Source organism: Copadichromis virginalis, unplaced genomic scaffold, assembly GCF_057382275.1.
Source record: "Copadichromis virginalis isolate Kocher_CV1m ecotype Utaka unplaced genomic scaffold, C_Virginalis_male_GT1.1 unmapped_scaffold_1, whole genome shotgun sequence".
Classification (NCBI taxonomy): Eukaryota; Metazoa; Chordata; class Actinopteri; order Cichliformes; family Cichlidae; genus Copadichromis; species Copadichromis virginalis.
Genome location: NW_028188589.1, coordinates 3,934,354 through 4,006,442, shown reverse-complemented (window position 1 = coordinate 4,006,442; position 72,089 = coordinate 3,934,354). Strand labels below are relative to the sequence as shown.

Genomic DNA, 72,089 nt, shown 5'->3' with positions numbered 1-72,089 from the left:
ACATGACACAGGAAGTGTGACTTCTGTGGACCAGAGGAGACGTTTGACGGGTTGTTAGCGTCGTCAGGATGCTGGATGGAAACGCTGTGCCTGATAGGATGATTACAGGCTGGACTTTGTCTTCCTGTTACAGATGGATCCAGGCCCTGGATGACTGCTGGACACACATGACCCACACTAGGCTGCCTTCATCCATCCTTTCCTCCTTCACTGAGACTCAGAGTCAGCATGTATGTATTTATCAGGGATTTGAATCCTTTCATTACAGAGTGAAGTTAAAGTAGACGTGTGAACACACTAATAAACACAAAGGGACACAACTACTACTCCATGATGGAAAGCTGAAGTATTACACAGCTTTATGAACCTCCTGTTATCCTGGTAGACGAGTACAGCAATAAATCTTTTACTTGAACATCTTCTGGCTCCAATAAGCTTTAAAATGTGACCATGAAGTTAGAGACACACTGACTGAAACCCACAGCTGTGACTGTGGATCACATCCACACACAGTGTAGCTGCTGTCTCTGTGTGAGCCTTTGCACTGCTGCTCGCAGCACCGTTATATCACTCAGCGCTCGCTGCTGTTATTGAATCCACTTTTTACTGTCCGTGCAATCAAGCTCCTCTGCAGAGCTAGAAAATATCTTCGAACCAGTTTATGTGTTAGGGGATCCTTTGCAGCTGTGACTGTTGCCTCTGTTTTTGTCCTTTGGTTCCTGGGAGCCTTTTACATTTCCATCAGCAACAAATATCTGAACAGGCTTTATTGTAGGAAATACAGGAGTAAATAGTTGTCATTATTTATTAGATGTTGTTAAAGATGATCAGATGCTTGTTTAGTTTAATGCTGTGGCTTCAGTCAGCATCACTGTGCTGTATAGTTTTATTTTTCTGATCCTTCTGTTAAAGTTGCTGAATAAAAGCTGGTTGGTCTGCACCTCACCTCTGCCTCGAGCCTCCTTCTTTAAAGCAGCAGAGGCTCTTCATTCAGGTATCACAGCTCGAGTTGTTCTGCAGGAGACCCAGAGTACTGTCCTTGGTCCATAATGACATTAACTTTGATTCATGTCAACACGAAGCCTGAACGTCTGTGATGAACACACTATCAGCATCACTGACATATTTCATCATTTAAAATCACTTCCTGTCACCGTGGTGGTTACAGTGACATCATGCAGTTTGTGCTTTGACCTCCAGAGGGCGACAAATCAGCACAGACAGAGAGCTCCATTCAAACTTTGCTGCCATCAGGAATAATTCTTCAAATATAATCATCAGTGTTTGAGCAGTTATGATATCAGGGACAATCTAGACATGTGTGACAATACTGAACATGTCACATGACACACCTCAAACATCATGTGATCCACTCTCAGTCTGCACTTTCATTCATGACTTCATGAATTTATGATCAGTTTACTCCTGAAATATTCAAATGCTGCAGGGTGAAGAACAACAAAGTGCTGACACATGTTTGTGTTTCAAACAGGAAAACCAGCAGAAATAAATCATCTTTGGACAACATGACAGAGATTAGTGAGTTTCCAAGTTGCACTTGAATGCAGCACAGACAGATTCTGATGTTCGTGGTTGTAAACGTGTCCTCAAACGCCGCTCTGACTCTTTCCTTCCTGCTCAAAGTTCCTCTTTTCTGAACTTGGTGTTTGTGCCTGACGCTGATCGTCTCCGTGTGGAGCTCCGTGTGAAGGTAACGTTAGCAGTGTGTAATGTTTCCTGGCTAACATCAGCTGTGTGCAGCTCAGTTCCAGCACAAATGTGCCGCTCCATAGTTCACGGTAACGGACTCATGAGGTCGACCGTTAAACGCTCTCCCGCCATTTTGTCTGTGTGCGCGGATGTGTACGTTTTTGTTACCACTGTCATCTCATCAATAGCCTATTTGTAAAAGATCTCTGTTCATAGTTTAGTTGGATTTTAAAACTCTGTAGTTGGACAGTTTTATTTTGGACTGATGCTAAAATTCTTGCTGATTGTTTCTGTCGAGGTTTTGTACTTGACATCCGCCATTTTGGATGTGATAAGCTGTAGAGAGTGCGTCCAAAAAGAGAAACCAGAAAGAGAACCTGTTTTATTAATAACCTCTTGCAAATAGAAGAATATGAAAAAAACAACAACAAATAGGATAAAAACTTTAAATTACTTGAATTTCTAAAATCACCATCATCTGTTAACACAAATTTGATCATTTCAAATTTTTGTTTTCATTTTCTCTTCCCAGTTACTTCTTTCTCATTCTCTTCATTCTCCTTGTCACCTTACGTCTCACTCCTTAACTGAAGTTATAGTTCTAACATAAGAAGTCCCACCAACGTCCTTTATTTAATCTCTGTGTTGTCACAGTTATTATCATCAGATCAGACATGAGACCCAGACAACAACATAAGTTTACAAGCTAACATCATGTCAGCTAACATTAGACGATAGCATCATAAACTTTAAATTACTTTGCCTCTGATCAACAGTTTGATTACATTCTCACATCACAGGTTTATTTGCTAAGTGTGAGTCCGCCCACATTAGATCCACTTTTCAGCAGGTGGAATAATTTGTAGTATATAGGTAATACATCAACAATGCTGCCGTGGCTAAGTTAAGAATATTTATAATGTCATTTCCAAAACTTGCATATGATCTGCAATTTGTAGCAGATCTACTGACTGTCACAGAGCAGCTGGAGCAGTCTCGAATGCAGGTCAGTCCACTGCTGTCCCCTGTGGCCAAGTGCCATAGCTACTGCTGGATGAACTCGTGACACATCTGCACCTGTTTCTATGAACACATTGAGTCTGAGTGGCTGCACTTACACTGGTGCATTCAACATATTGAAAGATGGCAGCAATGTGGATTGTCAAGACTCAAACCAACCGTTGAGCAAAGACAGCAGCATCACTTGTTTCTGTTTGTTATACAGCCAGATTTACTCGTGACACACATGTGCAGCTGCTTTATCACCTATTCTGAATTTGTTTCAAGCACAATACATTTGTTACACATGTTGGGATATTGTGTTTGTTTTAAATGTTATATACCTGTGTGGTATGTGACTTGTGTTGCCATGACGCCAGGTCTCTCTTGGAAATGAGATTTTTAATCTCAATGAGATTTTTTTTTACCTGGATAAATAAAGGACTAATTTATAACGTTCAGTGTTTTCCGGTCTTCCAAAAGAAAAAAAACCTTCAACTACATGACATGCAGTTTTGTATTTGTTTTCACCTTATCATACACTTGAAGTTTTACAAATCACCACTTCTTTAGTGAATATCATTTCAGTCTCAGACAATCTCGTTTCTCTTACAGAGGTTGAATGCACCTTCTGCGGATGGCGGTACCACACAGTGTGCGTGGACTTCCCCTGCACAGAAGGCAACTACAAATGCTGTGAATGCTAAATAAACAGAAACAAATGATCCCTGTTGTCTTTGCTTGATGATTGGTTTGAGTCTTGACAATCCACATTGCTGGCGTTGCATCTTTCAATGGCAGCAATGGCAGGTATCAGTGCTCAAAGCTTTTGTGTTTGTTTCCAACAAGTTGCCCACCTCGGGAAACAAAAATGTGTTCTTTTACTTGTCAGATGAACATATGAGACACTTTGACTCTTCAGTGCAGTGTGGAGCCTAACAAAGATCTGTTTTGTGTCCCAGCTGATCAGCAGGAGGAGGAGAGTCTGACGGAGCAGCAGAGGAACATTTTCAGCTACTTGGACTCAGCTCAGCCACTACAGAGGAAACAATGAGCTCAACACAGAAGGTGACCGACAGAGCAGGACCATATGACCAAAGATATTTATCACCATATACATTTGAACATTTGCCATAACGATGTAGCTGACGATAGAATTGACACCAGACAAAATACTTTACAGCTGCACAACTTTATTAAAAACCCATCAATGTATTTTCACTGAAACAAGCAGCTGTTGTTTATGTGCATTAAAGTTATATAAAAATGTAACAGTGCAAATGCAAATTCCTCGCTGACAGTTTAACCAAAAGGCGTTTCCAGTGGAAACTGGCCGACACATCCTGAGCATAACCATGTATAATATCCACTAAACTTCAGAAGAGGTTATACAGTCGTGGCCAAAAGGTTTGAGAATTGCATAAATATTGGAACCTGGAGAAGTTGCTGCTTAAGTTTTTATAATAGCATTTTGCCTGCACTCCAGAATGTTATGAGGAGTGATCAGATGAACTGCATCGTCCTTCTTTGCCATGAAAACGAACTTAATCCCCAAAACGCCTTACCACTGCATAGGGCTGCCACAAACGATTATTTTGATAGTCGACTAGTCACCGATTATTTTTGCGATTAGTCGACTAATCAGATCATCATCCATTGGACGTAAAACGTACAGCTTATTGCACCAGCAGCATCTGCTCTTATATAACTATCATTAGCTTACAGCTTTAAGTGTTTAAGGTATGTGCTAACTAAAAATAAAGACAAGATGGTAGTTTATTAAATTTTAATTAAATGTGCAGATTGTTTTGGTGAAGTTTAATAAACTCAGCCGAATTACTCAGGAACAAATAAAATACTGAAAAAAGCCAAACAATAACATTTTTAAGTTTATCTAAGTGACTTATATATCATGTTTAACCTGAGTAGGGCGGTGGGTTTGAAAACGATCTGCCGGGAGTCCGGTGCTCTCATGGCCCCCGGCTAGCTATCGAGCTAGTGGGTAACAGACTTCTCCGAAAACGTCGGAGCGCTTTTGAAAATATGTGATGTCTTGATAAACTGAGCCGATATTTGAGGTTTACACAGCTACATTCTCGCCTGAAAATATGTTAAACGTTTATTTTGTGACCCAGAAAGAATAATAAGAGTAACATTAAAACTAACTAGCTGCCGCTATTGTTGGAAACTGCGCTGGGCCGCGCTATGAATTCTGGGACACAGCTTCTCCTTCTTCGGGGTTTAACGGCAGCTGGCATCCTTGTACATGCAGTGCTGCCATCTTCTGTTTCAATCCGTTATTACACTCTTAAATCCTGCTACTTATTCCTGCTTTTGGGATCTTACAAAGCTTCAAACGACGCGTCGACTATTAAATCAGTCGTCGACGATTTTGATAGTCGACGTAATCGTGACTAGTCGACTAATCGTGGCAGCCTTACCACTGCATTTCATTGCTGTCATCAAAGGACCTGCTGAGACCATTTCAGTGATCGTCTTCTTAACTCAGGTCAGAATGTTGGCGAGCACGAGGCTGGAGATCATCATGGCTGTATCCCGATTCAGGTTCTGCAGCTTTAAAGTCCTCAAGGGCCGCAGACTCAAAGACCGCTAAGGCCGAAGTGCGAGGCTCGTAGGTTCGTGAAATGGGACGTCTAACCTCCGTCGCGCTGCCCAGGTTGCCTAGCAACCATGATACTAACAGTTATTTATATATATATATTTATATTATTTCTGAGAGTGTATCATGTAACACTATAGATCAACTTAGCTCAGAATATATAAAGCATATAAACAGTTACAGCAATATGATGCAACAAACACAGCAGCTGCTGATCCAAAATACTCAAAGCTTCATAGAACTGAAACAAACATTTATTTTTAGCTCCATCCTGCTGCTGATACATACTTTAGGTTTCTGAACATTAAACTTGTTGCTGCCTTTCATAGTGTGTAACTTGAAGGCCCTGAGTACTTTCTCCTACACTGGAAACACTGGGATGATCACATTATTTGAACATTACCTAATAAGACTGATTCAGCACAGACAGTTATGTTAAACTTTCCTAGCAGTCCTTCACAAACAGGGAACAGTCTGTCTATTCTCTCCATCTGTCAGCTGCTGCTGGCTCTTCCTCCTCCTCTTCCTCACACACTGCTGAGTTTGTCCTGGTGGATCATCAGGGCTGCAAAGCCTCACAGATGATGTGCAGCAGTGGCTCCCTCAGTCTGTCCTCACTCTGGACACTTGCAGTCGTCACACATGGAAATCAAATGTGTGATAAGCTGCAGGATTCAAACACAAGTGTAACTTATAAACACATGTTCATACTTTTATTCCACAATCAGAGAGAAAGAAACAGAGAGAGAGTGCAGGACAGACAGACAGGTGACAGTCTCAGGTGTACACACTGCTACACAACAGCACCAGAGAAGCAGGATTTAGTGTTTGTGTTATTACGAGTGTAAACAAGAAGAGTTCCAGATGGTGCAGTGGACACATGTGTGACTGCTGTGATTAAAGCATCTTTCTTTCAGAGTGAACCGTCAGCTCGTTCAAACACACGTTAAAGTGCGTTTGGCTCGACACCACCGAACAGAGGCAGCAATATAACACAGCTAACATTAACAGTGCAGTGAATCCTGCTTGTGCCGTGATGTTCAGGACTGCAAACCAAGCAGCATCACTGACTTTCAGCTTGTTGTGTTTGTGGATATATGACTGACTTTAATTATCCACAAAATCATCACATTCTCTGTCAGATTAAGGTCGACTATTGAACGGCGTATATTTTAAAGGCTTTAAAACCAAGTTAACGCTGAAAGTACAAACATCACTAATGTCACATAACTCTGCCGACAAGGCATAGCTATGGCTATGAAATGCTCTTTGTGTATCACTTCTTCATTATGAAAGATGTCATTAATGCACTAGTAATGTCTCATCTGGAGTATTGTTCAATCATTTGGTCAGCAGCTAATAAGACAGATCTTAACAGACTTCAGTTAGTCCAGAATAAGGCGTCCAGATTAGTGTGAAGATGTTCATACTATACTAATATTGATAAAATGCATAATAACCTTTCTTGGCTTCCTGTACAGGCTAAAATATTCTACGGCTTACTTGTAGTTCTAAAGAAAGCAATTCTGTTAAACACACCACATTTATTCTGCTCAGCTGCATATCCAGATGAAATACATCATCATATTACACAGTTTTCAACAAGCTGCAATTTAGTAAATGCTCGAGTTAAAAGTAACGTTTTGTAAAACTGTTACATTTAGAGCAACTTTTAAGTGGAATAAGTTGCCTTAAAAAATTAGAGAATTATTCAAAACTTCAATGAACACTTAAAAGCCGATTTACAGAGCTTTTAGTTGTTGTAAATATTGTAAGACATGATTTGTTTTTGAAACTTGTGTAATGTGCCTCAATGTTATTGATATTATTATTATTATTATTATTGATTGCTTATATTTGAACAATTGTGAAACCTCACTGTGGATGTAAGAGTGAAATTATGTGGATATCTTGAATCCACTTTATTGTGTAATATTTTATGTGAGTATTTGACGGAAGACGAGCAACATCTGTTGTGGAAGCTAACGGGGTTCCTTTAGAATAAACAAACATAGGATTTATTATCACTGAATAATTCTGTATAAATCTATACAAATTATAGAAATATGTAATAGGAAACAACAAAATAATCTAAATTATAAAATAATGTGTGTGTGTGTGTGTGTGTGTGTGTGTGTGTGTGTGTGTGTGCATGCATGATTTTAGTGTTTGAACAGTCATGAATTATCTTTAACAGCAGGTTGGATGTAATGTGTTAGAACTACCAGCAGGTGGGGATAAGAGACCTTTAAGGTGTTTGGTGCCACGCTCCACCTTCAGGTTTAAAACTAGTGTTAATGGAGTTTGAAGGTTGAGTTTGTTCCACGACTGCATTTCACTCACTGCCTCTGTTTGTATCTGTGTCACTGCAGGACCAACATGGAGCCAGAAGTCAGCGCTCTCAGGAGGCCGACAAACCTCACAGAAGAAAGGGAGAGAAAAAACACACCTGTGACGAGTGTGGGAAGGGTTTTACTGTGAGGGCTAAACTAAAACAGCATCAGGTCATCCACACTGGAGAGAGACCGTTCAGCTGTGACTTGTGTGGAAAGTCTTTTTCCTGGAAGGGTTACCTAAAAACACACCAACTCATCCACAGTGGAGTTAAAGCGTACAGCTGTGATCAGTGTGGCAGAGCTTTTACTCACAGTAGCAGCTTACAGAGGCATCTAGTTACCCACTCTGGAATTAAGGCATACAGCTGTGACATCTGTGGAAAAACTTTCAGCCAGAGAGGGAACCGAAATACACACCTACGCATTCACACCAGACATGATGTGTACTGCTGTGAACAGTGTGGCAAAGAGTTTATAACTCACACAGACTTACAACAACACATGTTTACCCACACTGAGGAGAGGCCTTATCAATGTGACCTGTGTGAGAAGACTTTTAAATCTCCACGTCACCTGAGACGACACCAACAGATCCACACCAGAAAGAGACTCTACAAGTGCAGTTACTGTGAGGTATGTATTTATATTGTTATCTTGTCATTTTAGCCTGACTGTTTGGAACAACTCTGCTCATTAAACTGTGTTAGCATGTTAGCAATTCTACTGCATGGAAAAGCAGCTCTGAGTGATTATTCAGATTTTCCTTTCAGTTATGATTTTAGTATTACTGTAGTATTATGGTGGTAGTATTGTAGTTATTGCAGCCCAGTAAACTGAGTGTGTTAACTGAAACAGTCAAATGTAGTTGGACGTCTGCAGAGATGCTCTTTATTTCAGGCGACGTTCAGGATACAAATGTTGAAGGACTGACTTACACTGTCTTTGTGTCTTTGTTTAGAAGCAGAGCGACACAGATGGATCCAGTTCTCAACCCTGTCATCACTGTGGTGGTGGGAAAGACTTTCATTGTGACCTCTGTGGAAAAACTTTCAGTCAGCAAATTACCCTAAAAGTACATCAATGTAGACACACTGGAGACAAACTGAAATACTGCAAAGAATGTGGGAGAAGCTTCACCACACCAAGTGAGTTAAAACAACATGAACTGATTCACAGTGGGGTTAAAAAGCACGTCTGTGATCAGTGTGGGTCATCCTTCACCACTGCAGGTCAGCTTAAAACACACAAACGAGTCCACACAGGAGAGAAACCACACAAGTGCAGACACTGTGAGAGAAGCTTCTCACAGTCAGGTAATCGTAACATTCATGAACGTACACACATGGAAGGAAACTACAGCTGTGACCAGTGTGACAAGAGCTTCAGGAATCTCAGTTCATACTCTGCACACAAACGATCCCACGTTACTAATAAACTGTTTCACTGTTACCAATGTGCCCAAACATTCACCTCATTGTCTGCTCTGTGCAAACATCAGCGCGATCACTCAGGGCTGAAATCACTCCCATCACTGGATCACAGTGAATCTGAAGACACAGAAAGATCCTCTGGTTTCTGTGTCAGACTCAAAAAGCTTGAGATCAGGCTCCACAGAGTTCAGATAGAATCATTTAAACTTGTGTTGAACTGAACTGGTTGCTGGGCTGAACTTCTACATAATACAGATCTACATGGGATCTTCTTTTCTGTTGTTTTACTGAGTCAGTTTTGTCCTTTTTTCTCTGTCCTGGTTTTGCTCGTCTGTAAATGATTGAAACTCAGTCAAATAGTTCATTGTTCTCCAGCAAAACGTTTTGGAAATTCATGTTTAACCTTTAAAACTCTGACATGTTTTAGCACACAAGGCTTCATCGGGGAGTTCACTCATGATTGGACCATGAGAACAAAGGTTTGTAGTTCTTTCAAAGAGAGTCTTGGAGATGTTTGATGTTTCTGTTTTTCTGAAACCACCTGAAAGAAAAACTATTTTTCTTGCTTTATGTAGTGTGGAAGTTTTTAATGTTTCTTCATCTGTGATGTTCTTGAATGTGTTCACGTGAAGATGGTACAAATAAACTGTCCTTTCAGCTTTAGCTCCTAATTTATTCATTATTTATGGATGTAGCACAGCAGCCGTCTCTTGATTAACACATGGAGGGCTCGGGATCTGATGGTGTCGTCTCCCTAATTTGCCCACTCAGTAAATCTCACTCATGGCCAAGAAATTGAAATAAACCTTGTTTCCCTGCTGGATAGTGATCCACTGTAACTCTGCTCCTCCTTCCTGTTTAGGATTTCTGTGGCTGAAGTAAAATTCCCTCCATCCATCACTTATCCCAGCTAACCCAAAGTGAAATAAAGTTTTGCTGGTCTTAAAAAAGCATTACAATAATGGGCATTACCAATGCAAACTGAATGATACAGAAGATGAAAGAAGAGACTTTGATCAGTTAATAAAGCTCATGATCTGGATTCATTGTGGCTGCTACACAGATACTTCTGGGTCACTTCTCTCAGTTAGGAACCTTCCTCACCAAACTGACTGTTGGACCACACCCCTGGTTTCATGAGAAATAGTTTCAGCCATGATTTCTCTTCCTGTATTTCAGAGTAAAGACTGAAGTGACAAATGGAAGCATGTTTAAAAAACACAATGTGAGAGAGACGTTGAGGTCCTTAGAAGTTACCCTGGGTTTTTCTGTCACCCTGCTAGATGTTACACACCTTGTTATTGTACTGATTTCTACTGCTGGACTACTCCTGCGGAGAGTAACAATACTCTTACTAATTAGCTCCCTTTCACAGCTTTGGGGATATTTATTTTTGTGTTTGCAGCGCTGTGAGCCAGAACAGCGAGAGAAAAATCTGCAACAGCGACGAGCCGAATGCTTACGTGAATCGCAGCAGATGCACATGTGCTACGCTGAATTAGAGGATATCTTTGCTCTGGATTTCTATTTCTACTCTTTCATTTCTATATGATTCTTCTTGCATCTAAACAAAGATGATTCAATTTGCTAAATGTTGATGGCTCTTCGTGCTCAGGTGTAAATGAGACGTAATATTTGCTCTTGGTTTGGTTCTCCTGTACAGAACCTTGCAGTACAACAGAAACCTAAAAACATTATTTGTAGTTGTTATTCTTAGTTGTTCTGCTGCCTAAATACCACAGGGTCTGATTATGAAGTTATTGAGCTGCACATACTTTACGACCTGCTTAAGTTCGAGGTCACAGCGTCTGTAGAGCAGCTGGAACATAATGAAGTCTACAAGGTTAAAGTTTTCTCTTCAGTTATTGTTCTTTCTGCTGCTTGGTTTGATGGAGCTGAGAGCTTTTGTTTTTATTATTGTTATTATAATTATCATTAATATTTTACTCTCTAGAAGCTTTAAAATAGTGTTTGTGTTTGAAAAAATTGATTTAAGAATTGAACAGAAACATCTGTCCTTCTGAAAATCGCCCAAAGGCACGGAGACAAAGTCAAAGGATGCAACCTGTAACTTTCTCTTCCTTCATGTCAGGACCATCATCCATGATTTATATAAAATGCATATAGCAACAGTAGCACTTTAGTTTGGACTTTATGATTTCTGTAACTGGAAAATATTATTTTGTTTAAAGACAGAAGAGACCGCATAGTTGCAACATCAAAGGGAAATATTAATTAATTAGCATCAAGTATATTTGTTGCTTAAGCGTTTGCACTATAACTTAAGTAGGATTATAACTTTTAAGGAAGGAAAGATTTCAGATATTTAGTTCACTGTTTCAGTTATTTTATATGAAATTAAAACATTTACGTTGGTCAAATATGATGCTCTAAATCAAATAAAAGTTTGAAAATAAATGATGTATTTTTAAATGCTGCAACAAATGTTCACAAAAAGTAACTATAATTAAAACCAGTTAAACAAAATCAAATGTTTGAATCATGCTTAACCAAATGCCAGGCTGGAGAGCTGAACCTAAAGTATACGTAGAAAGATTTCAACATCTGAGCAGTTTTTAATGTTTTTATCACATATAAATGTCACAGCAGTGGGTCCTGGCCCAATGCTTTGTGTTTTTGGTTTTCTTTGACTCTTGTTTTTCTTGGTTTTTGTTCTTCTTATTTATCAGGCTCTCAGTAATCTTAGTTCTCCCTCCCTCAGTGTTCATTTCAGCCTGTGTTTAGTTTCTGTTCCCGTGTCCCACGTTTCATCGTTTCATGTCGAGTCAGCCCTGTCTCTCTGTTTCCTGTGTCTCCCCAGTCAGCCCCGCCTCCCTCGGGCACTCATGTGTGATACAGAGTAATAAACCTGACTACATTTGCTACACTCTCTTTATTACCTGTTACTTTAAAATTCATACACTAATTATGTCTGCCCATCTCTCTAATGTGAAGGTCAAAGGTCAACATCCCAGTGACATAAGAATAATCCCAAAGGGGCAAAGGCAGCGGTTAATTTAGCACATTTAGCATTAAGGGTACAGCAAGGATATACTTTTACTTATTGTGGCAGGGGTGTGGTCTCTGGCCTGCTGCAGTGGAGGCTGGTGGCGGGACGTTGGACGGCACAGGTGAGGGTGATGGAGCTCATGACTCTCCCCTTTATAGTGACGGAGGAGACTGGCGTGGGGGAAGCGTGTAGTGGAGGAAGCCGAGGAGAGAGCTGGTTTCTGGCTACAAAGACGGCTTCAAACCAGAAAAGATTGCTCGTGGTCAAATAATGTGTCAATCACCTGTGAATCAAACTGTGTGTGGCTCAGTTCATGTCACAGTGTTGTTTAGTATATCTTCACTTGTCTCACTCTCCTTCTGTTCTGTCCATCAGGACGATCCTCAGCGCTTACACAGATCCTCCATCGATGTTTTGGATCCAATCAGTGATCAGTTCTACGAGGAGGCTTGGATGTTCACCAGCGCTCGCTACACCTCCATCTACCAGAAGGTGAGTGTACTCCTTTGTACTCAGATTAACATTTTACTTCTTAAAATACATTTTCATATATGAGCTTTCTATTATTTCATGGGCCATTTAATCAATATTAAAATTACAAGCATATCAACAAAGGTGAAGCTGGTTTGTTCCACTTGCTGTCACACAGTCATGGAGGAATACAAGAAATACATAATCAGTCATAGATCCTGAACAATGACATTAAAAGAAAGTCTGTGGCTCTAAAAACTAAACAGTATAAAGACATGCTCCAAGCTGCTGTTTCTCTCCTACTCCTCTAGGTTTTCCACTGTCGGCCATCCAGCGATGCTGGAGGGCTACCTGGCCAATGCTGGCCTACACAAAGAGGTCCCGGCTCGGAGGAGCTGAAGAAGATCCTTGCCTTCCTCGTCAGTTTCCTCTTCAGTTCCTATCCCAACAAAACCTTCTTGCACCTATTAGCTCCAAAGAGGCTATGGTGCCCGTGGAGGTCTGGACCTGAGGCCTGTGCTCATCACGTGGATAGAAAACACTCTGACACCATTCTGGAGGTCTGATGGGACTCTGACCAAAACACAGATGAAATAAAACTTGTGGCTGGAGCTTTTAAAATTTAATTTTAAACTTTTTCACCTCATAGATTAATGCTCATGATTGCATGTTAGCAAGACAGCATCTCCCCAAGGTGAAACTCTCAGGAGACATTTACTCTTAAACTGTAATCTGGTTGAGACTACTTGAGGAGATCTTAGTAGCGAGTATGTGGATTTAGTCTCTTCACCAACAGCAGACAGACCCATGCCAAGAAAGCAGACATGTTCTCAAAGAAAGCCGAGAGCAGAGATTGGAAAAAGCTAAAAAGAAAAAGCTGCAGCTTCAGACGACTATCTGCCTGTAAGGCTGAAAAAGTCCAGTTACGCTCTATTTTGGAAAAGCTCCCAGTTTTGGTAACCTGGACTTTTATTTCCCCTCTTCTGCTACAGATGTTGACTGTGACCTCAGAGGCCAACTGGACCACACAGCTGCAGCAGGAGTGAGGGAGAGGAGTCTTCATCCAGCTTCAAAGAAAACATCCAGGTAAAGTGACGTGGATCAGCGGATAAAGCCGTCTCCACTTTCAAAGGAGATCCTCTGAGAGAGAGACTCTCTGAGCCATTTTAGCCTCAAATTATAGGACTTTATAGTACAGCAACACTTTTAAAGGACAAAAATAAGATAAACTGTGACTGTAATACAAACAAAGTATTGCATGTGTTTTTAAAAGTGTTCCTCCGATGGGCAGGATATCACTATTAGACTGTCCCACCAGCCAACTTCAACAAGAGACCACAGCAGCATTCAGTGATCAGCACAGATGTTCCTCTAACACTCAGCATCTGATCCCTGTTGGTCTGTGTGCTTCTGCTTTTGCTCAGTTAGAAACCCTGCAGCAACCCGACCCAAAACTGTGTCTTCTTGTTGGCCTCAACGTTGAAGTGTCAAACGTCCAACATCTGGAAAGGAAACCACGCCAGTGTACTGTGATGTTTCACCAACATGTGGCAGACGCTGGTCCTGCCTTTCATGCTGACATCAGCAGAGAGCCCCGCCTACCTCAAAGCCTCCCCTGTCATGTATTGATCAGGATGATTATGAAGATGAGCGAGTGCAAATAAGACTGTAAAAGTCCACGAGCAGAATGTTTGGATGCTTTCTAATGATTCATGAATATCATGAGAGTGTTTGTGTGTTTTGTCTTTTCTTTGCTGACGTTTGTTACTAACAAAGACAATTTACGCTCTGTGTGTGTTTTCATCCTTACCAGCCGCACTCTAACTGCAATGAAGGAAACAAACTGTAGAAATGGTCGACTCAGTGACTTCATAAAATATTGAAGTGGTTCAGGTAGAGCCAGTTTTTAAATGACCATGAACACTGAGCGTATTGTATCTGTACAGCATGTTTTTCTATTAGACAGATTTGTAACAGAGGCCTTGCTCTCAGTAAGTTTGAAATCCTTTTCTGATTTCTTTTGTAATCTCTGATCTTTGTGTATCCTGCTCAGTTTACATGCTGCCTGTAGGAGTTTCTGTCTTTGTATTTGAAGAGAATTCATTGAATATACTCAGCTGCTTCCCTTTGGTGCCTCACACATCACTGAAGTTTTTCAGTGTCCAGTTATTTGTTTTTAATAGCTGTTTGAATTCTCTGTATGTTTGACCCTGTAGACTGTTTAATGGACTGCTCGTCTTCCTGTTTGTAACCACTGCCTGTTTAGGACTAAAGATTTGGATTTTTGACTTTAACACAGCCTCTGCGTGTCGTCCCTTTGTGTCCTCGTCCTCTGTGAATGTGTCACAGATGTTTCCATGATAATAACACAGCTTTCCCACAGTGGCTTGCAGCAGCATTTATTCACAGCACATTTGAGAAAGGTTCAGATTAACTCGATGAGTTTATATTCAGAATGATTCTGACAGTGGGCCACTGTGAATTGTGATCTTTCATCAGGTCAATGTTTAAGTTCAGTATTTCAAAGCAGGAGCTATGAACAGTCATCATGTTGGCATTAGAATTATTATTATTAATCATTATTAATAATGTCGTTACTCATGTATAACTTTGATTAGTATACATGAATTTTATCAATAGTCAAAATAATGAATAATTCATGTATAACTTTTATTGTGTTTTGTATATTAATTCTATTTAAATAGAGATGTTGACCCTGTCTCTACAGTAGCATCAGTGTAACATACATTATTGGTCCAAGCTGTCATAAATGGGGAGCCTGATCCTTTATTATGAAAACATGACGAGTATTTTTCTTGTCAGTTGGGAAGAAGTTGGTCTTTTTTTCCTTCTTTTTGCTCAGTTTGTCTTTTCTTTGATAATTGAAACTCTGATCAAACCTACTCATGTTCACAGCATGTAAAAGCAGCTGACAGTCCGTGGCATTGTTGTTTGTAGAGGTGCAGTGTAGTGGGAGCATAAATCAAAAGAAAACAGTAACATTTATGTAATAAAACATCTGAATGAAAATGAACAGGCCCTTTATGAACTTCAAAGGGATCTGAAAACAACACTTTTTAAAAGAGTATCTTGGGGTGTAGGTGGTCAAAATAGAAAACTGAGCTGAGACTCTAAGTTCAATCCATCCATTGGTTTTTACTTAGGAGGAAGAAATGTCAGGCTGGTGCAGGCTGGTTAGGTGCATGTGGTTATCTTTACCTAAATGAGTTCACTTTGTGGCTGCCAGGTTGGGCAGAAGTACCTGTCCCCTGTTAGGCTTAGCAAGGTTCTCCAGGAGTTTCTCCATGGGTAGAGCTTCTAGCTCCTCCAGCACATCTGTGGCCGTGCAGGCTGCCACTTTCTTGGTTGCTCTTTTTACCCCACTGGTGGATGAGCTGCAATGGTCTCCATTTGTCCCATATGTCTTTACTTCTTCTTCTTCTTTTGCATATTAAACACATTATTCTGTTTCTATGTATTTGCTATGATTTGCTATTTGTTAAGTAACATTGCTTCACTCACTATGCCGGGTTTGTGTGTGGAAGCATTCAGTTGCTGGCAAATCAAACATTCTGCAAATGAAGCTGAATACTCAGTTACATGTTTCTTTACATTTCATTATGTTACAGATTAAGTCATTTGTTCTTACTTTGTTTGTCTTTTCAGTCTTCATGAGGGTCAGGTGTGGGGAAACGCCCGCCCGGCATTTCCTCATTTTAAAGTCCTGCTGATGTCACACATCAGCAGGTCAAACCAAGTGGAGGGGTTTGTTTGTCCATAGAGATGCTTCCTTTTGTTTGTTTTAAGGTTTAAATGGATTTGTTGAATGTGTTTCTTTTCATCAATACTGCCATTTAGTTGTGTAAATGTGCATGTTAGAAGTGTGAAGAGGTTTTGTGTTTAGAAATGTATAGAAACCAATCATTTACTGACAGCATGTCTGATGGAAATAAGTGCAGATTATGTATGAAGTCTAACTGCACACAGTAACTGTGTTACAATAAGGACTTATCAGCACCCTCTGCTGGAGTGTTTCAGTACTGCGTTAACTAGAATACACCACCTCCTCCTCACACCACCTGCTACAGCTCTACTCTTCTATGACTACAGTCATCCACAGCACTGATGTGAGGTCACATGGTTCATATGTAAGGAGCACAGCTGACCTCAGGTCAGTTTAATGACTGTGAGCAGCAGCTGTGTTATTGTCACTGTGACAGGGAGACACTCTCAGACACAGCGCTCATGTCAGCTTGTTCTCATGCAGGAGGATCAGGAGCTCCATGTTTGTCTTTCTGTTTGAATCATGATGTGTTTGTGCCATCAGAGTCTGTCATGAGTACTCAGGGTTTCACAGCAGCTCTTCTGGATGCTGACGAGGACTCCAACCTCATGTTTCACCTCTCTGAGCTTCTGATGTCTGTGAACACTCGTGTTTCTTCTCTGGGCTCATCTGGACAAAAACACCTTTCTGTGTTTGGCTGCAGCCTCATTCTGACTGACAGGAAGTGTGTTATCCATGAGCTGCACTTCTGTGAGGAAGTTTCCTGCTGTGTTTCCTGTCTGTGGACAAACACGAGTGTTCCAGCTGAGGACTTGGTTCCTTCCACCTGTCCATACAGGACATCACGCTGTCTGCAGCTCTGTAAATGCAGCTCCAGGTCCTTCCACGTGCTGCTCTGTATTTGTGCAGTTTGTAGTGTGTCCTGGGAAACGTAGCACACATGGTGTTCTTCTGCTGTTTCCTCCTTTCACTGAGTGTGAAACACTGACGCTGTGCTGTTGTTCACAGAGGGGAGCTGATTCTAGCTGCAGCTGGACTCTGTCATCTAACTGAATGTGTTGGTGCTGATCACGGGGCTCTGAGGGGGGAGCAGCAGGAGGACTCTGGATGCTGACGTCAGTGTATCTGTGGAAGCTCCCACAGCGTGTCTGTCATTCAATATTGTGCTGTATATTGTATCTATGCAAAGATGAACAGACTGTGTGTTCACTGGTCTCTGTGCTGCAGCTCTGATGTCATCATCACTCCCTCCTCCACCCTCAGCAGTCCCAGCATGCTGCTGTGGTGCACCCCACCCTCACTCTACACCTGAGCCACAGACCACACCCTCCACCTCAATATACACCACAGTTTTCTCTGCTGTGGAAATGAGATCAGGAGGAAATCATCATTATTATTATTTAATAAACGCTCACATTAATGTGGGCTTATTTGTTTCATATTAGAAACATTAGTTGAGTGTTTTTAGTATAAAATGGTCAAAGTCCCTCTTTTTGCTCCTCCCCTCACCTGTGGATGGGCGGTGCTGTTACCGTGGTGACAGCTTGGATGTGTTTCAGTCCTGCCTGGTTATCACTGCAGGAATCTTTCACATTTATTACAGGTAATAACTCTGATTTTTCTGTGTATTATGAACCAAATGTATCCTGATACACACAGAGATGGATGAGCAGAGGTTGTTTTTGCAGTTTATGTAGTTACTATGGACTTAATGCACACATATTATTAAAATTAGGGCTATAACAGTTGTATTGATGTATAGCAACTTGAAATGCTCCCACAAATGGCTCCACAGCATGTAAAAATATAACAAAAGCTCTGGCGGACTTGGTTCTGTGGTCAGTCTTAAAGGGTGAAGTTAAACTCTGTAATCTTCACTGTGTCACAGAGTTCAGTGAGTCCCGTTATTCACAGCATCAATCAGATCATCAGAGAACAGCTGATCAGCAATCAGTGGTGCCAACAGCGCCTCCTGTGGTGAGAGGATGCAATAATGCAATGTAGCATTTTTCCACTCAACACTTGCAGTCATGGAAACTGTCTGTTGGATCTGTGTGACGTTGCTTTCTTGGTTAGAGTTCCTCACAAATGTCCAGATGATTCTTCTAATGAGGCGTCGACCATGTTTGCAGCTCTTTGGAAGAAAACGTCGCCCTTTGCCATCCTTACTTTTCTTTGACTTCTTCAAATGCAGCTGAACTCCAGCTGGTATTTTCTTGGACTTTGCAGCTGTTTCTGGTCATCAGTTCATTCCTGCAAACCTCTGAAGCTGAACAACAATGATGCTGCATTGCTGGCTGATCCCAAAAGGTTGATTCTGTTCATCTGGACGTTTTCAGAAACGTTTGCTCACTGATCAGGTGACTTCTTCAGTCTCAGCTGACTGCAGCTTTACAAGCTTACAAACAGCACATTTGCACAATGACTGAAAGCAGCAGCACCTGATATATATGATACTAATATAATACATATACATATATAATCCATACTAATGATGAAGGAACTGAGCTCACAGTCCATTGTTCATTCAGTGAACTACTCAGTTTATTTTGGGCCTCAGAAATGCTCACTCTGTTTGTACATCACTGTCAGCAATAGACTCATTCTGCTGTGTGGACAGGAACACATGTGACATCACTTCCTGTTTGTTTGTGACTGAAGAGGAAGAAGTTTACAAGGAATCATTTAGAAGAGTTTCAAACATCAACTGATTGAATCCATGAATCTGAAAACGTGTTTGTGAGTGAAAGAGACAGACATGTACAGACTGAACTATCTGTTCAACAGTCAGAGTGTTTCTGTAACAGGAGACACTCTTTACACTCCACTCAGCACAGGGACACTGAGGAACCAGGAGAGAAGACCATAAACCCAGGATAAAGAGTTTGAGTGAATGTGGTGTTGAAGGTGTGGAAGTGGATCAGAGTGTCAGAGGAGACTCTGTAGAAGGACAGAGTGCCAGCAGGACAGTCCACATACACTGCTGCTCTGTTAGAGACAGAGGAGGAGGAGGAGGAGGAGATGAATGTTAGTCTGTTATTGTGAAGGACAGAATGAGGACCATCATCAGAGCAGATCAGACTCCAGGACTGATCATTGTTTCCAAACACACAGTCACTGTATCCTTTCCTTCTGATGCTTCTGTAACTCACTGATATATAAACGTCTCCTCTCCACTCGACCTCCCAGTAACAGCGACCAGTCAGACCATTTCTACACAGCAGCTGAGAAACATCAAATCTGTCTGGATGATCAGGATATGACTGAACCTCCTCCACACGTGTCACCTTCCTGTTGTTGTCAGACAGTTGGAGGTTTGTGCTCACTGTGTTTGTGTCGATTGTGAGTTGACAGGAATCTGATGGAGAGAACAAACACAATCCAGCTGCAGTTATTGATCCATCATCTGTTCATTGATTGACACTTTGATGATGACTCCTGACATGATGAAGATGGTTGAATGTGTGCTGCTTTGTTTTCATGAATCCCATTAAAAACACACTTACACTTCCTCAGACCTGGTCTCAACCATCGGACTCCAGCAGGCTCCACCCTGAAAGGAGGAGGGGGGTCAGAGCAGCACAGTCAGCATGCACACATGGACATTACATGGCTCTCACACACACACTGTTACACACTGAGCTCAAAGCTCGGCTCCACTGTTTTATTCAAAGAAATCTACATTTATTTATCAGCACATTTAAAAACAGCTTGAGCCAAAGTGCTGCACAGAGTAGAGAGAAAATAGGAAACATACACAGTAATGACTATAAAGACTGGTCAGGATTGAAAGCTACAGAGTACAAATGTGTTTCCAACCGGCTTTTAAAAATGTCCAGTGTTGGTGACGACCTGATGTGAAGGGCGACTGTTCCAGAGTTTGGCTGCAGCCATCGATAAAGCTCACCTCTGTTTTTACGTCTAGTTCTGGTCAGAAGCTGCTTATCTGCAGACCTGAGGGCTCCACTTGGATTCTTTTGTTAAAGAGAGATAAGATGGAGCCAATCCATTCACAGATTTAAAGACAACCAGATCTGGAAGTGGATTCTACCACGTACTGGTAACCAGTGGAAAAAGCTGGTGATGGGTCGTCTAGCACAGACCCACCGCTGGAACCAGACAATTGATGAGGGAGAGAACTGTGACAGCGCCGTTCCTTCACTTGACCTCAGTCGCTCTCGTCTGCTCCCTCGTAACACTGCTCTTTATTGAGCTTACATGAATATGCACAAGTTCATTATGACGTCTTACACAGGTATGAACAAAGAGTACCAGTCTGTGCATAGTGTGTGTGTGTGTGTGTGTGTGCGTCTGTGTGTGCGTGTGTGTGTGTGTCTGTGTGTGCGTGTGTGTGTGTCTGTGTGTGTGTGTGTGTCTGTGTGTGTGTCTGTGTGTGTGTCTGTGTGTGTGTGTGTGTGTGTCTGTGTGTGCGTGTGTGTGTGTGTCTGTGTGTGTGTGTGTCTGTGTGTGTGTGTGTGTGTGTGTCTGTGTGTGTGTGTGTGTGTCTGTGTGTCTGTGTGTGTGTCTGTGTGTGTGTGTGTCTGTGTGTGTGTGTGTGTGTGTGTCTGTGTGTGTGTGTGTGTGTCTGTGTGCGTGCGTGTGCGTGCCTGTGTCTGTGTGTGTGTGTGTCTGTGTGCGTGCGTGTGCGTGCGTGTCTGTGTGTGTGTGTGTCTGTGTCTGTGTGTGTGTGTGTGTGTGTGTGTCTGTGTGTGTGTTCCAGATGTGACCCTGTGACCCCAAAGCTGGTGCTAAGAGTCCAGCGGTCCCCCTAACAAAGGGCTCTTATACTTAACCAGACACAGAGTAGGTGTCCTCCTACACCAGGGGTCTCAAACTAGCGGCCCGCGGGCCAATTGCGGCCCGCAGGACGATAGTTTTTGGCCCCACCTTAATATGAAAATGTAATGTTAGTTTGATAATGTATGACACTTTACAGTGTTGTGGGCGGAGCTGAATTAACCCACCAATCAGGGTGGGATATGGATCTCAGGGGACACCAGCCGGGCTTGATGCAAGCAGGGAAACATTTCTCAATGAGTCAAAGTTCCAGCAGCGTTGCCCTGGAGTGTTTCTTTCTTTCCTGTGCCTGGCTGGCTTCCTCCTTTCTATTGGGCAAACGCCGACATTCGCCCCAGCGCGCTGCGTTCACAACACTTCAAAAAAAGTTGTTTTTTTAAGCTGCTGCCCAGCGGGACATTATACGTATATAGATTTATACACACGTCAGTGGGATTTAAAGTTATTTTTCCACAGAGAGAGATCTCATATTAACTCTCACAGTGATGCGTAGGCGGCGGGATAAAAGAAAAGTCATGAACTCAATGCAGCCCAATTTAGTCTGCAGTCACATAGCGACACCTGTTCATCGGCAACAACAGTCCCCGGTAACCCGGACTAATTATAGGGTCGCACCGTAATTTGTGGCTCCATGTTTTTATTTGCATCACTGCGTTTGCATTGCAGCAAACATGAACATTACATATATTTCAATATAATGTAAAAGCAGTCAAAACAACTAACATCAGAAACAGCTGATGTTATTTGTTATATGTCACGGTGTCATTTCCGCTTCTTTCTCCTGTAACAACAGCCCGGCGCCGTGAGCAGTCGCCTTTTTTGCGCTCGCTATCCCTGCACTTTCTACCATCTGCAAACGCCACGGTGTTCGTGTCGTCATGAAAGACATGAACATCGAGCGTAAAAACAAAGGAGACTGCTACCGGCTTTTTATCTGCCGATCGCCGTGCTACGGTTGCAAGAAAAAGAAGCAGAAATGACGTTCTCTACGCGTTGAGACGTTCCCCGTCCGTCGGCTAAACGCTTGATTGAAACTTCAATGCGACAGTGACACCAAGTAGAATTATAAATGTCACATAGCCCCAAACATGTCTTTTTCAAAGCCTGCGGTGAAGAGAAAGGTTGGTGATGAGCACCGACAATTTCAGGAAAAGTGGGAAATGCAATATTTCTTTGTTGAGCACAGGGGCACCCCGACCCGTCTTATTTGCACAGAGAAAGTTGCGCTGCACAAGGAATACAATTTGAAACGTCATTACACAACTAGACATGCTGAGCTGGATGCAGAATACCAGGGAGACGAGAGAGCGAACCGGGTTGCCAGTCTTAAAACAGATCTACTGAGGCAGCAAGATTTCTCCAAGAAAGCAACCAAAGAGAATAATGCAGCAGTCGGAGCCACGTGGTTAGTGAGATGATTGCTAAAGCAGGGAAGCCATTCACAGAAGGTGCATTTGTCTAAAAGTGCATATTGCAGGCTGCAAATATAGTCTGTCCGGGAAAGAAAGGTCAGTTTAGCAACATCAGCCTTTCTGCCAACACCGCAGCAGATCGCATTTCTGACCTGTCAAGTGACATTTATGACCAACTGTGTGAGAAAGCCAAATGTTTCAGTGTATACTCAGTCGCTCTTGATGAGACCACAGACATCACCGACACTGCCCAGCTCCCAATGTATGTCCGTGGTGTTGATGACAGTTTTGAAGTGATGGAGGAGCTGCTCACAGTAATTCCAATGCATGGCCAGACCACCGCTCAGCAGATATTTACAAGCTGTGTGATGCCATTGAGAATGTTGGTTTGCCATGGAAGAGGTTTGTTGGAATAACAACAGATGGAGCGCCATCAATGACAGGGAGGAAACATGGACTGGTGGCACAAAACAAACTGGAAGAGGAAGGCGTGGAGGAGGCCATTGCTCTGCACTGCATCATCCATCAGCAGGTCCTTTGCAGCAAATGCCTGAAGTTTGACAATGTGATGTCTATTGTTGTGAAATGCATCAACCAAATCAGATCCAGGGGCTTAAAGCACCGAAGGTTCTGAGCTTTTTTAGAGGAAATGGAGTCAGAATATGGGGATGTGCTCGACTTCACTGAGGTACGTTGGCTCAGCAGGGGAAATGTATTAAAGAGACTTTTTGAGTTGAGAGCAGAAGTGAAGCCTTCATGGAGAAGGATGGAGTTAGTGTTCCTGTGCTAACTGATCCCAAATGGCTCATGGACTCAGCTTTTCTTGTTGATATGACACATGAGCTTAATGTACTGAACAAGACGTTACAAGGCCAGGGGCAACTTGTCAGTGCTGCCTATGACAACGTGAGAGCATTCTCCACAAAACTGGCGCTCTGGAAAGCTCAGCTCTCTCAGACAAACCTTTGCCATTTCCCAGCATGCAAGGCACTCGTGGATGCAGGCACACCATTCAGTGCTGACGAGTATGTTGATGTCATTTTGAGGCTACAGGAGGAATTTGATCACAGATTTGCTGACTTCAAGACACACAGAGCCATCTTTCACAGTTTTGTGGACCCCTTCTCCTTTGATGTGCAAGATGCCCCTTCTGTGCTTCAAATGGAGCTCATTGAGCTGCAGTGCAACTCTGAACTCAAAGCAAAGTTCAGGGAGGTGAGTGGAAAAGCAGACAAGCTTGGACAATCTTTGAGAGAATTGAGCCCTAGTTTCCCTCGGCTTTCCCGAATGTTCAAGCGGACCATGTGCCTTTTTGGTAGCACATACTTGTGCCAAAAGCTCTTCTCCACTTTGAACTTCAATAAGTCCAAGTACAGGTCCAGACTTACGGATGATCATCTTCAAGACATACTGAGGGTCGCAACTGCTTCCTCCTTCAGGCCAAATCTGGCTCGGCTATGCGAGAGGAAACGCTGCCAGGTCTCTAGCAGCAAGGAGTAGGCAAGAGAAGCCATGTTCAGAAGAACAGTTCATTTTCTACAGTGTTCCATTCATGTTCAGAAGAAGGTTATAGAACTGTTAATACAGACATTTCAATCTAAATACAGCAGATATAGAAGACTGAAAGAAACACACAAGTTCACTGACTAAAAACATCTTATTATTATTTTATTTATGTATTACAGATTGATTTTTTTTCTTATTAATTCTTAATTTGTTTATTCATTTTTCATATTTTGTGTTAAAAAATAAAAATAAAGAGATTTGAGAAGATTGGAATTTTTTAACCATGCCTTTCTTGTGGAAAACCTAATGCGGCCCAGCCTCACCCAGACTCTGCCTGCAGCGGCCCCCAGCTAAATTGAGTTTGAGACCCCTGTCCTACACCATAAATCAGTAAGAGAGGGTACGACCTCTCTCATGGCCCCAAGTGGTGTGTGCATGCCAGAGCACTCTGGAAGGCACACAGAGTCTTTACAGACTACTCAGGATCAAACCTCTATCATTATGCAATCGATTATACAACTCTAAGCATATATGAGTAAATATTTCTAAGCATAAATGACAATCAACAATATAAACCTTACAGCTGGTTTTAATAACAGAATTCATTTGTTTCTCAAACGAGAAAGAGCTATCGAGAAACACTCCTAAATCTTTAGTTCTTAACTTTTCCAGTGGGCCAAGGTCAACATTATCTGCTAATGCTAAATAGGCTGCCGTTATTAACTAATGCTAATTTGACATGAATTAGCATTATGCACTAATGCTAACACTTACTTTTTTTAAAAATGTGAGTAGCTAATGCTAACACTATTTCCCTTAACTTTATAACAATGTGAACGGCTAATGCTAACACTCTTTTTCCTAGCATTATAACATCTGAGCTGCTAATGCTAAGTAGGCTGCCATTAGCACCTACGTCTAATTTAAGGCAAATACGCATTAGAACCTAATGCTCATATCGTTTTCCTTTGCTTTATAACAATGTGAGCAGCTACTGCTAAATAGCATTAGCTAATAACAGCAGTCTAATTTAATGCAAGTTAGCCTCATTTGCATTACAACGATGTGAGGAGTTAACGCTAAGTATGCTGCCATTAGTGGCTAATTCTAATTAGGGGTGAATAAATATTACCAGCTAATGCTAATATCGTATTCTCTTCCCTTTTAACAATGTGAGCAGCTAGTGCTAGGTAGGCTGATGCTAGGAGCTAATGCTAAAGCTAATTTAATGTGAATTAGCATCACATTAGTGAGGAGTTAATGCTAAGTAGACTGCCATTAGCAGGTAATGCTAATTTTAGGTGAATAGGAATTGGCAGATAATGCTAATACCATATTTTCTTGCTTTATAACAATGTGACCAGCTAATGCTATGTAGGTTGCCGTTATTAGCTAATACTAATTTGAGGTGAATTAGCATTATCCCCTTATGCTAACAATGTTTTTTCTTACTTTTTAACAATACAAGTAGCTAATGTGAACACTTTTTTTTTTTTATTGAATTCTAATTTTTCCCTTGCGATGTGAAGAGTTAATGCTAAATAGGATGCCATTAGTGGCTAATTCTAATTTTAGATGAGAAAGCATTAGAAGCTAATGCTAATACCATATTTTCTTGCTTTATATCAATATTAGTAGGTAATGCTAAGTACGTAGCCATTATTAGCTAATGCTAATTTAGGTGAATTAGCATTATCCACTAATGCTAACACTGTTTTTGCCAACTCTTTTCCCTTGCATTATAACAATATGAGCAGCTAATGCTAAGAAGGCTGCCATTATTAGGTAATGCTAATTATTATGTGTGTTAGCATTATCCGCTGCTGCTAGCAATGTTTTATCTTACCTTTTAACAATATCAGCAGCTAATGCTAACACTACTTTAATTTCAGTTAAACCTACTTAGCATTAATTAACTTCATTTAGCATTAAGAAGTTTTTGCTATAGGCTACCATTAGTGGCTAATGCTAATTTTAGGTAAATAGAAATTGGCAGCTAATGCTAATACCATATTTTCTTTTTTATTTTTATTTTTATTTTTTTTATTAATCCTTTATTTATCCAGGTAAAAAATCTCATTGAGATTAAAAATCTCATTTCCAAGAGAGACCTGGCATCATAGCAACAAAAGTCACATACCACATAGGTATATAACATTTAAAACAAATACAATATCGCATACAAACATGTGTAAAATATACAATAACAGATCAAATACAAAAAGAGTACATTAAAAACAATCACACTGAGTAAAAGAGCTGTTCTCTCGTTCCTTTAAAACAGACTTAAACTCTCCCAAGGTAACCAATTCTGATAATTTCAGTTCCTTCTGCAGATTATTCCAGGAAGCAGGGGCAGCGTATTTAAAAGCCCTTTTCCCCCATTCTGTTCTGATTTTTGGGACAATCAATTTTATGATTTTGTTCGAACGAAGGTTGTATTGGTTGTGGTTTTTACACATATAAACACATAAATAAGATGGAACCAGCCCAAGGAGAGATTTATAGATAAAAATCAACCAATGGGAGAGTCTACGAATATGCAAAGATGGACATTTAGCAGCAGCATACAGAGAACAATGATGTACACGACTTCCATAGCCAGTAATAAAACGTAAAGCACAATGGTACACAGTATCCAACCTCTTTAGGTAGTGGGCAGGTGCATTCATAAAAAGCAGGTCACCATAATCCAATAAAGGTAAAAAGGTTGAACGAATCAAATGTTTTCTCACTTGGAGGGAGAAACAGGATTGGTTTCTAAAAAAGTAACCTAGTTTTAGTTTTAACTTCGACACAAGCCTTTGAATGTGAGTCTTAAATGACAAATTCTGATCTATAATGATCCCTAGATACTTGTAAGATGTGACCATTTCAATTTCAGATCCTTGAATTGTTTTAATCTTAGGAGACGTAGCTAACAACTCTTTGCCATTTGAGAATAACATAAACTTGGATTTCTCTGGATTTAACACCAACTTAAGTTGAGTTAAATGGGACTGAACGACATCAAAGGCAGACTGCAGAAATTGCAGGGTTTGTGCTACTGAAGGGGATGAACAATAAATAATTGTATCATCTGCATAAAGATGAAATGCTGCATTTGACAAATTATCACAAAGGTTGTTTATGTAAAGAGAAAATAGCAATGGTCCTAATATGGAGCCCTGCGGAACTCCTTTGGATACTGGGAGAAAAGAGGAAGAAGACCCAGCAGCACGGACACACTGTTTTCTTGCTGACAAGTAATTTGAAAACCAACTTACAGCATTTACGGATAGACCAATATTGTTTAGTCTATTTAATAAAATAGCATGGTCAACTGTATCAAAAGCCTTTGACAAGTCAAGAAAAAGAGCCGCACAGTATTTTTTGCAGTCCATTGAATCAACAATGTCATTAACCACTTTAATAGCAGCAGTTATTGTGCTGTGTTGTTTTCTGAATCCTGACTGATGTTGGGAAAGAACTGAATTTTTGTCCAAAAAATCTTTCAGTTGTTCACTAATGAACTTTTCTAGAACTTTTGCTAGAACACACAATTTAGATATGGGCCTGTAATTATTAACATCTGAAGGATCACCTCCTTTCAGCAAAGGGAGAACATAGGCAGATTTCCATATTACAGGGATCTCACTGTTCGAGAGGCTAAGATTAAAAATGTAAGTTATTGGTTCTGCTATAAAATCTGCAGCCAACTTAAGAAAATAGGGATCAAGTTGATCTGGTCCTGCTGATTTATTTAGATCCAACAGATTTAAAGCCCTGTGGACCTCAAAAACATTTAGCGGAGAAAAACTGAAGGGTTGGACCACAGATTCAGTTTGAGCGGTTGCAGAGAGAGCCTCTTGTTGATTAAGCTGTTTTAAATCTGGATATAAAGATTCAAATAGAGATCCTGAAGAAACAAAATGCTCATTAAAGCAGTTTAGAATGTCGCATTTCTCTGTTAAAGTACAGGAGTCTTTTACAACAAAAGTTGGCATCTCATTTGTAATTATGTCCCCATAAGAAGATTTTATTATTTTCCAGAATTTTTTAGGCTCGTTCAAATGTTTAGTAGTATTTGAAAGATAGAATTCTGATTTGGCCTTTTTAATTAAGGAAGTTGAACGGTTTCTAAGCTGTCTAAAAATCAGCCAATCCGCTTCGGATTTAGTTTTTCTGGCCTTAGCCCAGGCAGCATCCCTTTTTTTGAGTAGACTAGAGAGCTGAAGAGAAAACCAAGGGTTGTTTCTGCATTTTACTCTAAATTTGCGGATAGGGGCATGTTTATTTATAATTTTGATAAAAGTATCATAAAAATAATTCCATGCCAGCTCAAGATCAGTTATCAGGTAGATTCTACTCCAGTTATAGTCCCATAAATCATGAAAGAAAGCTTGCTCACAGAAATGCTTAAAATCTCGTTTAAAAGCTATCTGTGGCCTTGATTTTGGGAGCTTCGATTGCCTGACTACAGCTACCACACAGTGGTCACTGATATCATTTGCGAAAACCCCAGTGTGAGAATATTTATACGGCATATTAGTTAAAAATAAATCAATAAGTGATGACTTTTCTGGGCATTTAAGATTTGGACGAGTTGTGCTGTAAATTAGTTGTGTGAGATTATATGAATCACACATGGATTTAAAACTGTCTGAGGCAGAGGACAACCAGTCCCAGTTGAAATCTCCGGCCAGCACAATTTCATTAAAATCTAAAGTAGATAGTTTTTCACTAAGTGAAACTAAAGCCTCACTACTAGCTGAGGGGGGTCTATAACAGCCCACAATGGTAATAAAATAGCCCTTGAAAAGTTGGAGTTTGAGGGCAAGAAGTTCAAACTGCTTACAAACAGATACCGATGAATCGACAGTAACATGGAATTTGCTTTTTACATAAATTGCAACACCGCCACACTTTCTGGGGCGGTCGCAACGGAAAAGATTATAGCCCGTTATTGCAATGTCTTTGTCAGTAATTGATTTAGTAAGCCAGGTTTCTGATAATATAAGAATATCAGTATCTAACTCTTTCATCCAAATTTTCACAAAATCAAGTTTGGGAAGAAGACTTCTGACATTTAAATGAGTGATACCAAGACCTGTTCGAGTTTTGAAATCACAAGGAGTACTTAAGCATTTGCAGTCTGGACCGGGATTAGGTTGCACATTTCCAGATAAAAGAAGCAGAAGAACAATAAAACATTTTCTTTTCACAGATTTTTCTTGTAGGATTACAGACTGATTTCTCTTAGTGCCCGATCTCTTTGGGGGGTGAGAAGATTGGGAAATAAACCAGTAATATGGAATGAATAAATAAGTTAAATCAGTTGAAATGAGATCTCTGCTGATAATCACGTTTGAGAAACTTCTAAAAGATGTAAAATCCCACCTTGTTCCCTTTGAGAGGAGTAAGAAGTATGGTGTCTCTTGCTCCACAGACTGTTCCTGCACCTCTTGCCTTATAACAATGTGACCAGCTAATGCTAAGCAGGTGCCATTATTAGCTAATACTAATTTGAGATGAATTAGCATTATCCGCTTATGCTAACAATGTTTTTTCTTACTTTTTAACAATACGCCATTAGTGGCTAATTCTAATTTTAGATGAAAAAGGATTAACAGCTAATGCTCATACTGTTTGCTTTGTAAGAATGACAGCAGCTAATGATATGAAGTCTACCGTTATTAACTAATGCTAATTTGATGAGAATTAGCATTATCCGATAATGGTAACTCTTTTCCCCTGCATTATAACAATGTCAGGAGTTAATGCTAAGTAGACTGCCATTAGGGGCTAACTCTAATTAGGGGTGAATAATTATTAGCAGCTAATACTAATACCGTTTTCTCTTTTTCCTTATAACAACTTGAGCAGCTAATGCTAATTTGATGCGAATTAGCATTATATTAGTGAGCAGTTAATGCTAAGTAGGCTGCCATTATTAACTAATACTACGTTGACGTGAATTAGCATTATGCGCTACTGCTAATACTGTTTTCTCTTACTTATTAAAAATGATAGTAGCTAATACTAATACTCTTTTCCGTTGGGTAACAACAAAGTGAGGAATTAATGCTAAGTTGGCTGCTTTTAGCGGCTTATTCTAATTAGGGGTGAATAATTATTAGCAGCAAATGCTAATACCGTTTTCTCTTTCCTTATAACAATATGAGCAGTTAATGCTAATTTGATGTAAATTAGCATTATATTAGTGAGGAGTTAATGCTAAGTAGGCTGCCATTAGCAGCTAAAGGTAATTTGAGGTGAATAAGCACTAGTAGCTAATGCCAATACCCTTTTCTCTTGTGTTATAATGATGTGAAACGTTAATATTGTTCTCAAACAACAGAATGAGAATGAAATATTGATTCTAACAGGGCCCATAAACAGCATTAGCTTAGCAGCATTAGCTTATCAGAGTCTCCATCATGGTCACACAAATCCTTAGCGGAGCAAAGTGGCCTACTTAGCAATAGCTGCTGTAGAAAGCAAAGGGAAAACAGTATTAGCATTAGCTGCTAAATGTGCACTTGAGAACAAATCTATTGTGAATTCAGCCGTGAATGTAGTGTTTCCAGTAAGCTTCCATTTCCAAATGTTAGCTGCTCCTGTCTGCCTCTTTGTCACACACACAGACTGAAATGATTCACAGCCTTGTTTCATCCTTCTGTCAGTGTCACTGACTGTCACTGTGACTGTGGACATACAGCATGGGAAACACACACATGGCTGATACTTGTATCTAAAGTTACAAAATGTTGTCTCTGTCCAAATATTACCTAACTGTAAGTCTACTTTTAATGAAACTCTCAACATGACTTATCAGTTATCATTAATGTTCCTGCAAACAGACTCCTTGAAGACCCCCTACATAAATATCCATGTACTATCCAGCTAGACTAGTGTGTCTGTCCCTGAAAATATTCCTGCATGTGTGATTGTTCATGTCTCATCTGCAGGAAACAAACAGGAAGTGAGTGAAAGACACAGGAAATGATTCCAGCTCTTCCTCCTATATCAGACATTCTCTCCATACCTGAGAGTGTCCAGTCTCCAGCCTGGATCCTTCAGTCCAGCCGACAGAAGCTTCATTCCTGAGGGACCTGGATGATTGTAGCTCAGGTCCAGCTCTCTCAGATGGGAGGGGTTGGAGGTCAGAGCTGAGGCCAGAGAAGTACAGCCTTCCTCTGTGATCAGACAGCCTGACAGACTGCAGACACACAAAACAACAATCCATCTGTTATCCATCTCTATAGCAGCATAACTAAGTGATGGTTCAGGGTCACCTGATCCAGCTCTAACTATAAGTTTTATCAAAAAGGAAAGTTTGAAGCTGATCGTCAAAGTAGAGAGGGTGTCTGTCGCCTGAACTCAAACTGGGAGCTGCTTCCACACCCAGTCCAACATAGCCAGGCTTTCTTTGCTGCTTTGACAAAACCTCAAATCCCAGTCAGAGATGGTGAGCATCATCACAGTGATGATCATTTCTCTGTTAACCCAGGCTTTCTGCTTCAGGATCTGTGCACGCTCACAGAACAAGGAGACCTTTAAACATCATTTCACTAAATGGATGGACTGAGCTCAGCCTACAGATGAACTGGATAAATAAAGATTTGACCTCAGTGTGCTCAGTGTTCCTGTCTATTCCTAACATATTCCTAACATGATAGCTGCACTTTAGAGCTCTAAAACTGGAACTGACACATATTTAAACTCCACATGTTACTCAGTACATTCAGTTCTGACACTCGCCCACAGTCCAACAAAGGAAACACGGAGATCACATCAGTTTGTCACCAAAGTCTAATTATTCCAGAGGGCAGTGTTGATACAACTAAAGTTATTTTTAAGCAAAGTTGAGTTTTTTATTGTCGCAGTACTTCATGTCTGAAGTATCACTTAAATGCATTACACGCTGTTGATGGCAGCAAACAAACCACCCAAACAAACAGAGGTGGGAGGCTTGGGCAGACTACGTAGGATCAGCTTGTGGGAGGAGTCAGGATAAAACCAAAGAAAGACAAGCTAACAAACACCACAGTGAAGTGAGTAGCTACAAACTGCAGGCTGATTAGTGTTGTTGAAGAAGTCGGTCTGAGGAACGTTCTTAGGATCAACAAATGACGGCATGTATGAGCCTCCCTCAAGACGCACCATCACAAGAAGAACACATGAGCTGTAGAAAAAGGAGAGACTATGAAAGCCACGGCGTTACAACGTGCACCAGCTGTTGGTCTCTCTGGAGACTACTGGGCGTGGCTGGGTAACCATGGTTACTTGGGAGTTACAGTACATGATATTAATGAAGAGTGGGAACTGCGTTCTATAGCAAACAATTTGTTATGAGGTAATCAGCTGATCTTAGTTTAACCGGAAGCCCTTCACAATAATTGCAATGCCTTTATTTTGTACAACTACCATCAGTTCGTCTGTACTGATGGTAACTTAAAGTCACACTAATGTCGTTTAGTTTCTATAGTTTATGTAGTGGAAGTATACTACAGTACCCTGATCACTGATAGGACAGATTTATGTAGATATACACCTTTGTGTTTAACATTACTGCATTATAGTACTGTGATCTTTGTCCTTATATATGGCTATATTAGCTATACTGATGTACGTACATATAACTGGATATGTAACTTATCTATTCATCTTATTTGTCATGTATTTGTATTGTGTACTTCCTTTTTGTAAGAAACCACACACATGATCACAGCCGCAAGAATCAATCAGTGAAAGAATAAAGTGTCTCAAACCAAACCTTAAGCTCTTTATTCCACATGCTGGGATCATTTGGCCTTCAGTGGTGTTCTGGCTGACACACCGGAGTGACCAGAGTGCTAAAGAGTGAATCGGACACACCAGTGTCATCTCTGATATCTCCACTACATTTAATCGTCCTTCAGCTTGTGGCTGCCGTTAGCTGGTCTGCTAGTTAGCTGATTTGCTATTTAGCCGGTGTGCTAGTTAGCTGGTGTGCTAGTTAGCCGGTTCGCTAGTCAGCTGGTGTGCTGACCAGCGAACCAGTAGGTTACAAGATGAGCTTGTCTGTCTGATGAGCCAGCTCTCTCTGTCTTGGTCATTTTGTCCTTGGGCAAAACCTAACCTACCACTACAACTGTAGCTTACCTCCACCAGTGTGTGAATGTGAGAGTGAATGAATACAGGGAGTGCAGAATTATTAGGCAAATGAGTATTTTGTCCACATCATCCTCTTCATGCATGTTGTCTTACTCCAAGCTGTATAGGCTCGAAAGCCTACTACCAATTAAGCATATTAGGTGATGTGCATCTCTGTAATGAGAAGGGGTGTGGTCTAATGACATCAACACCCTATATCAGGTGTGCATAATTATTAGGTAACGTCCTTTCCTTTGGCAAAATGGGTCAAAAGAAGGACTTGACAGGCTCAGAAAAGTCAAAAACAGTGAGATATCTTGCAGAGGGATGCAGCAGTCTCAAAATTGCAAAGCTTCTGAAGCGTGATCATCGAACAATCAAGCGTTTCATTCAAAATAGTCAACAGGGTCGCAAGAAGCGTGTGGAAAAACCAAGGCGCAAAATAACTGCCCATGAACTGAGAAAAGTCAAGCGTGCAGCTGCCAAGATGCCACTTGCCACCAGTTTGGCCATATTTTGGAGCTGCAACATCACTGGAGTGCCCAAGAGCACAAGGTGTGCAATACTCAGAGACATGGCCAAGGTAAGAAAGGCTGAAAGACGACCACCACTGAACAAGACACACAAGCTGAAACGTCAAGACTGGGCCAAGAAATATCTCAAGACTGGTTTTTCTAAGGTTTTATGGACTGATGAAATGAGAGTGAGTCTTGATGGGCCAGATGGATGGGCCCGTGGCTGGATTGGTAAAGGGCAGAGAGCTCCAGTCCCACTCAGACGCCAGCAAGGTGGAGGTGGAGTACTGGTTTGGGCTGGTATCATCAAAGATGAGCTTGTGGGGCCTTTTCGGGTTGAGGATGGAGTCAAGCTCAACTCCCAGTCCTACTGCCAGTTTCTGGAAGACACCTTCTTCAAGCAGTGGTACAGGAAGAAGTCTGCATCCTTCAAGAAAAACATGATTTTCATGCAGGACAATGCTCCATCACACGCGTCCAAGTACTCCACAGCGTGGCTGGCAAGAAAGGGTATAAAAGAAGAAAAACTAATGACATGGCCTCCTTGTTCACCTGATCTGAACCCCATTGAGAACCTGTGGTCCATCATCAAATGTGAGATTTACAAGGAGGGAAAACAGTACACCTCTCTGAACAGTGTCTGGGAGGCTGTGGTTGCTGCTGCACGCAATGTTGATGGTGAACAGATCAAAACACTGACAGAATCCATGGATGGCAGGCTTTTGAGTGTCCTTGCAAAGAAAGGTGGCTATATTGGTCGCTGATTTGTTTTTGTTTTGTTTTTGAATGTCAGAAATGTATATTTGTGAATGTGGAGATGTTATATTGGTGTCACTGGTAAAAATAAATAAATGAAATGGGTATATATTTGTTTTTTGTTAAGTTGCCTAATAATTCTGCACAGTAATAGTCACCTGCACACACAGATATCCCCCTAAAATAGCTAAAACTAAAAACAAACTAAAAACTACTTCCAAAAACATTCAGCTTTGATATTAATGAGTTTTTTGGGTTCATTGAGAACATGGTTGTTGTTCAATAATAAAATTATTCCTCAAAAATACAACTTGCCTAATAATTCTGCACTCCCTGTAGTGGGATTGTAAAGGGTCTTTGAGGGTCTCGAAAAGCGCTATATAAATGCAATCCATTATTATTATTAAGAGCATCTTTAGGCCTGACTGTGCTCATCCTTCCTCCAACCTCTCCTTACCAAAGATAACAACTACATCAGTATTAGCTCAATAACAATTTCTGCAATTCAATTGTGGACATTCATTTTTAAACCTTGTGTAAAACGATAAAACCTCAAAGTCTGAGCATTATTCTTTGTGCAAACAGCTCTTGCAGGTTCCCCCGGACTTAGGTTATTTTTATTATTTAATTACTTTCCTTTAAGCAGCTGTTCAGGCTATTAAACTCATCCCAGAAATAACAAGTGACACCATTAATAGTAGAGGTGGGAATCACCATACAACTCGCGATACGATATTATCACAATACTTAACGCACGATACGATATTATTGCGATTTTTTAAAATATTTTGCGATATTTAAATTCTGCACATAAAGGTAAACTTTATCAATATTCATTTTATCTAATATCAAAGTCTCACACTCAGTCTTTCTCTCATTTCAGTCAGTTTTATTGTTGACAAACTGAACGGTTTGTATTACAGTCTAGTCCAACTTAACTGAATGCAACCATCTGGTACAATTATAGCTATTCTGAACTATGCAATTTATGAAAACTATGCAGCCCCTTCAGCAACTGAAGAATTTGAAAGTAAATTAAAAAATATATAATTTTACATTAAATAAAAAAGTTTCAAACTTAATTAAAATTAAACATGTCTTAAATTAAAATAAGTAAACTGTCATGTTTATTGCTGCCAAAAAAAAAGTTAAACACATTTGGACAGTGAAGGAATGTCAGGATTGTTGCTCAGAAAAAGGATCAACATGCTCTGAAGTCAACATGCTCTGACTCCAGAGCATGTTGACTTCAGAGAAAAAATTGTTTGTAACAAAATATCGATTTCTGCTGTCCCTGTATCGATACATTATTAGCAAACAAAATATCACGATACTACACAGTATCGATTTTTTCCCCCACCCCTAATTAATAGTGGAGCTAACTTTAACAGGTGAAACTGATTTGACCTATAAGGCTACTGCAGTTACTTCTTATCAGGTTTAGTAGGGAAGACATCTGGATGAGGTAGTTAGTAGTATGTAGTTAGTACCGGGCGACTCCCCTCCCCCACATCGGCACCAGAACCCTGTATTATCTACAGGGTAAGAATGCCTGTTTTATCAAACTATGGCCATTACTACTGTGATCATTTGCAGCCCAGTGTGCTGCTCTCTCTGCTGGGATGAACCACTGGAGCTCACCCAGTCATCCCTTTCTTTCTCTCAAGAAGAAGTGAAATAAATGTATTTATTATGTTACGAGTCTAATATTCTTTAAATCAAACTGTAATGAATAAATCAAGCAAGAAGATTTGGTGGCTCCAAGTGTTGTAGAAGAAAAGATAAACATCTCATTTTGAGAAATCAGCCTTTAAAATTAAGTAAGTACTGTGAATAAAAAACTAACAGCAAACCAATCGGTAGTCGCCAATTACTTTTGAAAGTAATTCAGAGTCCAATTATCCACTCAAATGTAAATAAAAGTTCACTTGACAGCTGTATAAAGGTTACCTGTTTATACAATAATATAAGTCACATTTCAAATGATCATCTGTGGAAAAGTTTGAATCCTGACCTGAGAGTTTCCACTGCACACTGTGAACTCTTTAGTCCAGCGGACAGAAGCTTCACTCCTGAATCCTGCAGGTCAGAGTTACTCAGGTCCAGCTCTCTCAGACTGGAGGACTGGGAGCTGAGGACTGAGGACAGAGCTTCACAGCTTCTCTCTGACAGGTTACAGCCACTCAGTCTGAAAAATAAAAGACAATCTATAAAACAAGTACTCATGTAGAGTTTGTTAATACATTTCACAACATTAAATGTTGACTTTCTATTTTTAAAGGAAACATAAACATACTAAGATACAACATCATATGTATGAACTTTAATTAATAATTCTAAAAACTAAATGTTTTCTGATCTGACCTCAGAGTATTCAGTTTACAGTTTAAACGTTGTAGTCCAGCAGACAGAAGCTTCACTCCTGAATCCTGCAGCTTTCTGATACTCAGGTCCAGCTCTGTCAGACTAGAGGACTGCGAGCTGAGAACTGAGGACAGAGCTTCACAGTTTTCCTCTGAGAGTTCACAGATGTTAAGTCTGAAGATAAAAACATGAATAAAGATTGTTGTTAAAGTGTAATCAAGGTGCAATAGCTTATTGTCTTGTGCTGAGCAGGTTAGTAAAACTTCCGTTTAACTTTGAAATGAATAAAAATGCTATGAAACAAGGATAACTGGATAAAGACATAAACAAAAACAAACATCAAACACATAAACAAACAGAACTAAACATAATACAAATTGATCTGACCTCAGAACATTCAGTTTGGCATGTGGACTCTCCACTGCAGCAGACAGAAGCTTTACTGCTGAAGCCTTCAGGCTGTTGGTACTCAGGTCCAGCTCTCTCAGACTACAGGACTGGGAGCTGACCACTGACAACAAATTTTCACAGCCTTCCTCTGAGACGTTACAGCTGCTCAGTCTGTGAGAGAAAGGAAAAAAACAAAAACAAAAAAAAAACAAACAATATATGTGATCAAATTAAATTTGTTTATATGTTGAACCCTTTTTTTAAAAAATTTATTTAAACCTATGAGACTATGAGTGCTACCAGTCCAGTGCACATGATTGGTACCTTGATGGTACCTTGCTCAGGGGTACCACAAGGTAACTATTCGGTGGATTCGACCCCTGACCTTATGATCATGGGGCGACCACTCTGCCTACTGAGCTAATAATTCTGTGTACACTGTCATACAATATTAACTAAAACAATTATTTTAGAAAATTTTAGTAATTCAATAATCATGCTCATTACCTGTGTATTGTGAATAACACTGGATTTTAAACACTAGCTGTATAAAACTCTTCCTGTTAAAGGTGTGTATAAAGGAGATGAGCTGAAATGCAGACTTCATGGAGAATGTTTGCTGTCAGCATATATCAAAGACAAAGCAGAGATCCATCCAGTCTCTTCCACTAAGCCCACAGAGGGACAGACAACCACTCTCACTCACACCTGCATGAAGTTTAGATCACCAGGTAACCTAACTGCATGTCTGTGGACAGTGGGAAGAAACTGTAGAGGACCCAGAGTGAACCCACTGTAATTCTGTGATAACACTGGTTATGGAAGCCTTACAGTTACATATGGTTACTGACAAGAAACACGACCTTAGAGGCAATTTCAGTAATGAAGACCGAGTTTCTCCCTCCATACAGGATGAAAACATGACAGCACAGCAGAGATTTATATTTAAAAAGGGAGGGTGTGCACTGAAAGTGAGATACAAACTTGAACTTAAATTATGAACATCAGAAAAAGATGTAGGTGAAGTCTGGCAGGTGAAGTTTGTGCTTTAGAATAAAACAACCAAACTCCTGGAGTTGGAGACAAATGACCAAGCTGAGGATAATAAACCTGTCAGAGGGGCTGAAGCATCAGAGCTCATGTTCTTATAGGCTGGGTCTGGATTGTCCTTTGATAAGAGTTACAGAACAAAGTGTGTTTTAGAAATGCTGGAGTGAAACATTAAAACTACCATATATTTACCGAGTGACTGATGATAATTTAATTTACTATTTTAAAAAAAATGTTACAGTGCTCTTTGAACTCAGCATTTCTGATTTATTTCCCATGATTTTAACAATGAAGCGATGACAACATGTTTACTCACAGAGCTTTGTTGGAGGCTTTGACCACTGGCAGCATTCTCAGAAGAGCCTCCTCTGAAGCAGAGTATTTCTTGAAGTCAAACTCATCCAGATCTTCTTCTGATGACAGTAAGATGAAGGTCAGAGCTGAGCACTGAGCAGGAGACAGTTTACCTGTGGAGAGACTTCCTGAAGTCCTGTATTGTTGGATCTCCTCCACTAGAGAACGATCATTCAGTTCATTCAGACAGTGGATCAGATTGATGCTTTTCTCTGCAGACAGATTCTTACTGAGCTTCTCCTTGATGTACTGGACTGTTTCCTGATTGGTCAGTGAGCTACTTCCTGTCTGTGTCATCAGGGCTCGTAGGAGAGTCTGATTGGTCTGCAGGGAAAGACCCAGGAGGAAGCGGAGGAACAAGTCCAGGTGTCCATTTGGACTCTGTAAGGCCTTGTTCACAGCACTCTGGTAGAAGTGTTTCTCTGCAGAATCTCCTGTTTCAGACTTCTGGGAGGTTGTTTGTTGTTGTTCCAGCAGATTGAGTCGAGAGTTGATGAAGGTCAGATGGACATGAAGAGCAGCCAGAAACTCCTGAACACTCAGATGGATGAAGCAGAACACCTTGTCCTGGTACAGTCCTCTCTCCTCTTTAAAGATCTGTGTGAACACTCCTGAGTACACTGAGGCTGCTCTGATATCGATGCCACACTCTGTCAGGTCTGATTCATAGAAGATCAGGTTTCCTTTCTGCAGCTGATCAAAAGCCAGTTTTCCCAGAGACTCCATCATCTTCCTGCTCTCAGGACTCCAGTGTGGATCTGTCTCAGCTCCTCCATCATACTTGACCTTCTTCACTTTGGCCTGAACCACCAGGAAGTGGATGTACATCTCAGTCAGGGTCTTGGGCAGCTGTCCTCCCTCTCTGGTTTCCAGCACATCCTCCAGAACTGTAGCAGTGATCCAGCAGAAGACTGGGATGTGACACATGATGTGGAGGCTTCGTGATGTCTTGATGTGGGAGATGATGCTGCTGGCCTGCTCCTCATCTCTGAATCTCTTCCTGAAGTACTCCTCCTTCTGTGGGTCAGTGAACCCTCTGACCTCTGTCACCATGCCAACACAGTCAGGAGGGATCTGATTGGCTGCTGCAGGTCGTGTGGTTATCCAGAGGCGAGCAGAGGGAAGCAGTTTCCCCCTGATGAGGTTTATCAGCAGCACATCCACTGAGGTGGACTTTCTAGGGTCAGTTAGGATTGTAGTTTTGTGGAAGTCCAGAGGAAGTCGACACTCATCCAGACCATCAAAGATGAACACAACCTGGAAGTCTTCAAAGCTGCAGATTCCTGCTTCTTTGGTTTCAGTAAAGAAGTGATGAACAAGTCCCACCAAGCTGAACTTTTCCTCTTTCAGCACATTCAGCTCTCTGAAAGTGAATGGAAATATGAACTGGATGTCCTGGTTGGCTTTGTCTTCAGCCCAGTCCAGGCTGTATTTCTGTGTTAAGACTGTTTTCCCAATGCCAGCCACTCCCTTTGTCAGCACTGTTCTGATTGGTTCATCTCTGCCAGGTGAGGCTTTAAAGATGTCTTCTTGTCTGATGGTTGTTTCTGGTCTGTCTGGTTTCCTGGATGCTGTTTCAATCTGTCTGACCTCATGTTCATCATTGACCTCTGCAGTCCCTCCCTCTGTGATGTAGAGCTCTGTGTAGATCTGATTCAGGAGGGTTGGGTTTCCTGCTTTAGCGATGCCCTCAAACACACACTGGAACTTCTTCTTCAGGGTGGATTTAAGGTTACGATGACAAACAGCAGCTGGAAGTTCTGAATAATAATAATAAAAATACAACTTTAACAATCACATTTTACAAAATGCTGATGACAATTTCTGACCCACTGAGAAATGACTGAACACACTGGTGTCACAAGTGTCTCATTTATCCAGCAGCTTAAATCTTTAGATAAATCCTCTTACGTCTCTGCAGACGGTCAGCCAGCTCCTCCTGCTTCATTCTCCTCAGGAAGTCCACTGTGATCTTCACAAATGCCTCTCTGCTGTTTCTCCTCTGCTCATCATCCTCCCTCTGAAACTCCAAGCACTGGGGCTTATTTGGATTCAGAGCCTTCTGGATCTTCTTCAGCTCGTTCTTCACAAAAGTGATGATGTTGTCCTCCAGCAGCTGGAACAGAATACTTTATGAATGACCCACCACTCTGAACTTTAGTCCACACAACATCCACTTCTTTACGATCAAGGGGCATATCATCCGCGAACTCTTTACCAATTATAGGTTTGACTTTATCTGATTAACTGAGACTTTGTCCACAACTCCATGATCCCAAAACATTGATGCTGTTCATATGAATGCAGCGATTTCAGTGGGAGAAACATTTCACTGGTGTTCAGAGCTGAACTACCAACAGGTTGATGATCAAAGCCAGAAACTTGGAGATGTTTCAGGTGACTGAGTTGATCGTACAGACAACTGGTCTTAAAGGTTCACTCTGTTTACGCATACAGATCTGTATTTAAGGTTTGACTCTCATCATCCACTGGGGCACAAACTGGGCGTCATCAGGACACAACAACACAGAACAAACACCATCCCCACAGACACAGCAGCCAGCGAAGCAGAAGAACTTCACATCAAGAAGGTCCTGAGTAAATGTGAACGCTGGTTTGAGGGCGGAGTCAAGGAGGCCATTTATGTGAAAAGGAAAGACCATCTCTGAATGGAGGAGGGGCCCAAGGGTACAACTGTCACCATCTTACATGCTGTGATTGCAGCCATTCCCCAGCTCTCTGTGAACTGGACTCATGAACATTGATCAACAACCATTGATCAATGGTCCTGACAATATGCGTACCAATGATCAATGAACTGACCTCCCAGCCCATTGTTCCTTCAGTGGGCTGGTTTCAGTCATACAAATGTCCTGTTTATGAGATTGAAACCTGCAGTCAGCTGAGACTGAAGAAGTCACCTGATGATGATGAAACGTTTCTCCCACTGAAAACATCCAGATGAACAGAATCAAGCTTTTTGGGATTTACGTACCTGGATGATTGAGCATCAAGACACAACTCTGTGACTTTTCTCAGATGAATAAATCCTCTCCTCCAGCTTTGTTTACATCTACCAGCCCTGTGGCGCTGCCCAGGGAAATAATCTATGTGAGAGGTGGAAAGTCATACAGGTGTCTGCTCCTGCCTTCAGTTATTTTATCTACTGTGTGTCAACTGGCTGAACCTCCTCCAACTGTCTACTGTCTCCCTAAACTCAACAATGACTTCGTGATCTATCCATTCTCTGACCAAACACATCCTGCTGCAGGAGGTTAACATAGCAGCCAATGATGATCCCACTCACTGTGAACAACACATTTGGACCTGATTTGCTGCTCTGGTTTACACGTGAACTTTGACTGCTGTCACCAAGTTGAGAGGCTCTACAGAAATACTGGACTTGTCCATAAAAAGATGTATAAAAATCATAAACTACATTATAAGGACAGCATTGCTCAATCAACTCTAATTACTATGACCATGTTATCTCTTCTAACTAAGGTACAGACACTCAAACTTGCTGCTTTCAGTGAGAAGTCAAATGTCTGAATATGAGCTGGAAGCCGCTGAGAGTCCTCCTCCTTCCCGTGGGGTTTACTTTCTCTACTACTTTCAATATAAACACGCCCCTTTCATGCACCTGCAGAGGGCCACCAGCAGATGGAGCTGTCTTAAACAAATCCACTTGGATAGTTAGCTGTAGATGATTTTATCAGTATGATTGTAGGACTGAGTTATTCTTCAGATTTATTTAAACTCCTATATTGTGCACAAGTGTTGAGCGACCCATAATTTCTCTGTACTTTTCATAAGAGCAGCCAGACTTTCAGCTAGTTTTTGTTTTTTAAGAGCTCAAAGTTATTGAAGAAACAGTTATTCAGCTTCATTCCCACTGATCTCGACTACAAACTGTTTCACTTTGGTTTTTGTTTAAAGCCTCGATGTTTAAAACGTTTCCCTGTGATCACATTTGCTCCGTCTGATTTCAAAGTTTGTTTCTTTTGGTCGTTTAGTCCACAGAGTCCTTGGTGTTCTGAAAGGGACCTATAAATAAATGCATTATTATTAATAATAAAGTAGTTGTTGTACATGTACAGACCATAAATATGGAGTCCAGCTGTGTTTGATGCTGCTGGGCAGACTGACCACTGGGAACCTCTGAGCTCTGCTGCTCCACTCTGTGGAGGAACCATGAAGGATTAGATCAACACAGGATAAAGATCCAGGAGTTTCTGCTCAAATAACTTCATCTGAATCAAGTCTGTCAAGTTTTAGACTCTCAGATTCTGAAGATATATTTTCTGTTTTCTATGAACTTTCTTTCATCAGTGATGGAAGTGATGATGCTGCAGAAGCTCAGAGGAAACTTTGAGAAAACTGTGATGAACCATCAACTAATGCTCTCAGGAGGCCACAGGTCCCTGAATGTAACTGTGCAGTAGATTCAACGACTGTTTGAAACCTGACCACTTCCATATGTTTTCATTCTAACACAAGAAGTCCTTTTCTCATTGCTTTGATTTGAGTTTTCATTTGAGTTTTCTGAGTCTCGTATTTGGAGTCGAGTCTAATCAATGATCTGACAGAAGAACATTAAAAAGGATTTACCAGTGCTGTCAAAATTAACATGTAGGGTTAGGGGTTCATCTGTTATCATGATTAACATGATAAAAACCTTTAACACGACACATCTGGATGCAGAACGACTCAAAATCCCTGAAATGTTTCTATCAACGCACTTCGGGCAGTTTGTCCGAGTAGAGTTACCTTTGCACACGTGCAGATGTGCAGCACATCTGTTAGTGACGGAAGCTGAACCAATCAGCTCAATATGGAAGATGACAAACACACACTGACCTCCCGATGGAAAGTTTGAGCATTAAAAAAATAACAAGGCGGACCAGCCGACCAACATGAAGGATTCTGCACATCGTGACAGAAGGAATTTTCTTTTCACCGAAGCACTTCCAGCTTAAAATATCACAACAATGCAAAGCACTGATGCCAAGTGGACAAACTGCAGACCTGTTAGTGTTGTTAATAACATAGTTTTGGTTCCTCGTGTCAAAGACTTGAAGAAGAGTGACAGAGAGTGTTAGACTGCTGCAGGATCAGTGCCACCTCCACAGACCTGTGAAGAAAATGATTGTTTGACAGATGGGCTCAGATTCAGGATCAGCTGAGGAGTTTGTGGCTGACAGAATCCTGCAGGTACAGAGCAGAGCCCATCATTAGCATGCAGGACTGTCCCTGGGGGGGTCGGCTCATTCAGGAGGTTAATCAATGTTTACATGTTCAATAAACATGTTAAGTGTGTAAATTTGCCCTTTTCTCTCGACTCTGTTTGCTCATGAAATGAACTTTGATTCGTTTACATTAAAAATGATGTTTAATGGTGATTAATCCAAATGAATCCACAGTAACCCTGTGATGAGTCTGATTAAACATTTTCATTAACAGCAGTAATATAGATTATATATTATTATATATTAGTGCACACTTAGCTTTTAGTATATATGTTTGTTACAAAGTTGTATTTACAGCAGAGAAGCTGAGTTAAAGACTGAAAACTATTCAAAGTCTCTTTGAATTGAAGCGTTTAACATTCTTTGTGTTTATTCTGCATTGACTTCATTATATGGTGTAAACGTCTGTTACAGGCTTAAATATAAAGTTGGAAAAATGTAACTGCAGCTATTGATCAAGTAATTGTGATTAATCAGGATTAATGACAGAAGATTGTGTCATTAATTAGTCATGTTTTAATCTACTGACAGCACTAGTGTTCACTCTGGTGCCTCCAACTGTTTTACGCCCTTTCAACACCTTCGTGGTCAAAAGTGTACACGCACAAAATCTACAATAAAACCCTCACGCAGCAATAGGACAGACACACAATCCATTTATCTCTGTGTCTCAAACACACACACGTGTATTCAAAGCCTCGATTTGTTCATATTTCATCTGTTGTGTTTTTATCTTCAGCGTTTTCAGTGTTGCTGCATTTACACCAAAAATGTTTCCATTGATGAATCAGATTGATTTGAATGTGTTTCATCCATACAAATCCCTCCCTGGTGGTCACATGACTCTATAACATAACAGGAGTCATGTGACAAGAGTTTCATGCTGTAAAATGTCAAAATGGTTGAATGTGGTGGAGTAAAAATGTGAGATATCAGCTACTTTTCTTCAATATGAAATGTTTGCAGGGCCTGACAGGAAGTGGACGGACGCTCTGATCACTTCCTGTTTGCTGAAGTGGGTTTTCAGTTGTTTAGAAACCAAAGGCTTGTTTTAAAAGACAGTTTAAATGGGACTGAGGGAACGACGTGTTTGTAGTTTATATCCAACAACATCAAGCAGTTTAATCAAAGAGTTCATGTTGCTAACAGCTCACCTCTCTGCAGCAGACACAGGCTGGACTTTAAATTCAATGGGAAGACCTTTAGACGCGTCACTCTGTAAGGACACAGAGCTGGGTGGAGGTCCAGGCTGGTTCCTGTGAATAGTGATGCAGCAGTGATGTGAGTGCTGAGCTGTGACATGGAGAAGAGTCATGCACAGTTAGAGATGGTCATCTCACCTCTGAGCTTTGGTCTGGCTCTCATGTTCCCCACACAGAGTGCTTTTAGAGGGAGGGACTCCCTCCTCTCTGTCCTCACACTGATCCATGCTGCTCAATTCACATCAGCTCACACACACTTTCTACCTGCAGAGGAAACACAAATCATTCATGTGCACATCAGCTGAAATCCTCCTTTCATCATGTGTGCTGTCCAAATATCAGCTGCTTCTTTCCTGCTTCATCTCAGTGTCAGCTGGATGCAGTCAGACAGCAGTGTGAGGCAGAGGAAGCTGCCATCAGCTGCTCTGCTATCAGTCCACTAGATGGAGCCTGAAGCACACACGATGCATTCACTGACACACACTGAGTCACTGTGACTGGAAGCTTCAGTCAGTCCAACACGTGTGAACAACATTTTAAACATTTCAGCTGATCCAGGATTCAAAGAGGATCAGCAGAGTTAAAGCTTCACACTAATTCTTGCTGCTGAGTTTGCAGAGAACTGCACACACACTGATTCACTGCTAATGAGAAGCTTCTTCCATCCAGTAATTCATCATCCATCAGCTCTGCTGCTGCTCTCAGTCCTGGACTCTGATCACACACTAAAAGCAGCTTTTTAACTCGTGTCTGTAAGAACTCTTAGCGTTAGCTTAGCGTTAGCTTAGCGTTAGCTTAGCGTTAGCATGCTGTGTGCTAGCTCAGCGTCAGAGCTCTGCAGGTGTCTCGTGTGTAAATATTAATCACAGTGACAGTAAAGGAGGTAAAGGGCTGTGACGTCATCACGTACGCTGCGTCCTCTGTGGGCTCTGACTGAACTCAAAGTACAAACTACAAGTACACAAACACGAACGTAGCTCAGAGTGGCGGACACACTCGGCCTCGTTGGTCCAGCTGTGAGTCCGTTACCGTGAACTATGGAGCGGCAGATTTGTGCTGAACTAAGCTGCACACAGCTGATGTTAGCCAGGAAACATTACACACTGACTTTAATGGAGAGACCGGAAATACAAACACACACAGTTTGTTGTGTGAAGAAATCAAACACGAGCTGAACAAACAGTAAAGTTCCTAAAGACAAACTGTTAAAGGAGGAAACAAAGCAAACTTACAGTTTCTTCACACACCAACAACAAGCTCCACTCCACACCTGGACACTAAACACGGACACACAGGTGAGCTGCTTCCTGGAAGGAGGCGGGGCTCCACCTGAAACTCAGCACAGGTGGGAGGGGCTCAGCTCTGTGTGTGCTGATGTGTTAACTTTAAAAATATGCCGTCTGACTGCTCGGACTGAGTCAGAGTAAAGTTCACATGCTGACGTGTGGAGACATGAAACCTTGTTGTAGCTGCAGGTGTGAACACACTGATCCCAGATCAGCTCTGCTGTATTTGTAACATGAACATTTCTGCTGCAAAGCTTCAAATGTTCAGCATGTTTCTCTGTTTCCAGTCTATAGATCCAGTCACACTTTCTACCTTCACCTGTGCAGTAAAGACTGAGAGCAGAGCTGAAAGCAAGCGTCCAATCAGTGAGCAGCATCAACACCTGAGCTTCATTCAGACTCTGTTATTGAAGATGTTGTTGGTACAAAGTTCATCTGCTGCTCACATGAATCCATGAAAGATTTATTTCACTGAATGTTTCTTCAAAGCTCATTTCAACCTGTTGAAGTCATGAATGAAAGTGCAGACTGAGAGTGGATCACATGATGTTTGAGGTGTGTCATGTGACATGTTCAGTATTGTCACACATGTCTAGATTGTCCCTGATATCATAACTGCTCAAACACTGATGATTATATTTGAAGAATTATTCCTGATGGCAGCAAAGTTTGAATGGAGCTCTCTGTCTGTGCTGATTTGTCGCCCTCTGGAGGTCAAAGCACAAACTGCATGATGTCACTGTAACCACCACAGAGACAGGAAGTGTTTTTATGACTGAAACACTGAAATGATGCTAACGGCTGTCGTTAGGCTCACTGACAGCAGTGCTGATGTGTTCATGTCCAACACTGGCTCAGGTCAGACTCCTTCATCCTTCTCCAGCGTGAGGCCGCCCTCAGACCCACAGGAGCTCTGACCTTTGACCTCCTGACCCTAACCATTTTAGTCTTGTTGCATCTGCAAATCCATCCAAACTGTAGCCGAGCAAAAGAAGCTGGAAGCTGTTCTATGAATGATGTTGTTGAAGGAGCTTGGAAAGAAAAGCGTCTGGACTTCTTTAAGTTGCTTGAAGAGGGACATGGACGTCTTAACGCTCACTTACATCCTGGGACATTTGATCACAGGAAATCACATGATGGGGTGGGGCTAGATCTCACAATGGGTTCACCCAAGACCTTGGCTGATTGTGACCCACACCCGTTCTCACACCGTGGCTCGTGTGATTAGGTAGAGGATCAACAGGGGCTCCATGTCCCTGAATTTAAACTGAATCTAAACACACCGTGCACAATGCCAAGTTAGATAATGGTTAAAAGAACAAGATAAGAATAAATAAAAAGATAAAATAAGGATAAAAAAATAACTTAAAAAAATAAAATAAAAAGATAAATAACTGCAAATAAGTACAAATAAGTAACTGAAGACACGTGTGGTCTGCAGATGTCGATGTACATGGATGTACATGGAGTTTAATGTGCAAAATGAACTTAGTGTGCAAAGCGACCTGATGTGCAAACTGCAGTTTGAGGTCGGTCAGCTGTTCAGGAGTCTGATAGCAGTGGGGAAGATGGAGTTGTTGAGTCTGGATGTTCTACATTTCACACTTCTGAACCTTCGTCTCGAGGGCAGAGGTGTGTCTCTCCTCTGGACTCTGTGATGGTAGCTGCTCTGCAGAGAGGGCAGCGGGGTCCTGATGATCTTCTCCACAGTTGTTATCACTCTCTGCAGGCGTTTGCGGTTTGCAGTAGTGCTGCCGTACCATGCAGTGATGCAGCTGGTCAGGGTGCTCTCCAAAGTGCAGCTGTAGAACCTGCTGAGGATCTTGGCCAACATACCAAATTTCCTCAGCCTCCTCAGGAAATACAGCAGCTGCTGAGCCTTCTTGACCAGCTGTGTGGTGTTCAGTGTCCAGGTGAGGTCCTCACTGATGTGGACGCCCAGGTACTGCTGCTCCACCTCTCCACTTCATGCTCCCGGGTAAACAGCGGCTGGTGAGGCCTCTTCTTCTTCCTCGTGTCCACTATCATCTCCTTTGTCTTATCAGTGTTGAGGGTGAGGTTGTTGTCCTCACACCGTGACACCAGACCAGCCTCCTCTCTCCTATAAGCCACGTCGTCCTCTCCAGTGATGCGACCGATCGCTGCAGTGTCATCCGTGAACTTCAAAATGATGTTGTCTTTGTTGGAGGTGACACAGTAATGAGTGACCAGGGTGTAGAGGATGGGGCTGAGGACGCAACCCTGTGGGACGCCAGTGTTTGTCTGCCAGTCAAACAGTCCTGTAGCCAGTCACAGAGGGTGGAGGGTGCAGGACGAGTGTTGCCAGTCACAGAGGGTGGAGGGTGCAGGTCGAGTGTAGCCAGTCACAGAGGGTGGAGGGTGCAGGACGAGTGTAGCCAGTCACAGAGGGTGGTGTACAGGTCGGGTGTAGCCAGTCACAGAGGGTGGAGGGTGCAGGCCGAGTGTAGCCAGTCACAGAGGGTGTGTATTTGTGTATTTGAGTTTGACACCCCTGGTGTAATGTATGTATGGTCCGAAGGGTAAGATGGCGCTGGCATGGCATCAATCAATCAATTAGCTTTGGTAAATTATGAACAGGCATCAGCGCGGTCACCTATACTGTCCTTTAGTGCTGGAGCAGCAGGAACACCAGTTAATCTGAAACCTGTTTTTCTCTCTAAACCAAAGTGACAGCAGGCTGAGTCAAAGACAGAAACCTTATTTAAACACCAAACATTCACCGGCTTCACTTCCTGATCCAGGATTCAAAGAGGATGTTGAACTTACTCAGCTTCTTCCAATGAACGTCTTCACTCTGCAGCTCTCTGCTGTCTGGACCAGGTCTGTGTAGAAACAGAGAAAATCCTCTGCTTCTTCTCCGTCATCAGTCCTCTGTGTCTGCAGGCTGAAGTCACACTAAACACTTCACACCAGCAAAGACTCTGAAGCTCACAGGTCAAAGGTCAGCTGCTGCACCTTATGTGATATTAATTTGATCAATAATTAACCTGCAGCAGGTTTCTGCTCCAACACTCTAAACAACCCTGAGAACGAATAAGATAATGTGGGTGTGTCTGCAAGCTTCAATAGATAAGCATTAAACACTTCACACCAGCAATGAGTCTGAAGCTCTCAGGTCAACGGTCAGCTGCTGCACTGTATATAACAATTCAACAGTAGACAGTGTATTGGAATTTCTTTTATTTATGTATTAATCACATTATGTTATTGTATGATGCCTTGGTGCCACTGGATTTTAACATGTCTCACACTCATACAGTTAGACAGATGGTGGGGGTCTAGTAAGGAAGTTGGGGGAAGCAGACGACTCCACAGGAAGAGTCTTTTGTCTCTTCGAGGACTCTGGGAGGCAGCAAGAGAGTGTGAAGCTTAAGGTGTGAAACAGCTGTGTACTGCCTTTTGTTTCTGAAGGAGGTGTTTAAGTGAGAGCCATGCTAGGCTGGTGAGACTCTGCTGCCTGTCTGCCCTGCGATCATGCAGGCTCTTCACAAGCTGGGTTTTTCTTTGTGTTTGATTAAAGAATGTTAGCTACCGCTCACCGCTCATCTTCAGGCTTTGTTTAATGGAAAACTTCCACAACAACAGCCTGACTGTGGGCGTCTCTGCAGCCATAAACAGTTTAAACATTAAACACTGAACCACAAAAGAGGCTTAACTGAGTGGCTGAGCTGAGCTTCAGTCAATGCTGGGTTGTTGGGGGACACAGTCAGTAACTGCAGCACTCCAAGGCGAATCTGTTCTCAAAGTGTTGGTCACCAAGGACCACAGGAAGGATTCAGTGCATGGGAGCTCTGGGAAATCGACAAGGAAGAAATAAGACACCGTGGACTGTTTGCACTGCTTGTTCTTTATTTGACTGTAAATAAACTCATTGTTGCCAACTCAGAAGGTCCTGCAATTGGGTCCTGCTTTCCAAAACATGACAACATGACAACAGTCATGACAAAGAGGTATGGTTGTGGTCTGAAATTTAAACTCATCAGCATGAATGGGCATGAATATCGTAGTAATTTGGAGTTTTTAATGATTTCTTTACATTTTTCTTTTTCCAGGGTGGAATGATTATACCCCATCTTTAATGAATTTAAAAACAAGAAACAAAATTAAGCAGCTGAAGGTTGTAGAAATGGAAAGTTATAATGGTCCAAAATAACTACAATATTAGGCTAGAAAATGACAGTGTGAAGTTTCTGTAACACTAAATTAAATAAGTTTGTGAAATGAAACAAATCTACATACTAAAGTTACACAAAAGTCTTCCAGCCTAAATGACCACATACATGTCATTTGGCCTTACTCTCTGAATATTTAGGACCTTCACTGGGACAAACATGAATCTAGTTTTAATACTGAAGACATGGTTAATATTATGTAACAGCAGTGTTAGAAAAATGTTGACTATGTTTCCTCATCTCTGCTTCTGTCATAACTAATCTGACCACTTAGTAGTAATTAGCATTAGGTGTCTCTGTAGTTTACCAGTGTTGGCTACCATGCAGTAGCACATTTAGGAAAATGACTCAAAGAAGGTAGGTTATTAAATCTGTACAAGCGGGTTTAGTTGTACGAGAAAGTTACCTAACAGATCACTTTTAGTGTCAACTTCCCATTATGTACTTTTTTTGTCCTTGGGGTTTTCCACAGTTTCAACAGCTTCATTCACAACCAAATTTACAAGTTAGTGATCTTCTTCAGCCCTTGGTTACACAATGGTGCACATTTAAATGCCTTACAGACACCAATAATCTCTGGTATACAGTCATGTGAAACTATTTCTATTACTGGACATCATGTCACCTTCGTGTGCATGTGTGCATGCCTATGTTCCTCCTACACTGATAAAAATGAAATTGCCGTCTATAAAAACAAAGGTGCTCTGTGCTCCACTGCTCTGCTGGGGCCTTACTCTGTGAAGCAGCTATGTTTTCTCTTGATACTCTGGCTTCTTCTTCTTCCCTCTGTCCAAAAACATATGTGATAAGTTAACTGGCTATTCTAAGTTGCCTGTGGTTGTGAATGTGAGTATGAATGGTTATCTCTGTGTTTGCCCTGTGATAGACTGGTGACCTGTCCATGGTTTTCCCAAACTTTTCCCCTGGATGGAGAAATATTAACACTTTATATTAAGAATGCAAATCATATAGTTAAGTCATGCTGAAGTCATGCATGACTGCTTATGACTGCATGAATTAATGACAAACATATCAAGAATTCCTATTGGTATTCTTAACAAAATGTCCGGTCACTGCTGGGATAAGGAGGTTGTCTGTTGAAAGTGACCTGGGTGAACTGAAATGTTCAGTCCTTTGGAATCTTTGGACTCCAAGATTCTTTCAATCAAAGCTATTGTGTTTTTTCTGAAAGCTGCAGACTGTAAAACAATGGAGTCTTGGCACACCCGATTCATAAGAGCGATTTTTTCTAATCTGTTTGTGCACTTTATTCAGACTCAGAGTTAACATAAGTGCTATTGCTGCGGAAAACGTGTGAAGGGATTTTCCTTTCCAAACACATTCTGTCAATAAAGATCTAACAGAATCAATCATGGCATCGTTAATGATAAAATATTCTCAAATATTTGCAGTGATTTAAGTTAAAAATAAATACATTATGGAGGCATCCTTGTCAGATGCCCTGGGGCGCACTTACATAAGCGAGGCTGCCATATCGTGCCATCGGCCCTTCTGGCCAACACCGGTAGGTGAAGTGTCTTGCCCAAGGACACGACAACCGAGACTGTCCGAGCCGGGGCTCGAACCGGCAACCTTCCGATTACAAGACGAGCTGCCAACTCTTGAGCCACGATCGCCTCGTGTTTAATTTGGCCACCAGAGGGGAGTAAAACATAATTACAAGATATTCTGCTACTGGGCATATATCTATATTGGTCATTTCATCAAGTCCCATCTAGTATATAATGTTAAAAACTGTAAATAAGATGGAATTCACAGCTGGAAATTGTAAATTATTTCTGAGCAGTAGAATATTAAAATTATCTATATAAATTAAGAAGCTCTACGGTAATTTGAAAATGCTGAGAATTTTGACTTAGACTTTTTGACCACATGAGAACTAAAATGAACAAGAAATATATAATTATTACAACTAAAACGTAAAAATGATTCATGATGTATCAGGATTTTGCCTCTATATGATCTTATGACCTGTACACTAAATTTGGATTTGACCTAGCTAGTAACAGGAAATTTGCAACGCTGAAAGCATGGTTACATGTTTTAAGCTGCAGCTCACAAAGCTCAGCCGCTGCCCCAGTTATGAGTTTAAATAAATCGTTAATCATGATCTTTTCCCTCTCAGCACTTTCACTTGGCCTTGGGCTGTTTTAACTGAGCTACACAGTATGTTTCAAATGCTGTAAATAACCAAAGTCTTGAACTGGGAGTGATTTGGTTGTATTATTGGTTTGTTTGTTGGTGATATATTTCCATGTAGATGAATGAAGACAGATTCATTCTTACCTTTTCCAAATGACTGTGAGGTCCAGCACGTCTGTGCTTTTCTGCCTCTTCCTGCGATCACCCCAGTGATTTTCCCTCGGTCTGAAATATCACCTGATCTTTTGTAATTGTGAGTCATCTGGCAGCTAACCACTCTTACTAGACTGTATCACATCATCTCAACAAGAACTGAGACGTGTTAAGTAGTTAAGTTTCATGCAGATCGTATACAGGGAGTGACGAATTATTAGGCAAATGAGTATTTTGTCCACATCATCCTCTTCATGCATGTTGTCTTACTCCAAGCTGTATAGGCTCGAAAGCCTACTACCAATTAAGCATATTAGGTGATGTGCATCTCTGTAATGAGAAGGGGTGTGGTCTAATGACATCAACACCCTATATCAGGTGTGCATAATTATTAGGCAACGTCCTTTCCTTTGGCAAAATGGGTCAAAAGAAGGACTTGACAGGCTCAGAAAAGTCAAAAACAGTGAGATATCTTGCAGAGGGATGCAGCAGTCTCAAAATTGCAAAGCTTCTGAAGCGTGATCATCGAACAATCAAGCGTTTCATTCAAAATAGTCAACAGGGTCACAAGAAGCGTGTGGAAAAACCAAGGCGCAAAATAACTGCCCATGAACTGAGAAAAGTCAAGCGTGCAGCTGCCAAGATGCCACTTGCCACCAGTTTGACCATATTTCAGAGCTGCAACATCACTGGAGTGCCCAAAAGCACAAGGTGTGCAATACTCAGAGACATGGCCAAGGTAAGAAAGGCTGAAAGACGACCACCACTGAACAAGACACACAAGCTGAAACGTCAAGACTGGGCCAAGAAATATCTCAAGACTGGTTTTTCTAAGGTTTTATGGACTGATGAAATGAGAGTGAGTCTTGATGAGCCAGATGGATGGGCCCGTGGCTGGATTGGTAAAGGGCAGAGAGCTCCAGTCCCACTCAGACGCCAGCAAGGTGGAGGTGGAGTACTGGTTTGGGCTGGTATCATCAAAGATGAGCTTGTGGGGCCTTTTCGGGTTGAGGATGGAGTCAAGCTCAACTCCCAGTCCTACTGCCAGTTTCTGGAAGACACCTTCTTCAAGCAGTGGTACAGGAAGAAGTCTGCATCCTTCAAGAAAAACATGATTTTCATGCAGGACAATGCTCCATCACACGCGTCCAAGTACTCCACAGCGTGGCTGCAAGAAAGGGTATAAAAGAAGAAAAACTAATGACATGGCCTCCTTGTTCACCTGATCTGAACCCCATTGAGAACCTGTGGTCCATCATCAAATGTGAGATTTACAAGGAGGGAAAACAGTACACCTCTCTGAACAGTGTCTGGGAGGCTGTGGTTGCTGCTGCACGCAATGTTGATGGTGAACAGATCAAAACACTGACAGAATCCATGGATGGCAGGCTTTTGAGTGTCCTTGCAAAGAAAGGTGGCTATATTGGTCGCTGATTTGTTTTTGTTTTGTTTTTGAATGTCAGAAATGTATATTTGTGAATGTGGAGATGTTATATTGGTGTCACTGGTAAAAATAAATAATTGAAATGGGTATATATTTGTTTTTTGTTAAGTTGCCTAATAATTCTGCACAGTAATAGTCACCTGCACACACAGATATCCCCCTAAAATAGCTAAAACTAAAAACAAACTAAAAACTACTTCCAAAAACATTCAGCTTTGATATTAATGAGTTTTTTGGGTTCATTGAGAACATGGTTGTTGTTCAATAATAAAATTATTCCTGAAAAATACAACTTGCCTAATAATTCTGCACTCCCTGTATGATTTAATTATGTTCATTTCAGAAACATGTTTTCTTCAAACTCCTGTAAATGTAACAGGCATCCAGTTTCTCTTTTTTGAGTGACTGATTAAGAACAAACAGATGTTTCTATATGGAAACACTCTGATTGTTCTTCAGTCCATCGTCTGATTAACCTGACGTTCATATTTCTGAGTGGAACTAAATGATTCCTCCATCATTTCTGTTCTCTCTGTATTCAAGTGCAACATTTGGACTTCTGTTGCTTCTGTTTGATAACTTTAAGTATTAAAAAACAAACCCAGTCTTCCACGTGTCACTTTACACCTGATCCCAGTGATATTTCATTCATTTCTGATAAAGTCCAATGGTGTTCATTTATCTGTGCTTAGAGAATTAAAGGCAAACAGTGTTCTGTAAACTTCATTTATAACTTTAATTCTGTGCCAGTAGCTCCTTAATATGACTTTAGTTTGATCAACCTGCAGCAGGTTTCTGCTCAGACTCTGCCACACACACATGTTCTGACCCTGCTGATTCCTGCAGGTCATTTAAAGGAGAGCAGCCTGTGAGTTTAAAGAAAAAAGAACATTTCGGGTCAGATTTACTAACGTCTGCAGCAGCGCAAAGACTTCTTTAGATGGTAAAAAGCTGATGGATTTACTGACGAGGCTCAGAGTCAGTTTGGGACTTAAAGCTGTGGACACGAGGATTTTTGTGTCCTTATGTGTTTGTAAGAGTTTCACTTTCAGGAGGAGAAGATTTAAACGAGTCACACAAATGTGAACTACAAAGTCTGTGACACACAATTTATGCAAACTGCATGAAATCTGACCTGAAGAAATCCAGTCTTCTGCCTGTTGTGGTTGTGACAGCTGCTCATAGGAGAGTTTGTTTGTAGGAGGTGGAGATGTTCTCAGATCAAGTGCGTAATCGTCTCTTTGTGTAGACGCTAAAAGCTGTGAGCCAAAACTCTCTGCTCTGAAACTCTTCACTCAGTCCTCACGCTGAGAGTTTAGAGGCTGAACTTCTTGTTCCTCCATAACACTTTTCATGAAACAGCAGAAATGAGCTTGTGTTTCTCAGCAGTGCGCACACAGAGAACCGATCCTCTCTGCTCAGTCTGAACAAATCAAAGTGAAACGTCAGTGAAAACACAGCTGCTGATCAAACTGTGTCAGATTAATGCCTCAATGTTTCACTGTGAGGTTAAAAAATACATAAAAATGATTTAAAGAAGTAGGAGGCAGATTTTCACAATAAGAGCACTTTGTTTTTAATTCAGTTAATGTCAAACTGTCATCAACACCTCTGTGTTGTCTCCGTCTCTGAGCAGATTCAGGCATTACTCAAATAATAAAGGCTTTTTTTCACTATTATACTTTTCATTAGTCTCCAGGTTGATGATTATAAACAGAATTATTAAAGTTTTTATCATTTCAGGCTGAAAATCAACATGAATTTGGTTCTAATCAAAGAAGCTCCTTTAATGTGTGTCATTAAAATCCTCACACAGACTTAAAAAGGCGACATTAACATTAAAATAAATGAAAGAAGCTTCAGCTGAGAGCTTCATGCAGTCATCATCAGCAGCTCATAGCAGTCACAGCTCTTTATTACGCAGCTTTGCAGGAATTAAAGTGGCTGAAGTGTCAGAGTTTGTGTGAGAAGCTGCTTCATGGACAGCTGTACACACGTCTTTATTATTTCTTCATAAATCAAACACACAGGTTTGTCTGCAGATGATTTAAAGTGTGTCGTTGTGCAGTTAAAGCTGTTTGTGTGACGCCCTGACCTCCTGTGAATGAAACAGCCAATCAGATCCATCAGAGAGAGAGCAGGAAGTGTTGTGTGTTTGTGACAGAACAAGGAAACAGTGATGATGATGAACATACAGGTCCTCTGATGTTTCCTGTTACAGTAACGCTTGTTCATCTGTTGCTCTCCTACACTTTCCTATAAATAAAGGAGAAAAAGTCCGTTTAGTTTCATTTCCTACAGCTCAGAGTTACACTTCACATTCCTGCTGTCACATCAAAAAGCTTCACTTTGGTCCAACATCTACATGTTAACATGAAACACAGACAGACTCAGAACATCTGGAACATCTGCACTTTGACCCAAACTGTTATAGCCAGGATATTTTATTTTATTTATTTATATTCTGCCTATTAGCTTAGCACAACAACAACAACAACAACAAAAAGGTGCTCTCTCACCCAGGAAGCACGCAGAGAGAGAGAGCATCACCCTGTAACCATGGTAAATGTAATGCTGCCGACTGGAACATAAGAACATCACAGCTGTCAATATATATATATATATATATATATATATATATATATATATATATATATATATATATATATATATATATATATATATATATATATGAAAAAAAAAATATATATATATATATATATATATATATATATATGCCTCTCCCCACCGCAGGGAAAAGGGTAACACCACCTGGGTCTGGGTGCAGTTCCCCCCTCCAGGGGCAGGGGTACCTAGACCAGGTTTGTAGAGTACGCTTGGGGAGTGTGATTGTGTGTACAGCGTCTCCATATGTCTGTCTCCACGTCGGTTGAGTGTGAAGTGCACATGAGAGCATGAGGGTGGGAATGTATGTTTGTGTCTATATGTCAGGTTGGGTATCAGACGCCACCTCTCTGGGGACATCTCAGGCCCTCCAAGGTTTGGAGGCCTATCTCCACCCACCACCACTTCCCCTGCCGGTAATGTTTAATATTTAGTATTTACTGTCATATTCCCATATATCATCGTGATGTTGTTTATTATGTTGCTCTCTTTTTTTGCTTGTTTTCTTTGTTCTTTCTCAACAGGTGATCCAGGTGATCGATGGATGTATTTTTTGTCTGTTTGTAATGTTGGTTTTTTGTTTTTTGCCCTTTATCACCGTCCCTCTTCCCCGCTGTTTTTCTTTCCCTCTTTCTTTCCAGTCAAGTCTGTCCCGTATTTAACAAGTGAAAATAAAATAAACAATAAAAGGTGAATCAAATGGACCATTTGGTGAAGTAAATCTGTTGGGCATCTTTCTTCGTCTTTAGACAATAATTAAAATAATAATAATAATAATAATAAAAAGAGCCAAACGGGACAGGCAAAAAAACCTATATAATTATTTTCCTCCAATTAGGACTTTTCACTTGCAGAAATGGTCCTGTGTGATTTCCAGGCTGTGATATAAAAACTAGTTCCTAATGGCAGCGACTCACTCAGTAAACATGTGTTTCCTTCACCAACCTCACACACAGATCCAATAAGATCAGGAAGTGGGCAGTATAGTACAATATGTGTTATTCTGTGCTGCACTGCCCAAACTAAAGATCTGCTGAAGTGTTGGAAATGATCCAGATGTTTATTTTGGACGATACAGCAGAAGATCAGACATGAAAGTGGAGATAACACAGAAGACCTGCAGCAAAGGTCAGAGGTCAGACTGGGCCCTGGATTCAACAATGAGCCAATGATCATCAAGCAGTGACTAAAGCAGAGCCCTGACGTTCTGACATTCATCACACAGTCAGAACAAATGTCTGCTGATGACTTCATCTCATGAAACGACTGATAGATGTCAGTTCATTGATCAGCTGAGCTGCTGATCTTCATCGTCACAGAAACATTCAGCTTGTTTCAATCAGTAAATAACTCCCACTACTCCCAGTTTGAACTGTTCCCACTCAAAATGCTGTGAGAACAATGATCATTGTAGAACTTCACAAACATCACGTGTTGTTTTCCACATGTAAGATCAGCAAACACACAGAAACTTCCTGTTGCCACACACGGCCTCTAAAATCTCTTCCACGCTTTCTGTCTGAAGTCCACTCTCTGTGTCGGATCCACAGGAAACAACAAGATCTTATTAACATGGTTTTCAATGTGTCTCCTTCCAAAAAGTCCAACCAATGAACAAATGTGTGTATTTGTGGAGGCCGAACAAAAGCATGACACATTTCTCTGTTTCTATAAACTGGAGTCAAACACAAACATGAAGAGTTTCACTGACAGACTCCAAAATGCCCCCACAGTGGATCAAAGGGAAATCCTACAGTGTGGCCAGAGACTCTTAATGGCTCCAACATCAACACATCCACAATGTTGGATCCAGTTCTGCCTCACAGAGTTACTAAGACACACCCTCTGCCAGCATCACAACAGCTCCACCTGCTTCACCTGCCTCCTCAGCATCTGTACACCTGAAGAGAAAAGAAAGGCTCCAACAGCTCAAATCTACAAAGGATTCATGAAGTTTCATCCAACAATAACATGTTTGCCTTCCACAGTGTGCTGTTAGACACCACTGTACCTCTGCCATTTCAAAAAGAGCAGCTTGGGAACATTTTGGCTCCAAACACTTTGTGTTTAAGTTCTTTGTTTTCTTTGTGAAGCCGACAACATCTGGAGCTTTGTGACTCATAGAAACATCATTTTGTTCTTTAGATGACAGCAGATTGGGACTGAATAATCAATCACTATCAAACCAATAAAGACAAACATGCTGATTTTACAGGAACTTTGTTGGAGAAGCTGCAAAGACATGAAACTGGTGGAGATCCCAAACCAGTTGATAGTGCTGGTTATTCCAAATAAAGCTGTTTCCCTTTGAGATGAAATGACTTTGTGTCCTGATATATAATAAAGATGTTGTTGTTTTTGAGCCCCTGTATTAAAAGTAGTTTAAAGTCAGCTTGAGTTTGATGTCTTTATGTCAAAGCTGCTCATGATGTTGAGCTGCTGATGGAATAAAAACAATATAAAAGCATGTAGTCCAGACTTAAATGTAGCCTGTTGTTAGCTGAGGTCCACACACAGTGTTTGACAGTGTAAAGTGTGTGAAAGGGCTGCTGGTGGAGCTCACTAGGATGAGCAGGTGACCACGAGGTGGAGAGCAGCTGGCCTGGCTTTGACCCGGGCCACGCCCCCTTTCTCTCTGCTTTGCTGTCACTTATCTTCACTGCTCTGTCCAATAAAGCTGAAAAAGGCCCCGAATCAAAGAAATCTGCTGCAGCCTCTGAAATGTCTTCTGTTTCCTTCCCGACGGCTTTTTCACCGTCAGCCCATCAGACGGTCCAGCAGCATTTATGATGATGTCATGATGTTGAAGAGGCTGCTACGGTGGCCTCCCATGACCCCCAGCCTCATCACAGCTGAGATGCAGACATTTGAAAATATTCAGCAGACAACTGAATAACAGTCCAACACAACAGTCTGTGTGCAGACACACACTGACCTTTCATATAGTCAAACACAGCTGGTTGAGTCATTTCTCTGTGAGTCTAAAGTGAATCTAGTATTTGAAAGTCCACTTCCTGTATTTGTTGTTGAAGACTTCTTCAGCTTCTTCTCAAGGACATCAGCTGCTTGTTTGGCAGCAGAGGCAGTTAAGAAGCTTCCTGAAAAACACTGAACAGTGAGTTCACTGTGGCATATGACAGATTCAGCTTTCTGTGTGCAAATGTGTCTGTGTCGACCTTTCAAATGCTGTTGAATCCAAAACATCAGCGGCTCCTCGGCTGCTCACTTCATGCACTTCTGTCTGTGTGACAGTCCAATGACATCACAGCTGTTTCCAGCCCCAGTGTCTCAGGACTGGACACCTTTAAACATGTCGAGGATCAAACAGCGTCCAGCTAAACACACATGAAACTATCAGAGCTGACAATCATTCCAATAACATCTAATGGTTCATGTATGTAGACACAGGACTACAAGGAAATGGCTCTCAGCATCTGGCTGTGGGAACACATGAGTCCCTGTTTGTGTTCAGATTGTGTGCATGTTTTAGACGTGTGTCACATGTAGAAACACAACAATCCCACAATGACACACAGATGTGTTTGACACAGCTGTGCAGCTGTAAGTTGTTTCTAATGATTCATTGAAGCTCTTCTAACATTCTGGAGACGATCAGTACATGAATCTGTTCAACACGACAACAATTTGACTTCAGTGTGAACGTTTGCATTAAATAACCTTCTTCATCCAGCTGACAGCATCTTCATCCTATGATGTGAACAGTTCCTCCTGTTGATGACAAACCTCTGACAGGATCTGCTTGAGGAGCTTTTTCATGTGCAGCTCTCTGAGCTCAGGGCTGAGCTGCTGTTTCATCTTTAAGAGCTGCTGCCTCCTCGCCGGACTTGTTCTCCTCTTCTTCTCCTAATGACACCATTTCTGCTTCATATTAAATTCAATAAAGATGCTGACATGTGTCTGTAGCAACAACATCATTGAATCTAGAACAACTGGAGCCAAACCAGTGGCTCTGCTGGGATCACTGGTGAGCCAACACTTCCTTGTTGATGCAGATTTCAGGGCTTCCTTTTGCTCCTCCGTTATAACTGTTCTCTCTTCTCAACACATGATGACACAAAGGAATCAGCAGTGACAAAGATGATGCTGAAGAGAAGCACACACTTCACACATATAACAGAGCAGTGCAGTTACACACACCTCTGCTCGACATCAGGCCTCAAACAAAGACACAAAACACTAACTTGACTCTAAACAGAAGAAACGAGCAGCTGTTTCTGTTCTGTGCTTATTTATATTTGACACACATGCTTCTCTTTGTGCAAACACACATCGCACTATAAGGGTAACCTCGCACACAATGATTGGACAGCACAGTGATGATGCTGGGAGATCCTATACGCAGCAACACAGAAACACTGAGAACTTTAAACAATGATGGAAAGTGTTATAAATGACTTGTTGGCCTCTGATCTGTCACAAACAGCTGAAACGTGTCTCTCATGAGTCACATGAAGGTTTTTGACAGAAAGGACAAAAAGTAGCTGCAGTCAGTTTGTGTCATTTTTATATTTATTCATCTGGGAGAAAAATCTGAGGGACATTAAAATGTGTTTTCAACAGAGACAAGAACATGAATATAACAGAACAGGTAAATGAACATGTTTCAAGTAAACAGCTGGACTGATCAGGTCCAAACACAGAGTGATAAACTTGTCAAACAGCTGTCATATCTTTATATAGAAGCTCTTTATAAATGCTGCTCACTGCAGTCTGTTTACTAATAATGTCAAAGTGTTAGAAACACAGAAACATCAGAATGGTCTTTGTTCACAGAAACCTGTCTGGGATCCTTTGTTGTTCTTTTGATGCAGAGTTACATTATAAATATAAAGAGTTATTTCAGAGTCTCATCAGTTTTCCTGCATGTCTTTATTTAACACATCAGCAGGGCTGAAGCTCTCATGTTAAACACACACTGATCTATGGACACGTTCATGTGTTTCTAACAGAACCAGGCTGTTATCAGCCTGCACTAACATTATGTCACACACACTGAATGTAACAGTGACAGTTTACATCATCACACAATCAGCTGTGATTGTTTCACTGTCATCAAACGAGTCAACAGGAAGTAGAATCAATAGAAACCAATCATTTCCTGACAGCATGTCTGATGGAAATAAGTGCAGATTATGTATGAAGTCTAACTGCACACAGTAACTGTGTTACAATAAGGACTTAACAGCGCCCTCTGCTGGAGTGTTTCAGTACTGCGTTAACTAGAATACACCACCTCCTCCTCACACCACCTGCTACAGCTCTACTCTTCTATGACTACAGTCATCCACAGCACTGATGTGAGGTCACATGGTTCATATGTAAGGAGCACAGCTGACCTCAGGTCAGTTTAATGACTGTGAGCAGCAGCTGTGTTATTGTCACTGTGACAGGGAGACACTCTCAGACACAGCGCTCATGTCAGCTTGTTCTCATGCAGGAGGATCAGGAGCTCCATGTTTGTCTTTCTGTTTGAATCATGATGTGTTTGTGCCATCAGAGTCTGTCATGAGTACTCAGGGTTTCACAGCAGCTCTTCTGGATGCTGACGAGGACTCCAACCTCATGTTTCACCTCTCTGAGCTTCTGATGTCTGTGAACACTCGTGTTTCTTCTCTGGGCTCATCTGGACAAAAACACCTTTCTGTGTTTGGCTGCAGCCTCATTCTGACTGACAGGAAGTGTGTTATCCATGAGCTGCACTTCTGTCAGGAAGTTTCCTGCTGTGTTTCCTGTCTGTGGACAAACACGAGTGTTCCAGCTGAGGACTTGGTTCCTTCCACCTGTCCATACAGGACATCACGCTGTCTGCAGCTCTGTAAATGCAGCTCCAGGTCCTTCCACGTGCTGCTCTGTATTTGTGCAGTTTGTAGTGTGTCCTGGGAAACGTAGCACACATGGTGTTCTTCTGCTGTTTCCTCCTTTCACTGAGTGTGAAACACTGACGCTGTGCTGTTGTTCACAGAGGGGAGCTGATTCTAGCTGCAGCTGGACTCTGTCATCTAACTGAATGTGTTGGTGCTGATCACGGGGCTCTGAGGGGGGAGCAGCAGGAGGACTCTGGATGCTGACGTCAGTGTATCTGTGGAAGCTCCCACAGCGTGTCTGTCATTCAATATTGTGCTGTATATTGTATCTATGCAAAGATGAACAGACTGTGTGTTCACTGGTCTCTGTGCTGCAGCTCTGATGTCATCATCACTCCCTCCTCCACCCTCAGCAGTCCCAGCATGCTGCTGTGGTGCACCCCACCCTCACTCTACACCTGAGCCACAGACCACACCCTCCACCTCAATATACACCACAGTTTTCTCTGCTGTGGAAATGAGATCAGGAGGAAATCATCATTATTATTATTTAATAAACGCTCACATTAATGTGGGCTTATTTGTTTCATATTAGAAACATTAGTTGAGTGTTTTTAGTATAAAATGGTCAAAGTCCCTCTTTTTGCTCCTCCCCTCACCTGTGGATGGACGGTGCTGTTACCGTGGTGACAGCTTGGATGTGTTTCAGTCCTGCCTGGTTATCACTGCAGGAATCTTTCACATTTATTACAGGTAATAACTCTGATTTTTCTGTGTATTATGAACCAAATGTATCCTGATACACACAGAGATGGATGAGCAGAGGTTGTTTTTGCAGTTTATGTAGTTACTATGGACTTAATGCACACATATTATTAAAATTAGGGCTTTAACAGTTGTATTGATGTATAGCAACTTGAAATGCTCCCACAAATGGCTCCACAGCATGTAAAAATATAACAAAAGCTCTGGCGGACTTGGTTCTGTGGTCAGTCTTAAAGGGTGAAGTTAAACTCTGTAATCTTCACTGTGTCACAGAGTTCAGTGAGTCCCGTTATTCACAGTATCAATCAGATCATCAGAGAACAGCTGATCAGCAATCAGTGGTGCCAACAGCGCCTCCTGTGGTGAGAGGATGCAATAATGCAATGTAGCATTTTTCCACTCAACACTTGCAGTCATGGAAACTGTCTGTTGGATCTGTGTGACGTTGCTTTCTTGGTTAGAGTTCCTCACAAATGTCCAGATGATTCTTCTAATGAGGCGTCGACCATGTTTGCAGCTCTTTGGAAGAAAACGTCGCCCTTTGCCATCCTTACTTTTCTTTGACTTCTTCAAATGCAGCTGAACTCCAGCTGGTATTTTCTTGGACTTTGCAGCTGTTTCTGGTCATCAGTTCATTCCTGCAAACCTCTGAAGCTGAACAACAATGATGCTGCATTGCTGGCTGATCCCAAAAGGTTGATTCTGTTCATCTGGACGTTTTCAGAAACGTTTGCTCACTGATCAGGTGACTTCTTCAGTCTCAGCTGACTGCAGCTTTACAAGCTTACAAACAGCACATTTGCACAATGACTGAAAGCAGCAGCACCTGATATATATGATACTAATATAATACATATACATATATAATCCATACTAATGATGAAGGAACTGAGCTCACAGTCCATTGTTCATTCAGTGAACTACTCAGTTTATTTTGGGCCTCAGAAATGCTCACTCTGTTTGTACATCACTGTCAGCAATAGACTCATTCTGCTGTGTGGACAGGAACACATGTGACATCACTTCCTGTTTGTTTGTGACTGAAGAAGTTTACAAGGAATCATTTAGAAGAGTTTCAAACATCAACTGATTGAATCCATGAATCTGAAAACGTGTTTGTGAGTGAAAGAGACAGACATGTACAGACTGAACTATCTGTTCAACAGTCAGAGTGTTTCTGTAACAGGAGACACTCTTTACACTCCACTCAGCACAGGGACACTGAGCCACCAGGAGACCAGTCTAACCTAAACCCAGGATAAAGAGTTTGAGTGAATGTGGTGTTGAAGGTGTGGAGGTGGATCAGAGTGTCAGAGGAGACTCTGTAGAAGGACAGAGTGCCAGCAGGACAGTCCACATACACTGCTGCTCTGTTAGAGACAGAGGAGGAGGAGGAGGAGGAGGAGGAGGAGGAGGAGGAGGAGATGAGTGTTTGTCTGTTATTGTGCCAGACATAACGAGGACCATAATCAGAGCAGTACAGACTCCAGGACTGATCATTGCATCCAAACACACAGTCATTACTGTATCCTTTCCTTCTGATGCTTCTGTAACTCACTGATATATAAACGTTTCCTCTCCACTCGACCTCCCAGTAACAGCGACCAGTCAGACCATTTCTACACAGCAGCTGATAAACATCAAATCTGTCTGGATGATCAGGATATGACTGAACCTCCTCCACACGTGTCACCTTCCTGTTGTTGTCAGACAGTTGGAGCTCTGTGTTCACTGTGTTTGTGTCGATTGTGAGTTGACAGGAATCTGATGGAGAGAACAAACACAATCCAGCTGCAGTTATTGATCCATCATCTGTTCATTGATTGACACTTTGATGATGACTCCTGACATGATGAAGATGGTTGAATGTGTGCTGCTTTGTTTTCATGAATCCCATTAAAAACACACTTACACTTCCTCAGACCTGGTCTCAACCATCGGACTCCAGCAGGCTCCACCCTGAAAGGAGGAGGGGGGTCAGAGCAGCACAGTCAGCATGCACACATGGACATTACATGGCTCTCACACACACACTGTTACACACTGAGCTCAAAGCTCGGCTCCACTGTTTTATTCAAAGAAATCTACATTTATTTATCAGCACATTTAAAAACAGCTTGAGCCAAAGTGCTGCACAGAGTAGAGAGAAAATAGGAAACATACACAGTAATGACTATAAAGACTGGTCAGGATTGAAAGCTACAGAGTACAAATGTGTTTCCAACCGGCTTTTAAAAATGTCCAGTGTTGGTGACGACCTGATGTGAAGGGCGACTGTTCCAGAGTTTGGCTGCAGCCATCGATAAAGCTCACCTCTGTTTTTACGTCTAGTTCTGGTCAGAAGCTGCTTATCTGCAGACCTGAGGGCTCCACTTGGATTCTTTTGTTAAAGAGAGATAAGATGGAGCCAATCCATTCACAGATTTAAAGACAACCAGATCTGGAAGTGGATTCTACCACGTACTGGTAACCAGTGGAAAAAGCTGGTGATGGGTCGTCTAGCACAGACCCACCGCTGGAACCAGACAATTGATGAGGGCGAGAACTGTGACAGCGCCGTTCCTTCACTTGACCTCAGTCGCTCTCGTCTGCTCCCTCGTAACACTGCTCTTTATTGAGCTTACATGAATATGCACAAGTTCATTATGACGTCTTACACAGGTATGAACAAAGAGTACCAGTCTGTGCATAGTGTGTGTGTGTGTGTGTGTCTGTGTGTGTGTGTGTCTGTGTGTGTGTCTGTGTGTGTGTGTGTGTGTGTGTGTGTGTGTGTGTGTGTGTTCCAGATGTGACCCTGTGACCCCAAAGCTGGTGCTAAGAGTCCAGCGGTCCCCCTAACAAAGGGCTCTTATACTTAACCAGACACAGAGTAGGTGTCCTCCTACACCAGGGGTCTCAAACTCGTGGCCCGCGGGCCAATTGTGGCCCGCAGGACGATAGTTTTTGGCCCCACCTTAATATGAAAATGTAATGTTAGTTTGATAATGTATGACACTTTACAGTGTTGTGGGCGGAGCTGAATTAACCCACCAATCAGGGTGGGATATGGATCTCAGGGGACACCAGCCGGGCTTGATGCAAGCAGGGAAACATTTCTCAATGAGTCAAAGTTCCAGCAGCGTTGCCCTGGAGTGTTTCTTTCTTTCCTGTGCCTGGCTGGCTTCCTCCTTTCTATTGGGCAAACGCCGACATTCGCCCCAGCGCGCTGCGTTCACAACACTTCAAAAAAAGTTGTTTTTTTAAGTTGCTGCCCAGCGGGACATTATACGTATATAGATTTATACACACGTCAGTGGGATTTAAAGTTATTTTTCCACAGAGAGAGATCTCATATTAACTCTCACAGTGATGCGTAGGCGGCGGGATAAAAGAAAAGTCATGAACTCAATGCAGCCCAATTTAGTCTGCAGTCACATAGCGACACCTGTTCATCGGCAACAACAGTCCCCGGTAACCCGGACTAATTATAGGGTCGCACCGTAATTTGTGGCTCCATGTTTTTATTTGCATCACTGCGTTTGCATTGCAGCAAACATGAACATTACATATATTTCAATATAATGTAAAAGCAGTCAAAACAACTAACATCAGAAACAGCTGATGTTATTTGTTATATGTCACGGTGTCATTTCCGCTTCTTTCTCCTGTAACAACAGCCCGGCGCCGTGAGCAGTCGCCTTTTTTGCGCTCGCTATCCCTGCACTTTCTACCATCTGCAAACGCCACGGTGTTCGTGTCGTCATGAAAGACATGAACATCGAGCGTAAAAACAAAGGAGACTGCTACCGGCTTTTTATCTGCCGATCGCCGTGCTACGGTTGCAAGAAAAAGAAGCAGAAATGACGTTCTCTACGCGTTGAGACGTTCCCCGTCCGTCGGCTAAACGCTTGATTGAAACTTCAATGCGACAGTGACACCAAGTAGAATTATAAATGTCACATAGCCCCAAACATGTCTTTTTCAAAGCCTGCGGTGAAGAGAAAGGTTGGTGATGAGCACCGACAATTTCAGGAAAAGTGGGAAATGCAATATTTCTTTGTTGAGCACAGGGGCACCCCGACCTGTCTTATTTGCACAGAGAAAGTTGCGCTGCACAAGGAATACAATTTGAAACGTCATTACACAACTAGACATGCTGAGGTGGATGCAAAATACCAGGGAGACGAGAGAGCGAACCGGGTTGCCAGTCTTAAAACAGATCTACTGAGGCAGCAAGATTTCTCCAAGAAAGCAACCAAAGAGAATAATGCAGCAGTCGGAGCCACGTGGTTAGTGAGATGATTGCTAAAGCAGGGAAGCCATTCACAGAAGGTGCATTTGTCTAAAAGTGCATATTGCAGGCTGCAAATATAGTCTGTCCGGGAAAGAAAGGTCAGTTTAGCAACATCAGCCTTTCTGCCAACACCGCAGCAGATCGCATTTCTGACCTGTCAAGTGACATTTATGACCAACTGTGTGAGAAAGCCAAATGTTTCAGTGTATACTCAGTCGCTCTTGATGAGACCACAGACATCACCGACACTGCCCAGCTCCCAATGTATGTCCGTGGTGTTGATGACAGTTTTGAAGTGATGGAGGAGCTGCTCACAGTAATTCCAATGCATGGCCAGACCACCGCTCAGCAGATATTTACAAGCTGTGTGATGCCATTGAGAATGTTGGTTTGCCATGGAAGAGGTTTGTTGGAATAACAACAGATGGAGCGCCATCAATGACAGGGAGGAAACATGGACTGGTGGCACAAAAACTGGAAGAGGAAGGCGTGGAGGAGGCCATTGCTCTGCACTGCATCATCCATCAGCAGGTCCTTTGCAGCAAATGCCTGAAGTTTGACAATGTGATGTCTATTGTTGTGAAATGCATCAACCAAATCAGATCCAGGGGCTTAAAGCACCGAAGCTTCTGTGCTTTTTTAGAGGAAATGGAGTCAGAATATGGGGATGTGCTCGACTTCACTGAGGTACGTTGGCTCAGCAGGGGAAATGTATTAAAGAGACTTTTTGAGTTGAGAGCAGAAGTGAAGCCTTCATGGAGAAGGATGGAGTTAGTGTTCCTGTGCTATGATGATAAAGCGGCTTGGAAAATGAATGAATAAAAAATAAATAAGTTTTTGATGTCACAGAATAAAACAATGTAATGGCATTTTGTTTTGTTTTAACAGATCATGGCTCAGCAGTGGACTGTTGGAGAAGTATCTCTTTGGCTTGGGGAAAATGAATTGGCAGATTATCAACAGGTCTTTGTAGGTGAGCATTTCTATGGATGTGCCATATCAGTGTCCACAGTGCTCCACAAGAAAACCAACATATGAAAAACTGCTGAAACATCAACAGATATACCATGAAAGTGAATGTGGATTCTTCATTGTCTGCGGACTAGAAGACTGTCCCAGAAAGTTTTTGTCTGTGAAATCTTTGAAAAATCACATAAGGAAGAAACATAAATATCAGAAACAAGGATTAGAGTCTGCCCCAGACTGTGACCCTGTCATCCAGGAAACTGTTGAATTTCCCCAATCATCTGAACGAACTCTGAGTGAACTTGTAGAGAACTTTACAGAGACTGTGAGAAAACAACTGGCATTGTTTTCCTTGAATCTTCAAGAGAAAAGTATTGTAAATAGAAAAGTTCAAACATTTGTTCTTATTGAAGTAGAGTCACTTTTCAAGTATTTTATTGAAAACTATAGGGAGATATTTTCTAAATGTTTGCAGACTCTTAATTTTGATATATCAAGTTTTCATTATATTGATGACAATAGTTTGGTAGAACATTGCTTCAGTGCAGTCAGCAACACATATCAACTAGACAGATACTGTGTTGAGAAATTAAACCTGATTGAACCTGTTGAATGTATCCTGGGGATAGATCCTTTTACTGGGAAACAGGACACTTTTCAGTATATGCCACTTCTAAAAGTCTTAGAATTAATATGTAATGATCCTAACATTTTAAGACAAATTTTTAGGCCAGAATCCCGTGCTCCTGAAACCTTAACAGATTTTAGTGATGGGAAAATTTACAAAGAAAGTGATTTTTTTAACACAGACAACCCACATTTGAGAATTCAGTTGTACAGTGATGAATTTGAAGTTGCTAATCCATTAGGATCAAAGAAACGTCTACATAAAGTGTCTGCATTTTATTTTACTTTGGGAAATATTCCACCAAAAGACAGATCTGTTTTAAGACATATTCATCTGTTGATACTTGTCAAACATAGATTGGTGAAAACATATGGATTTGAGAAAATATTAGAACCATTAATTTGTGACCTACAGGTTTTGCAAGAACGTGGATTACGATTAAAATTTGAAGACAGACAGTACTGCATCAAAGGTGGTCTGGCCACAATATCTGCAGACAACCTAACCTCTCACACACTTGCAGGTTTTAGCTGCTCATTCAGTAATGGTAGAATATGCAGGTTTTGTATGTGTCATTACAAGGACCTGTCTAGGATCATTAGTGAGGGAGATTGTGTTCTTAGAACAAAGACTGTTCATGCATACCATCTGCAATGTGTTGAAGATGACCCCCACTGTAGGTCAGTGTATGGTGTAACTGGCCCATGTGCCTTCAACAAGCTGTCATATTTTGATACCACAAATGCATTCCCACCTGATGTAATGCATGATTTTCTTGAGGGGGTCATTCCTCTTGTTTTGAAGTCTGTTGTAAAAGCCTTGCACGAGGACAAAACCGTTACTATCCAAGAGGTGAATGACAGCATAAGGACTTTTAGTTTTGGACAGAATGACTGCACCTCCAAACCTGCTCTAATATCTGAGAAGGTAGCACTGGATGGAAATATCTCTGGAACTGCTGTTGAGAAATGGACATTATTTAGGACTCTGCCTTTCGTCATAGGCTCCAGGATTGAAAAGGGTAACAAGTTTTGGCAGCTTTATCTTTTGGTTCGAGAAATAGGAGAGATTATTCTTGCTCCAACCATCAGCACTGACTGGATTAGTAATCTACATGAACTGATCACTTACTTTTTGACAGATTTCATCAATCTGTTTCCTGGTGTGTTTACACCCAAGCTGCATTTTCTGCTACATTATCCTCAGCTCATCCTTGATTATGGGTCACTCCGCTCTCATTGGTGCATGAGGTTTGAAGCCAGACATCAATATTTCAAGACAGTAGCAAGAATCACCAATAACTATATTAATATTTGTCAGACTTTGGCAAAGAGGAATCAGCTTCGTCAATGCTGGGAGTGGCAGCCTGAACGGATCATCAGGAGCGATCATACACAAGCAGCAGTTAATAACTTATCACTTCAAGAACTTCCAGTGAACTTGCAGATTTGTTTGCAAAACTTGGAGACAGCCGTTACTGTGGATGAGAAACTCTGGACAAGTAAATGCATCATTTTAAACTCTGTAAAATATGCAGTTGGAGATTTCTTCATTTTGGAACTTGTGCATGCAGAGCAAATTCCACTGTTTGTGAAAATAGTCCTGATTGTGTATATCAGGGCCAACTGGTTTCTTGTTGGAAGACTTTTCACAACACTGGAGTTTATAAGACACCTTCAATCATACCACATCAGAGAGACTGATGATCTGTTGATATTCAAGCCTGGGGATGAGGTAGACTTTCATGCTTTGGACGCATACAGATGTGATGGTCAAGACTTCATTACACTGATCCACCGACCTTTTAAGGCAGTCCATACCAAAGTTAGGTAAGATACATCCTAAACCATGACTTTTTAGTTAGGAGTTGTCAACCACTGTTAAAATGATTTTAACCACTTTTTGGCTATTCCACAGGTCTGTCATCATCTATAGTCACTAATGAACTCATAGCTGTTTTTTTAGTAATGTTTTATAATATTTTTATTCTTTATCTTCGACATGCTCATTTCTGTTTTGATCGTGTCTTATTGTTTTTCTGTGCCACAGACAATGAAATCGATGGATCGACACTTCTGCAGATGACTGAAAGAATGAGTGAGCGTCTTTTTCCAAAAGTGAAAGACCAAGTGAAATTTTTGTCTGCTGTAGAGAAGCTGAAAGAGTGAGTCTTAAGTTGACTGGTTGATTCACTGAATTGTACATTCATACAATCCAGTGTTTCCCCTCCCCTAGGTTTATGGTGTTGGAGGGTGGGGGGCAAGGGGTTGACGCAAGCCCTGTTCTGTTTCTCCAGCGTTGATGTGCATCACACACCCATTTACTTTCAAATTGAAATGTCACAGCCACTCTTACTCTCTGTTATGATTCTGTTTCTGTAGTTCAGCAGCTGTTATTGTACGTTTTAAATATGCGGATATTCCTGATGCAGGACACAAGGACACGTATATTCATGTCTTGTAACAAACTCTAAACATACTTCTTACTTCTTCTTGCAGTGGAAGGCAACACAAAGAAAAGCATACTGTGTCAGCACTTCAACCTATGTTTAACTGCAAAGTGCAGTTTCCTCCAGCTGTGCTCACTGCGTTGACCAATAAAGATGCAGCACTAAAGTCACCCACCAAGAACAGACTCAAAAACATGCTTATTCAAGCACTGTTTGACCACTTGAGTAATGAGACAATGTAAGTCTA

At 41.5% G+C, this 72,089-nt stretch overlaps 2 protein-coding genes across 4 annotated transcripts in view; one reads left to right on the top strand and one right to left on the bottom strand.

The window, feature by feature from the left end:
* Nucleotides 1-17,744: 17,744 nt before the first annotated feature.
* LOC146679589 (NACHT, LRR and PYD domains-containing protein 3-like) lies at nt 17,745-49,255 on the bottom strand. The gene is made up of 12 exons (XM_085450243.1): nt 49,146-49,255; nt 45,211-45,336; nt 45,025-45,126; nt 42,724-42,802; nt 40,533-40,737; nt 38,584-40,381; nt 37,215-37,388; nt 36,828-37,001; nt 36,478-36,651; nt 31,103-31,276; nt 19,867-19,913; nt 17,745-19,718 (listed from the first exon to the last, which is right to left on the bottom strand). The coding sequence occupies exons 2-12, from the start codon at nt 45,297-45,299 to the stop codon at nt 19,189-19,191; spliced, it is 3,546 nt and encodes a 1,181-aa protein (XP_085306369.1). The 5' UTR covers nt 45,300-45,336; nt 49,146-49,255; the 3' UTR covers nt 17,745-19,188.
* Nucleotides 49,256-68,654: 19,399 nt separating this feature from the next.
* The window catches only part of LOC146679588 (sterile alpha motif domain-containing protein 3-like), a 7,396-nt gene continuing 3,961 nt past the window's right edge, over nt 68,655-72,089 (top strand). For 2 of the 3 annotated variants that reach the window (XM_085450229.1, XM_085450227.1), the window contains exons 1-3: nt 68,655-68,772; nt 71,443-71,557; nt 71,892-72,080. In XM_085450229.1, the coding sequence (XP_085306355.1) occupies nt 68,691-68,772; nt 71,443-71,557; nt 71,892-72,080 (386 nt within the window). In that variant the 5' untranslated portion in view covers nt 68,655-68,690. Of the gene's footprint in view, nt 68,773-71,012; nt 71,223-71,442; nt 71,558-71,891; nt 72,081-72,089 lie in introns of all 3 variants that reach the window. The other variant, XM_085450228.1, reaches the window with a different exon arrangement.

Bases quoted from the DNA above. Each gene is read 5' to 3' on its own strand.
- LOC146679589 (XM_085450243.1), bottom strand. From the start codon at position 45,299: ATGGATCAGTGTGAGGACAGAGAGGAGGGAGTCCCTCCCTCTAAAAGC. The intron at 42,803-45,024 runs GTGAGCTGTTAG...GTTCCTCCACAG, and splicing joins CCTGTGTCTGCTGCAGAGAG to AGTGGAGCAGCAGAGCTCAG. The intron at 37,389-38,583 runs GTGAGTAAACAT...TTTCTCTCACAG, and splicing joins AAAGCCTCCAACAAAGCTCT to ACTGAGCAGCTGTAACGTCT.